The 72,089-nt window shown below is 46.6% G+C and overlaps 1 protein-coding gene across 1 annotated transcript; it reads left to right on the top strand.

The window, feature by feature from the left end:
* The first annotated feature begins 14,390 nt into the window (after nucleotides 1-14,390).
* LOC135035821 (zinc finger protein 615-like) lies at nucleotides 14,391-61,704 on the top strand. The gene is made up of 5 exons (XM_063954374.1): nucleotides 14,391-14,455; nucleotides 21,303-21,381; nucleotides 21,500-21,601; nucleotides 27,651-29,180; nucleotides 58,216-61,704. The coding sequence occupies exons 2-5, from the start codon at nucleotides 21,348-21,350 to the stop codon at nucleotides 59,958-59,960; spliced, it is 3,411 nt and encodes a 1,136-aa protein (XP_063810444.1). The 5' UTR covers nucleotides 14,391-14,455; nucleotides 21,303-21,347; the 3' UTR covers nucleotides 59,961-61,704.
* The last annotated feature ends 10,385 nt before the right edge of the window (nucleotides 61,705-72,089 follow it).

The following is a 72,089-nucleotide window of genomic DNA, read 5'->3' as shown; positions in this document are numbered from 1 at the left end:
GCCATATTTGCACCTCATACACGTCCGCGCTGCGCATGCGTACACTCTCCCGTGCGTGCGCATACTCACAGTCGCGGGCACCCGCAGGCGCACGGTATGCGTATTTACGGTAGAGTTTATGTGATCGTAGCGTGCGACTCAATCGTTACATATTTTCACTATATAATGTATTTTGTAGATCATGGTCCCTTTGATAGATTCTGAAAGTTTAGTTAATGTAGCATGTTCCTGGACAAAGAGATCCCTCTTTGTATTGTACGAAGGGTCCAACAGGAGTCATACAGTGATGTTTAGTATCCATCGGAAGAGTATTTAATTAGCAATATTCCGGTGTTGGTTTGGAGCGGATTAATCGCTCGTGCGAATAGTTATGGACATAAGAAGTTTATGTCCATTTACTATTATTTGCACTTACTTAGCCATGCGGCGGGAAACCTAGTTTCCCACCCACCTGAGCAGTTGGAAATAGCCACAGCCCACCTCTATGAATCAACCTATGACCTTTTGTTATAATGCGAAGCCGAATTCCTGTGTCCAATGAACAATAAGAATATAGGGACCATTGTACTGTATTGTGTACAGTGTATATAAGGGTCACCGTCCCCAGTCCAGCCAGTACTCTCTCTTCAACAGTTATCGCTGATAATTGGAGGACTGGATTCCGGTTGCGCCTGCGTGTGTTCCCCGTATGGTATGTTTCTCTGTTGCCACTTTGTTACCCGTATGTTGTTAGCCATTCACACTTAGTCTCTGTATTTGTAATACGATCGTTCTCTATTGTGCATGTTACTGTCTAGATACTCTGCTAGAATTATATGTTAGTTTGTAGCGTATGACTTGTGAACTGTTTCCCCTTTTGAAGTAACTTTAGATATGTGTTAGTAAAAGGTTTTGGACCCTTAAAATGGTAGTGTGTATTCGTTATATTGCAAGGGGTAATAGGAGCATCTCGATCGCTCGAACAGCTTTAGTATCTATAAGGTTAAACAGCGTTGCATCACTACAGTGGTTCTAGTACAAGGTATACAGCATAAGAATATCTTTCCAGCGTGTTACATACAAGTTTTATTGATTGTTATCCAGTTAGCGTCTGCGCCGCTCGTGATCTCCTCGTGGTCCCGAGCGTCTGCTACGCTAATAGCGTAGCATTACGTTAGTCGCTCACCTATAGTGTGCCCGATACCAACAGCATATTCTCGCGAGCGTTTGTGTCGCTCGAGCGGCTCGCTCCCGATTTAGCGTCCGCTACGCTAAGAGCGTACCCTTACGGTACCTCGTACGCCAATTGCGTACTGTGTCTCTTAACCTCTTAGAGTGTTTAATAAGGTAATCTAAATCAGCATTCTCAATTGAGGGCTCGTCCGTCATCCACACATCCATCCGCACTAGCTAAAACAGACTTTATCTGTCAGCAAAGGGCGGGAACGCAGTATCCTTTCGTATCCGTATTGGTGGTGAGGGATACAGTAGTGCTGGCTAGATAAGCGTCTGTTTCGCTACGCTGTAGGAGTGCTGGGGTGGAATCCGGAAACCGGAGGTAAGAACAATACGCTATTTACCTTTTAAAACTGTTTATTTCTGTTTTTGCATACGCATACACGCACGCACACATCTACATTGTTACAGCTCACTTTCTTGTTGCCATTAGAAATTGATAATTAGATACGTGCTGAGGAATTTGTGCTATTTAGTTAAAAATACAAAAGAAAATTGTTAAGGGTTTAAGTGTAAAGAACACACACACAGCATAACAAATACTGTGTGGTGTACTGTAAACGATTTCTGTTGAGTATTGTTTACATTGATAGAAGCGTGTTGATTGTGTCGCTGTGGGCGTATCTGCACTTTGTGCATAAGTGTCTCGGACAACGTGCGAAAGCACGTACGTGACACAAAGGCATACGCACGTGGCGTGTTTTACGCAACGGAACATACGCATACGCCCATTGAGACTCAAATCACACAATAACCTTGTTTAGGGTGGGCGGTATAGTATAGCCACCTGATAAATAGCACACAGTTGTTCAGTTCAGTTTTTCCAAAAAGTATTAGTTAAAAGAAAACCTTTTTCTACTGCAAACCCAGGGATTGGACTCCTACCTGTATGAAAGGAATTTCTGTACAGAAAGATTAAAAGTGTATCTGTTTGAATAGGAGTGAGTGTGGAACTTAAGGTATTATTTTTGTGAACCCACAAATCGGGATCCCGTCGGAGACCACATCAGGTGAGTGGACACTTGGTGGCGTGGGATTGGCTTGCCCGCGTTAACATTATATAAGGTAAAGGAGCAAGTAGTTTCCGCAGACAAAAGGACTGCAAGGTATTTAAGCGCAGCCCCGGGGGTTTTGCGTAGCACCCATATAGTCAAGGTAAAGCTCCGGCTGAAGGTTTCGCAGCCTAAACAACCGATTCCATTGGTCGTAAAGCGTATAAATATTTAGTTACTTATACGCAGTGCGACTGGACCGCACGTGATTGTGTGCATTTAGTTTGTTACCTTGATACTCATTAACAATTTATTGTGGGATCATAAACGCTATTTGTACATTCTAACGTGATTTGTGTAGGTTTTTGTTATTTTAAGGGAGTTTCGCTGTTCACTAAGCAAATCTCTAACAACCAATACTTACTGGGGAGGGATCGCATACTCCCACGCGCCCCAGTAAATAGAGGTTATCAGAAAGCAGAAGTGAGTGAAGGCACTGGTTAAACATTCACCGTCGCCTTACCGCGGACAAATTTGGTCTGTTTGTAAGAATTAGCTAAGACAGCAATAACTACAAACGATGGGGGCCAGTTGTTCAAAGAAGGGACGTCCAACAAGGGTTCACGTTGGTGGTTGCTGGCCCAAAGGGTCCGCACGGTATATAATGTGTGAAAAATACGGAACTCACACACAGGTATTATGCAACGAGTGGGAACGTATGACAGAGGATGATGGGGAACAGTTTCCCCGGGTAGGCAGTTTGAACCCTGAGGTATTGCAGAATCTAAGAAAAAGGATAGGTCTAATAAAATCTGCAAAGCAGAGGATCAGACATTATGACTGTTTGCTGATATGGCTACAGGAAAGTGAAATACAACAGGAATTAGCTCAAAAAGCAAATTCCCATCCTGGTAGAAATCTAATTGCAACGGCACCACCACCATATATATCGGGGGACAAAGTGGCTGCAGAGAATGACATGCGGGTGTGCGATAAGGGTGCACTTAATAAATGTATTAGTAATGACAAAATTAAGATGAAAGTAAATGCAAATGTTGATACTAATGCTAACCCATGCAAGTTGTATCCTATGTTAAACTTCCCCCAGGAATACGACCAAGAAGATGAGCCCACTACGATTTCAGCTCTCTCTCTAGCGGCCACCATAAGCGATACTCCAGTAGGCATCGCCCAACCACCAAGAGAGGTATCAAAAGCCCATAGCTTAGGGACAGGTGAGGTAGTGTCTACAGGTAAGTATGGCACTGTACAATATGCTGAAACTAGTGCACCTCACACTGAAGAATCAAACCAGAGCGAAGTAGTTCGGATTAACCCTGTTAGAGTAATAGCGGTCCCCAATGGTAAGACTGACACAAATGGAGCCATACCCATTAGAAATATTGCAATGCACTGTCCCTGGTCACGAGCAGAATTAAGAACAATTTTGTCTGAATTTCCTGATCTCAGGAAAGATTTAGCCGCATGCCAAAGGTTCATTAAGGACCTAGGAAATTCCACTGAACCAAACAACAAAGATTGGAGAACACTACTGCGGGCATGTCTGCCCTCTAGTGTTGACCCTATTAAGTTTATAGCTGACTGTAAACTAGATCAGGAGGTTCCCCTTACGGATGCATATAATCAAGAAAAATGTAATCAGAATCAATCTGCAACTGGGAATATATTTCCCAGCCGTAGTAAAATGGAATAAAATATTCTCCATTAAACAAATGGAAAGGGAAACTGCCCCCGAATATTTCCACAGAGCATTAGAGAAAATGGCTAAATACACTGGGATCATGGACATTGAGGCAAATATACACCATAGAGAAGTAGCGGTGTCCGTACTGATGGACGGTTTAAAGGAGGTATTAAGGAGTAGGGTACAAACTACTCAACCCAACTGGAGAGGTATGTCGGTGGCCGCCTTAAGAGAGACTGCTGCTGGGCACGACAGGAATATTACAAGACACAGGGAATCACAGAGTGATAAACTGATGGCAATAAGTATCCATGCCCTCACAACAAGGCCGCCTCAGTCCAGATCACAGGTCCCTGGTGGTAAGCCGCATGTGGTAAAATGTTACAATTGTAGCAGGGAAGGACATTTTGCACGTAACTGTACAAATAACTCACATAATGCACATAGAAACCCTAGACAACGACAGGACATACGAAATTGGGATCAGGGACCGCAGAGGCGGAGTTATGAGCCACATGCAGGGGAAACAAGAAGGTATCCCCCAAAAAGAGACTGGCAAGTCTCTGATAATACCCACTCACCCTCTCCACAGGTGATAGCCGCAACTGCAATGCAGGGGGATCACCAGATCAAATAGGGGTTTGGCCATACCTGTAATCTGCAGCCAGTAAAATTGATTGCAAGCCTTGGAAGTGAACCCGAAATTGCAATTAAGGTAGCTGGTAAATCATTAAACTTTCTTGTAGATACGGGGGCGGCCAAATCAGTGATAAATTCGACAGTGGGCATGAGAACCACTGGTAGGACAATTCCAGCCATGGGAGTAACAGGAGTAGTCCAGCATTACCCTGTTAGCAAACCAGCAGAGATTACAATAGGGCCTTTACATACCAAGCATTCCTTTTTGCTGGCTGCATCGGCACCAACTAATCTCCTGGGAAGAGACTTACTGTGTAAAATGGGGTGCGTCATTTATTGTACTCCTGAAGGTGTATTCTTGGACATACCTGAGAATCACGCTCAGGAAGTGCAAGACATGTTAGACTCCCCATCAAAATTAATGTCACATACCATTATGACAAATAGGACTCCATCCCAAGTAGAAGAAATGACATCCCAGATACCAGAGTCACTTTGGACTAAAGATGGACAGGACACTGGATTAATGGCAAACGTAGCTCCGGTAGTTGTACAAGTAAAAGATGGTAGGATAGCTCCAAAAATCCCACAGTACCCTCTGAAGCCAGAGGTGGAGTTAGGAGTTTATCCCGTAATAGAGCGCTTGCTACAACAGGGCATTCTGGTAAGAACGTCCAGCACTGCCAATAGTCCCATCTTCCCTGTTAAAAAGAGTGGGGGGAGGGGTTACAGGCTAGTGCAGGATCTAAGGGGGATTAACAAAATAGTTGAGAGTCAGTTCCCCGTAGTGCCAAATCCAGCTGTCATCCTTATGCAAATACCTCCCACTGCGAAATTTTTCACTGTTATTGACCTCTGCTCCGCTTTCTTTTCGGTACCCCTGCACCCTGACAGCCAATATTTGTTCGCATTTACATACAGAGGAGTCCAATACACATGGACTCGATTACCACAAGGATTCATAGATAGTCCAAGTATATTTTCCCAGGCTTTGCATGATTGTTTACAGTCTTTCCAACCAGAGAATGGATCAGTACTGATACAGTATGTGGATGATTTACTGCTGTGTTCAGATTCATTGGAAGCATCCCTGAAGGATACGAAACAGCTCCTGTTTCATCTTTCAGACACAGGACACAAGGTTTCCAAAGACAAGTTGCAATTATGCCAAACTAAGGTAAAATATTTGGGGCACTGTCTAACACAAGGACTGAGACACCTGACCGCTGATAGAATTCAAGCAATTAGAAACATGACTCTGCCACAAACTCAGCAGCAGATCAGAACATTCTTAGGAATGTGTGGGTATTGCCGTAACTGGATCCCAGGATTTTCCATTCTGGCGTTACCTTTGCAGGAGATGGTCTCCTCAAACAAAACGGATCGGATTTCGCATACAGACGAGTCCGAAATGGCATTTGAGAGACTTAAACAGTGCCTAACGCAGGCACCAGCATTAGGTATGCCAGACTATGGGAAACCCTTTGAGCTGTACGGAACAGAAAGTGCTGGTTGCGCGGCAGGCGTACTAACCCAAAAACACGGTGATGCCAGCAGGCCGGTAGCATACTACAGCGCTCAGCTAGATACGGTAGCGCGATCCCTCCCCACATGCTTGCGAAGCGTTGCGGCAATAGCATTGCTAGTAACGAAAAGCGAAGATGTAGTGCTAGGTCACAACCTCACAATTCATACACCACATGCAGTGTCAGCCTTATTAAATTCTGCCCAAACCAGGCACGTCTCATCAGCACGGTTTACAAGATGGGAATTGGCACTAATGGCCCCCGTAAACATCACCATAAAGAGATGCAGTGCATTAAATCCTGCAACGTATCTCCCAGGTGTGCCTGGACAGGCACAAAGGGTGGAGGATGAGAGTGGTGGGGAAGGAGGATTTAATACAAAGGAAGACACACATGCTTGTATGGAATATTTGACCCAAAATTTCACCGCAAGGCCTGACATCAGTGACAACCCACTGGAAGATGTAGAGCTCACGTTCTACACGGATGGTAGTTGTCATAGACAGTCAGACTCGGGAGACTTGTGTACTGGATACGCAGTCGTAGATGACCTAGGCACCATAGAAGCGGAACCGCTAGGCCCACCTCACTCAGCCCAGGTTGCTGAACTGGTCGCCCTAACCAGAGCATGTGAATTGGCTAAGGGTAAGTCAGCCAATATCTACACCGACTCTAGATACGCATTCGGGGTAGTCCATGATTTCGGAGCCCTATGGCGTCTCAGAAATTTCATGACGGCAGCTGGTACACCGGTAGCACATGCAGCCCACATAAAAAGGCTTCTCACAGCGATACAGGAACCCGACAGAGTGGCTGTTATCAAGTGTAAAGCACACACATATAGCCAAGACCCAGTATCACTTGGTAACAGCCGAGCAGACGAAGCTGCTAAGTTAGCAGCCGGTACCCCCAGACAGACAGACACCACACAACTGATGGTATTTAATACCATCAACACACAGAAGCTGTGTGAAATGCAAAATTTGTGTTCCACACAGGAAAAGGCAGTTTGGAAGGCAAAGGGATATGGCCAGGAGTCCTCAGGACTCTGGACGGATGGACATGGTAAACCAGTGGCCCCCAGAGCATATCTTCCATGTTTAGCTGAAGCAGCTCACGGGCTGACTCATCTAGGCAAGGAAGGAATGTGCAAGTTGGTAAGAGCATATTGGTGCGCCCCAGGATTTTCATCTCATGCGAGTAAAAGAGCAATGTCATGCCTTACCTGTTTGAGAAAGAACATCGGAAAGGCAATACCAACAGAACCATCTCATATCCCACCTACAGGCGGCCCTTTCCAGGTAATACAGATTGACTTCATTCAATTACCCCCTTGTCGAAATTTGATATATGTACTTGTTTGTATAGATGTATTCTCAAATTGGGTCGAAGCATTTCCTGCGGCCACAAATACCGCTATGTTTACTGCTAAGAAAATTGTGCAGGAATTTGTATGTAGATATGGTATCCCTAGAATAATCGAAAGTGATAGGGGTACCCATTTTACAGGTGATGTCTTTCAAGGAATGTGTAAGTTGATGGGAATTGATAGCAAGCTGCACACTCCATACCGTCCACAGGCGAGTGCGAAGGTGGAAAGAGTGAACAGCACTATTAAAAATAAACTGAGTAAAGTTATGGCAGAGACAGGAATGACATGGCCAGAAGCTTTACCCATTGTACTGTACAGCATCAGAACCACTCCCAGGTCCCCTCTTAATCTGTCCCCTTTTGAAATCTTGTTTGGTCGACAACCGCATGTTATGATTAACCCTCAGGATGATTTGAAGTGTAACAATGAAGTGACTGTAAAATACTTGATTAACATGAGTAAACAGTTAAGGAATCAAAATGATAATCTGAAGTTGGTGATTCCTGATTTACCAGATAGTAATTGTCATGACATTGAACCTGGGGATTATGTAATGATACAGAATTTTCTACGCTCAGGTTGCGTTATTGACAGATGGGAAGGACCATACCAGGTCTTATTGACTAGCACGACAGCATTGAAGGTTGCTGAGAGACAGACTTGGGTTCATTCGTCCCACTGTAAGAAGGTCGCTGATCCAGAGAGGTCCCGTGATAAGGAACAGACGGTAGAGGTTGTATCACTGGAGTGTCTGTTCCAGGAGGACTAAGGCGGCACCTGAGCATTGAAGATCACAAGATCAAAAGCAGTTGTCGATCCCCTGTTTCCCTTTTATTGTTTTTCTCCAACTTCCCATCCCATCTCCCTCAATTATTTCCTTCCCCCTTCTCATTCTTCTCCGTTTCCTCCTATAAGATGGACTTGCCCCAAGAGACTGTGATCCGGATTTTCCTGTTGACCATGATGTTGACCAGAGCAGTCTGTTCCGGCGAGAGTACCATGGAGGTCGAGAGAGGTTCTGGAATGGGTTCTGATGATAAAGATGGAGGCGTAGTTTTCCAAGAACAACTTAACCAACAAGTAAAGGCGAGTATCAGAAAACGATCCGATAGAATTGACAATAGAAGGAATTGTGAAGGATTGTTAGCTGAAGAAAACTGTATCTGTAGGCTTTGTGACAACGTAGTGGAGGATGGGTGCATTAAGAAATGCCAATCCAGTTTTAATATCCATATGGATCGGCATCCATTGAGTGACTATCACTCCTTAGTGGGTAGTGTGTTAAATAAAACAGATTGTTGGGTATGCTCTCAAGTACCTCAAGGTCATAGCAAATCAGGGCTAGTACCATTTCCTTTATCGGTAGGGGAGGTACTTGAGCTAAAGGGTGGGAGACCGGTGGACAGGAGGTTTAATACCTCCAGTCCTCCTAGTTTGAAGCTCCACCAATATCATGTGGATAAGTCCCTAATATGTTTTAACATTACCAATCCCCGAAGGCCGGGAAATTGGGAAGTGTCATGGAGTAACCAAACCATGACCTTTTCATATAGAGCAGAAAGAATGCCTACAGATACAGAGCTTATACGCCACATAGCCAGTAGAGGAAAATATTTCCGATATAGGTATACCCTAGGAAGTAGGATTACGAGAGTTGGAGAGGTATCACCAGGATACTGTGCACATATCGTACAAACTGATACGTGTACTAAACAGATGGGAGCATTAGGGTTAGGAGATTTCACATGGAAGATGTGTAATATGGTTATGTCATACTCTGTCCCATATGTTCTCCCCGATGATGCATATTTCATATGCGGGAGGAAGGCGTATAAGTGGCTTGCCCCAAACTCTGAAGGATTGTGTTATATTGGAAAAGTACTGCCTGAAGTAATGACTGTATCACATGCCAAAATGAAAGATATACACCGTGGTGCCCAAGCTCCTTATACTCATACCCATTACGAGCACGTAGTTAAAAGGCAACTGACAGAAAGGACAGAGCATTTGGCCTCTAACATGATCCATGAATCCACTGGGATTCAGGTTCTACTTGCGTTAGATTTCACTCGCACCGCTAGAGGAGTGATGAACTATAGATACATCTCTGCGCTTGCAAATTTATTAGATAATATCACTGAAATGTATGATGACACGTTTAGGTATACTGGAAGAGAACTTCAAGCTTATAAAACAGAACTGGTACAGCATAGAATGGTTCTTAATTACCTCACAGCAGTGACAGGCGGATATTGTGTCACACTGGCAACACAGTACGGCGTGAAGTGTTGCACATATATCACAAATAGCACCGAGGATCCGGTCAAGGTCATAGACCAAAAGATGGATGATATTCTCCAACTGAAGTGGGAATTTCGCAGGAGACACAATCTCACTCTTGCTGCTATAGGTAATGAGCTGACTGGTTGGGTGTCATGGTTGAACCCGCAAAATTGGTTCTCTGGTTTAGGAGAATGGGCTCAAGGAGTCATAATGGATGTTGGGAAGTTTCTCCTATGTATCTTAGGTGTTGTTATATCGATTGGTTTGATATTTAGATGCGGTCAGGCTTTAATGAAGTGCAATCGTTGTACTAGGGTAATGAGTTTGAGGAGTGGGGAAACTGTAATTCCAATGGATTTGATTTATGACCCAACGGTAGAAACAATGATGTGATGAAAATGCGATTATACGGTCCGTTTCTTTCACCTGTTTTTCCGTTTTCCTCCAAGGTAAAAAGACCCACTTGGAAAAGGAATTTGATGAGCCGATATACAGACAACAGATGGATTAAAGAAGAAGTTTTGACAACCTTATACACAGATATTTGATGAACTATGCCATAGATCCCCAGTTTCCCTAGAAATTTTAAAATTACGCTAGCCCAACACTTTTGTAAATCTATGGACATTGACAAAGCTTTTTGCGCGCACCTTATGGGCAAAAGCACAAAGAAGACTGCAACCAACAGACACCGAACAAGACTTCAACCGACAAATGTACATTGACCTGACATAGAATACCACTGCATTTACCATAAGTGTTCTTTATCTTCATTTCTACAACCTTCAGGTAATGACACACATAGTCGATAGGGAATACAGGCACAGATATCAGCAAACACATACCTCCCCCATTCATGTATCATCAACTAAAATGTGCTCCCCCATTTTGTTACAACCACAGCCGAAAAGAGCTCGGTAGAGTTTGACAGCCCATCCACAGACCCTTAATCCGGGATAAGAAGGAATTCAAATGTATACTTCGCAATACCTCGAAGCTTGATGTACAACACTTACGGCACGATGATACATGACCCCCAAACATGGATTCATACACACATGCTTCTGCTATCTCACTAGGTCATACCCTCTTCACACCTTCTCCTCTCTCCTCCCTTTCCCAACCATGGAAATGTATTAACCCCATACATATATTTTTCTCTTTTTGAAATGTTTTAGAAGGTGGCAGTTATTGTTGACTGCCAAAGGGTGGACTGTCAAAGTCAGAAAAATACCACTATGCACACTGCCATATTTGCACCTCATACACGTCCGCGCTGCGCATGTGTACACTCTCCCGTGCGTGCGCATACTCGCTGTCGCGTGCACCCGCAGGCGCACGATGTGCGCATTTACGGTAGAGTTTATGTGATCGTAGCGTGCGACTCAATTGTTACATATTTTCACTATATAATGTATTTTGTAGATCATGGTCCCTTTGATAGATTCTGAAAGTTTAGTTAATGTAGCTTGTTCCTGGACAGAGAGATCCCTCTTTGTATTGTACGAAGGGTCCAACAGGAGTCATACAGTGATGTTTAGTATCCATCGGAAGAGTATTTAATTAGCAATATTCCGGTGTTGGTTTGGAGCGGATTAATCGCTCGTGCGAATAGTTATGGACATAAGAAGTTTATGTCCATTTACTATTATTTGCACTTACTTAGCCATGCGGCGGGAAACCCAGTATCCCACCCACCTGAGCAGTTGGAAATAGCCACAGCCCACCTGTATGAATCAACCTATGACCTTTTGTTATAATGCGAAGCCGAATTCCTGTGTCCAATGAACAATAAGAATATAGGGACCATTGTACTGTATTGTGTACAGTGTATATAAGGGTCACCGTCCCCAGTCCAGCCAGTACTCTCTCTTCAACAGTTATCGCTGATAATTGGAGGACTGGATTCCGGTTGCGCCTGCGTGTGTTCCCCGTATGGTATGTTTCTCTGTTGCCACTTTGTTACCCGTATGTTGTTAGCCATTCACACTTAGTCTCTGTATTTGTAATACAATCGTTCTCTATTGTGCATGTTACTGTCTAGATACTCTGCTAGAATTATATGTTAGTTTGTAGCGTATGACTTGTGAACTGTTTCCCCTTTTGAAGTAACTTTAGATATGTGTTAGTAAAAGGTTTTGGACCCTTAAAACGGTAGTGTGTATTCGTTATATTGCAAGGGGTAATAGGAGCGTCTCGATCGCTCGAACAGCTTTAGTATCTATAAGGTTAAACAGCGTTGCATCACTACAGTGGTTCTAGTACAAGGTATACAGCATAAGAATATCTTTCCAGCGTGTTACATACAAGTTTTATTGATTGTTATCCAGTTAGCGTCTGCGCCGCTCGTGATCTCCTCGTGGTCCCGAGCGTCTGCTACGCTAATAGCGTAGCATTACGTTAGTCGCTCACCTATAGTGTGCCCGATACCAACAGCATATTCTCGCGAGCGTTTGTGTCGCTCGAGCAGCTCGCTCCCGATTTAGCGTCCGCTACGCTAAGAGCGTACCCTTACGGTACCTCGTACGCCAATTGCGTATTGTGTCTCTTAACCTCTTAGAGTGTTTAATAAGGTAATCTAAATCAGCATTCTCAGAAGATTGACCCCCTGATGTCCCCCGTAATTCAGCCTTATCAAGCCTTTTATGTAAAGATGTCACACTTGCATTCAACATATGCCACATGTCCATCCATTCCTGAGTCGGCACAACCGACGGGAACACATCACTCATTTGCTCCACCTCCTCCTTGGAGAAGCTTTCCGCTTCAGACATGTCGACACCACGTACCGACACCCACACACACAGGGTTAAACCTACAAGGGTACAAAACCCCAACCAGGCCCTTAGGAGAGACAGAGAGAGAGTACGCTTAATAACACTGTGGAAAAATATGACCAGATAGCACTTTTTTATATATAATATTCCAATTCCCACTGCGTCGCCAATGTGCCCCCCTCCTCTTTTTTCCAGCCTGTGAAGTTCAGCAGGGGAGAGACCAGGGAGCCAGCGTTCAGCATGCAGCTTCTGTGGAGAAAATGGCGCTGGTTAGTGCGGAGGATCAAGCCCCGCCCACCTAACGGCGGGCTTCGGTCCCAGTGCTTTTTTTATTAAAATGGCGGGGGATTCTTGGATTTTCTGCCTCCACAGCCTAATCCATTTTAACATGCCCAGAAGTGAGGAATATTGCTGCCCAGGGCGCCCCCCCCCCAGCGCCCTGCACCCTTCAGTGCTGCTCTGTGTGTGTATAGTGGGAGCAATGGCGCGCACCTTACCTCATGAAGATCTGATGTCTTCTGCCTTCTCATACTCACCCGGCTTCCATCTTCGGCATCTGTGAGGAGGACGGCGGCGCGGCTCCGGGATGAACCCCAGGTGAGACCTGTGTTCCGACTCCCTCTGGAGCTAATGGTGTCCAGTAGCCTAGAAACAGAGCCCAACCGTAAAGCCAGCCCTGCTTCTCTCTCCTCAGTTCCACGATGCAGGGAGCCTGTTGCCAACAGGACTCCCTGAAAATAAAAAACCTAACAAAATTCTTTTAAAACAGAAAACTCAGGAGAGCTCTCTGCAGTGCACCCTTCTCCTCTGGGCACAGAATCTAACTGAGGTCTGGAGGAGGGGCATAGAGGGAGGAGCCAGTGCACACCCATAGTCAAAGTTCTTTTTAGGTGCCCTATCTCCTGCGGAGCCCGTCTATACCCCATGGTCCTTACGGAGTCCCCAGCATCCTCTAGGACGTAAGAGAAATAATAATAACAACAGGACACCACAGGTTGCTCACCCTGTATAATAATAACAGGACACCACAGGCTACTCCTCCTGTATAATAATAACATGAAACCACAGACTGCTCCCCCTGTATAATAATAATAACAACAACAGGACACTACAGGCTGCTCCACCTGTATAATAATAATAATAACAACAACAACAACAGGACACCACAGACTGCTCCCCCTGTATAATATTATTATTATTAATAACAGGACACCACAGGCTGCTCCCACTGTATATTACTAATAACAAGACACCACAAGCTGCTCCCCCGTATAATAATAATAACAGGACACCACAGGCTGCTCCCCCTGTATAGTAATAAGAACAGGACACTACAGGCTGCTCCCCCTGTATAATAATAATAACAGGACACCACAGGCTGCTCCCTCTGTATATTAATAATAATGACAGGACACCACAGGCTGCTCCCCCTGTATAGTAATAATAACAGGACACCACAGGCTGCTCCCCCTGTATAGTAATAATAACAGGACACCACAGGCTGCTCCCCCTGTATAATAATAATATCAGGACACCACAGGCTGCTCCCCCTGTATAGTTAGACGCCATTACCTGATCTCCACGGACACCGCGAGGCTGCAGCAGTCGATGAAAACTAACTTCCTGTATGTGGAACGCACAGTCCGGAAGTAAGGTGGAACGCACAGTCCGGAAGTAAATAGTGATTGGCACAGCTGATTCCTATGGACTGGTTCCTCCCCTCCCACACCCCGCCTTCTGTAATGGATATTACCATTTATGTCCTCAGTGCAAGAGGCCGGCGGCCATTTTCTTGTAGACCAGTCCGTCAGCAGCAATAGGTTCCCTGGCCGTGTAGTGACGTCAGGAGCGGCGGCCATTTTCTCCTGGTCTGAGCTCCGCCTTCCTTCTATCATTTCCACAAGGCAGCAGGAGCAGAGAGCAGCCATTGCTGTGTCTGGCAGCAGGTAATGATATTATTATTATTATTCTATAGGCTGAGCAGCTCTGGTGTCAGGTTCTGTACTACAGGGGGAGCAGCCTCTGGTGCCTTGTTATAGTGCAGCTGGAGCAGCCTCTGGTGGCTGACACTCTAGTGTCCTATTACTGTAATACAGGTGGCGCAGACCCCGCCGTTACCGTAACACAGGTGGCGCAGACTCCGCCGTTACCGTAATAAAGGTGGCGCAGACTCCGCCGTTACCGTAATACAGGTGGCGCAGACCCCGCCGTTACCGTAATACAGGTGGCGAAGACTCCGCCGTTACCGTAATACAGGTGGCGAAAACTCAGCCGTTACCGTAATACAGGTGGCGCAGACTCCGCCGTCACCGTAATACAGGTGGCGCAGACTCCGCCGTTACCGTAACACGGGTGGCGCAGACTCCGCCGTTACTGTAATACAGGAGGCGCAGACCCCGCCGTTACCGTAATACAGGTGGCGCAGTCCCCACCGTTACCGTAATACAGGTGGCGCAGACTCCGCCGTTACCGTAATACAGGTGGCGCAGACCCCGCCGTTATTGTAACACAGGTGGCGCAGACTCCGCCGTTACCGTAATAGAGGTAGCGCAGACCCCACCATTACCGTAATACAGGTGGCGCAAGACCCCGCCGTTACTGTAATACAGGTGGCTCAGACCCCGCCATTACCGTAATACAGGGAATGCAGACCCCGCCGTTACTGTAATACAGGTGGCGCAGACTCCGCCGTTACCGTAACACAGGTGGTGCAGACTCCGCCGTTACCGTAACACAGGTGACACAGACCCCGCCGTTACTGTAATACAGGTGGCGCAGACTCCGCCGTTACCGTAACACGGGTGGCGCAGACTCCGCCGTTACTGTAATACAGGAGGCACAGACCCCGCCGTTACCGTAATACAGGTGGCGCAGTCCCCACCGTTACCGTAATACAGGTGGCGCAGACTCCGCCGTTACCGTAATACAGGAGGCGCAGACCCCGCCGTTATTGTAACACAAGTGGCGCAGACCCCGCCGTTACCGTAATACAGGTGGCGCAGACTCCGCCGTTACCGCAATACAGGTGGCGCAGACTCCGTCGTTACCGTAATAGAGGTAGCGCAGACCCCACCATTACCGTAATACAGGTGGCGCAAGACCCCGCCGTTACTGTAATACAGGTGGCTCAGACCCCGCCATTACCGTAATACAGGGAATGCAGACCCCGCCGTTACTGTAATACAGGTGGCGCAGACTCCGCCGTTACCGTAACACAGGTGGCGCAGACTCCGCCGTTACCGTAACACAGGTGGCGCAGACTCCGCCGTTACCGTAACACAGGTGACACAGACCCCGCCGTTACCGTAATACAGGTGGCGCAGACCCCGTCGTTACCGTAATACAGGTGGCGCAAGACCCAGCCGTTACCGTAATACAGGTGGCGCAGACCCCGCCATTACCGTTATACAGGTGGCGCAGTCCCCGCCTTTACCGTAATACAGAGGGCGCACACCCCACCGTTACCGTGATACAGGTGGCGCAGACCCCGCCGTTGCTGTAATTCTATAAACGGGACATTACAGGTGTTGTGTCCTGTGGCATTGTACTATACAGGTGGAGCGGCATATGTTGTATTAATATTCAGAGGAGCTGTATTAAAATACAGGGGAGTGGCATGTGTTGTCCTACTGTACAGGGGGAGCGAACTGGGGCAACCTCCTATACAGGGGTAGTGGATTATGACATCCTACTATGCAGCCTGTGTTGCCCTTTTATACAGGGGAAGTGGCCTGTGGTGTCTTCTTACTTTTATTATATAGGGTGAGCGACATGTATTGTCTTTCTATACAGAAGGAGTGGCCTGTGTTGTCATATTACAGGGTTAGCATCCTGTACTGTCATAGTATACAGGGGGAGCGGCCTGTGTGTCATAATATACAAGTGGAGGGACCTGTGGTGTCTTGTTACTATTATTATATAGGGTGAGCGGAATGTATTTTCTTTCTATACAGAAGGCGTGGCCTGTGTTGTCATAATATACAGGGGCAGCGGCCTGTGTTGTCATAATATACAGGGTAGCTTCCTGTGCTGTCATAGTATACAGGGGGAGCGGCATGTGTTGTCATAATATACAGGGGTAGCTTTCTGTGATGTCATAGTATACAGGGGGAGCGGCCTGTGTTGTATTTATTATTTATTAGCAGTTTCTTATATAGCGCAGCATATTCTGTTGCGCTTTACAATTAGAACAGCAGTAATAGAACGAAACTGGGTAAAAACAGACAACCATAGAGGTAGAAAGGCCCTGCTCGCAAACTTACAATCTATGGGGAAATAGGCATTGATACACAAGGATAGATGCTACCTGTTGCATAATGGTCCACCAGCTTGCCAGTTTCTTAATGGGTTGTATGATATGATCACCCAGCGATGAGATGAGGTACAGACTGAGAACAGCAGAGGACCCAAGACTGAGCCTTGCGGTACTCCAACTGATAGAGGTAGAGAAGAAGAGGTAGAATCAGAGAAGTGAACACTGAAAGAGCGATTAGATAGGTAGGATGAGAACCAGGAGAGGGCCGTGTCCTGAAGACCTAGAGATTGTAGTATTTGTATGAGAAGAGAGTGGTCAACAGTGTCATAAGCAGCAGAGAGATCTAGAAGAATGAGTAGTGTGTAATGGGCTTTAGATCTAGCAGTGACTAGATCATTCACTACTTTGGTCAGTGCAGTGTCTGTGGAGTGTTGGGCATGAAAGCCTGACTGAAGTGGGTCCAATAAGTTGTGGGAGTTAAGAATGTGTGTAAGGCGAGTGTAGGCAAGTCTCTCAAGTAGCTTGGAGGGATATGGTAGCTGAGAAATGGGACGGTAGTTAGAGAGTGTGTTTGGGTCAGAGGTGTGTTTGTTTAGAATGGGAGTAATCACTGCATGCTTAAACAGAGAAGGAAAGATACCAGTAGAGAGAGAGATTACAGATTTTAGTTAAGGTTGGGATAAGCACAGAAGACAGAGTTTTACTGACTTGTGAGGGTATAGGATCAAGTGGAGAGGTAGTGGAGTAGGAGGATGGAAAGACTGATGATACTTCATCTTCACTTGTGGCATCAAATGAAGAGAAAGTGCCAGAGGGTTCAGGTAGGGAATTGAGCAGGTCACTGGCTGAGGAAGAGCATACCATTTCATCTCGGATTTTATCAATCTTATCCTTGAAGTAGGAGGCAAGTTCTTGTGCACTGATAGTAGCTAGTGGGGGAGGTGATGGAGGGTAAAGAAGTGATTTATATGTATTAATAAGTCGCTTGGGGTTGGTGGCATGAGTAGAGATTGGAAGTATGTTTCTTTGGCAGTGTCCAGAACCTGATGATAGGAGTGGTAGGTGGTCTTATATGTGAGGAAGTCACTTGGATTCTGAGATTTCCGCCACTGACGTTCTACTTTACGTGACAGTTTTTATAGGTGTATTGTTGATTTAGAGTGCCACGGTTGGCATCTAAGCCTACGTGGAGTGTGATGGCTAGCTGGAGCCACTTCATCAAGGGCACTCTCTAGGGTCTTGTGCAGGTGGGATACAGCAGTGTCAGGTGTGGTTAATGTAGAGATTCGTGAGAGCAGTTGTTGCAGAGAAGTGGAAAGTTGTAGAAAATGTATATTGTTAGTATTTCTGCGGGTTAGAGGAGGCTTGCTAGGTTTTAGTGTCATAGAATTTAGAGTAATAGAAGAGATTGTGAAGGTGATCAGGTTGTGATTAGAGAGAGGGAAAGGAGTGTTAATGAATTCAGAAACTGAGCAGAGCCTGGTGAACACAAGATCAAGGCAGTGGCCCTTCTGGTGTGTAGCTATGTCAGACCATTGGGTGAGGCCAAGAGAGGAGGTTAGAGAGAGGAGTTTGGAGGCATGAACAGATTGCGGACTGTCAAGAGCTATATTGAAATTGCCCATAATGATGGTTGATATGTCAGAGGATAAGATGCGCGGGAGCCAGGCAGAAAAATCTTCTAGAAATTGTTGTTCGGGTTGCCCAGGAGGGCAATAGCTGCAACATGCAGAGAGAAAGAGGTGAAAATCCTGATAGAGTGAACTTCAAATTATGTGAATGCGAGTGATGGAACCTGAGGTAGAACAGTGTATGTGAAAAATTGGGACAGTAAGATTCCAACCGCACCACCTTTACTATTACCAGGCCTGGGGGGGGGGTTGTGAAGTGGAAACCACCGTGTGATAGTGCTGCAGGGTAGGCCGTGTCTGATTGTGTGAGCCAGGTTATAGTCAGCAGATAAAAGTTGTGAGATATGAAGAGGTCATGGATGGATGTTAATTTGTTACAAACAGAGCGTGCATTCCATAAGCCACATTTTAGTGACTTGGAAGGGGATGGGAGACGCGTGATATTTATGAGGTTAGATGGATTTCTATGTTGTTTTGAGATAGCTGAGTGTGAGAGGGACAGGTGGTTGGGACCTGGATTTGGTGACATGGCACCAGCTAATAAAAGCAGAAGAGTGAGATAAATATTGGTGGATGTTTGCGAGTGTTTATTCTGGTGGCCAATTGTGGTTGTCAAAGTACTTGCAGAGAAGTAAGTATAAAGCTCATGAGTGGTTAGAAGAGGGGAGTGGAGAATAGAAGCTGTAATGTGCACAGAGGGGTGAGTTTTAGGGTGAGTGTAGAATGTGTTACATTTGGTGAGAATTCCATGAATTGAAATAAGAAACAGTAGTTTGATGAACATGCTGTGGTGATTTGTGAGATAATTTTGGGTTAAGTTGTGTAGGAATAAGTTGTTTAAGTAAATTACCTTTCCTTGATGGTGCTCAATGTTTGTTCAACTGTTTTTTTAACTGTTCGGATAACACACTTCTTATTTCCACACTTATTAAATTCCACGCAAGCTACCCCCAGCAAGCTGACCCCTTGACATTATACAGTAACACCAGGGGACGTGTCTGGGTGATGACTGGAGTGGTGACTGCTGGGAATGGGACATTATACAGTAACACCAGGGGACGTGTCTGGGTGATGACTGGAGAGGTGACTGCCGGGAATGAGACATTATACAGTAACACCAGGGGATGTGTCTGGGTGATGACTGGAGAGGTGACTGCTGGGAATGGGACATTATACAGTAACACCAGGAGATGTGTGTGGGTGATGACTAGAGAGGTGATTGCTGTGAATGGGGCATTATACAGTAACACCAGGGGATGTGTCTGGGTGATGACTGGAGAGGTGACTGCTGGGAATGGGGCATTATACAGTAACACCAGGGGACGTGTCTGGGTGATGACTGGAGAGGTGACTGCTGGGAATGGAGCATTATACAGTAACACCAGGGGATGTGTCTGGGTGATGACTGCTGGGAATGGGACATTATACAGTAACACCAGGGGATGTGTCTGGGTGATGACTGGAGAGGTGACTGCCGGGAATGGGGCATTATACAGTAACACCGGGGGACGTGTCTGGGTGATGACTGGAGAGGTGACTGCTTGGAATGGGACATTATACAGTAACACCGGGGGATGTGTCTGGGTGATGACTGGAGAGGTGACTGCTGGGAATGGGATATTATACAGTAACACCAGGGAATGTGTCTAGTTGATGACTGGAGAGGTGACTGCTGGGAATGGGACATTATACAGTAACACCAGGGAAAGTGTCTGGGTGATGACTGGAGAGGTGACTGCTGGGAATGGGGCATTATACAGTAACACCAGGGGATGTGTCTGGGTGATGACTGGAGAGGTGACTGCTGGGAATGGGGCATTATACAGTAACACCAGGGGATGTGTCTGGGTGATGACTGGAGAGGTGACTGCTGGGAATGGGACATTATACAGTAACACCAGGGGACGTGTCTGGGTGATGACTGGAGAGGTGACTGCTGGGAATGGGACATTATACAGTAACACCAGGGAAAGTGTCTGGGTGATGACTGGAGAGGTGACTGCTGGGAATGGGGCATTATACAGTAACACCAGGGGATGTGTCTGGGTGATGACTGGAGAGGTGACTGCTGGGAATGGGGCATTATACAGTAACACCAGGGGATGTGTCTGGGTGATGACTGGAGAGGTGACTGCTGGGAATGGGACATTATACAGTAACACCAGGGGACGTGTCTGGGTGATGACTGGAGAGGTGACTGCTGGGAATGGGACATTATACAGTAACACCAGGGGACGTGTCTGGGTGATGACTGGAGAGGTGACTGCTGGGAATGGGATATTATACAGTAACACCAGGGGATGTGTCTGGGTGATGACTGGAGAGGTGACTGCTGGGAATGGGACATTATACAGTAACACCAGGGGACGTGTCTGGGTGATGACTGGAGAGGTGACTGCTGGGAATGGGATATTATACAGTAACACCAGGGGACGTGTCTGGGTGATGACTGGAGAGGTGACTGCTGGGAATGGGATATTATACAGTAACACCAGGGAATGTGTCTAGTTGATGACTGGAGAGGTGACTGCTGGGAATGGGGCATTATACAGTAACACCAGGGGATGTGTCTGGGTGATGACTGGAGAGGTGACTGCTGGGAATGGGACATTATACAGTAACACCAGAGGACGTGTCTGGGTGATGACTGGAGAGGTGACTGCTGGGAATGGGACATTATACAGTAACACCAGGGGATGTGTCTGGGTGATGACTGGAGAGGTGACTGCTGGGAATGGGGCATTATACAGTAACACCAGGGGACGTGTCTGGGTGATGACTGGAGAGGTGACTGCTGGGAATGGGGCATTATACAGTAACACCAGGGGATGTGTCTGGGTGATGACTGTATCACTGTGTGTGTCAGGTTCCTATAAGGTGTCAGGATGTCACTATGTCTCCATGCAGGAGGTGGAGTGTATAGAGGAACACAGGGGTCTGTACCAGGACGTGATGAAGGAGAATCACCGGCCCCTCACATCACTGGGTAAGAGAAGACTGTCATGTATTGTACAGGGGAGAGCAGGTATGGGGGCCCCTATATACACACATCATCTGATAATCACATATATACACTGTACTCAGTCACTGTGTGTCTCCTACAGATGGGCCCAGTAACAGAGATACCCCAGAGAGATGTCCCCGTCCTCTGTATTCCCAGGATTGTACAGAGGAGAATCCCAGGATCCCACAGGAGGATCAGGTAGGTGGGATTTAGGGTCTCCCCAATATACCAAAGTGACTGTCACTATATGATCTGTAGAGGAGCTGTGTGTATTATACACTGATATTATACTGTTTCACCCTTAGTTTAAGCTAACACTATGCAAATGCCATTGTATTATTTTCTCATACGTCCAAGAGGATGCTGGGGTCACATCAAGAACCTTGGGGTATAGACGGGATCCACAGGAAACATGGGCACTTTAAGACTTTCAAAGGTGTGTGAACTGGCTCCTCCCTCTATGCCCCTCCTCCAGACTCCAGTTAGATTCTGTGCCCAGGCAGACTGGATGCACACTGAGGAGCTCTACTGAGTTTCTCTGAAAAGACTTATGTTAGGTTTATTATTTTCAGGGAGCACTGCTGGCAACAGTCTCCCTGCATCGTGGGACTTACGGGAGAGAAGTCAGATCTACTTTTGTGAGTTTCAAGGCTCTGCTTCTTTGGCTACAGGACACCATTAGCTCCTGAGGGTCTGATCGCTAGGTACGCCTAGATGCTCGTTCCCAGAGCCTGCCGTCACCCCCCTTGCAGAGCCAGAAGTCAGAAGACAGCGAGTAGAAGAAGATCAGAAGACTTCAGTGACGGCTTTGAGGTACCGCACGGGGGGGGGGGGGGGGGGGGGGTTGTGCAGCATTTTAACCTCAAAATAACTGACTGGCAAGAGTGGACATAGTGCCAGGGCCCCCGCCAGTATAATAAAGTTTAAAAAAGAGCGGGTCTGAAAGGTCTGAAGCGTGCCATTACGGGGGCGGGGCTTAGCCCTCACAGCACACAGCCCGGCATCATTTTTTCTACACGGGCTGCAGAGGGTCCTTCCTCACACTGCTGTACAAGTAACAGGGTGCAATTGGGGGAGGGGGGGCACAGTGATTTTGGTGCATTGTATGTAATTTATAAAAGCGCTGCAGGTCTGGGACATTTTCTGTAGTGTTTTAGGACCAGGTTTGGATGCTGGGGTGTGAGCTGGCAATATCCCCCTCTGTGGCTCTCGGACAGGCTTAACTGTGGGTCTGTCCCCTATATGCCCGGTGTGTCTGTGGGTGGTGGGTGCACGTGTGTCGGTATGTCTGTGGCGGAGTGCTCTTCCCAGGAGGAGACTATGTTAGGGACACAAACGGCTGTGGGAGTGACCCTATCGGCGCCGCCGACACCTGATTGGGTGACTGTTTTGAGTGCTTGAATGATAAATAAAAGATTGGATAAATCTGAGTCCCAGAACCAGGCTTGGAAGAAATCCGTAGAGGATGTGTTGTTTCAAGTCCAGACACCCTCGGGGTCACAAAAACGTTAATTTGCCCAGTTGACAGACAGGGATACCGACACGGACACTGATTCAAGTGTCGACTATAGTGATGCCAGATTAGATCCAAAACTGGCAAAGAGCATTCAGTACATGATTGTGGCAATAAAAGACGTGTTACATATCACTGAGGACCCTACTGTTCCTGATGCTAGGGTCTGTATGTATAAAGGGAAGAAACCTGAGGTAACATTTCCTCTCATGAACTGAACACGCTTTGTGAATAGGTTTGGAAAAGTCCTGACAAAAAGTTTCAGATTCCCAAAAGGATTGTAATGGCGTATCCGTTTCCCTCTGGGGATAGGGAAAAATGGGAGTCACCCCCCATTGTGGACAAAGCTCTGTCACGGTTGTCCAAAAAGGTGGCTCTCCCGTCCCCTGACACGGCAGCCCTAAAGGATCCTGCGGATCGTAGGCAGGAAAATACATTGAAATCCATTTATGTCACCACGGGTACGCTACTCAGACCAGCCATTGCATCTGCGTGGGTGAGCAGTGCTATCGAAAAATGGGCAGATAACCTGTCGTCTGAATTGGATACCCTGGATAGGAATAGCATTCTTCTGACACTGGGTCATATCAGGGACGCTGCAGTCTACCTAAAAGAAGCTGCGAGAGATATTGGCCTCTTGGGATCACAAGCCAATGCCATGGCAGTCTCAGCTAGGAGAGCATTGTGGATTCATCAATGGAATGCTGATGCTGACTCTAAGAAAGCTATGGAGTCTCTACCGTATAAAGGTGGTGTATTGTTTGGTGACGGCCTCGCTGACTTTGTATCTACGGCTACCACGGGTAAATCATCATTTTTACCTTATGTGCCTGCACCACAAAAGAAAGCACACCACTATCAGATGCAGTCCTTTCAGCCCAATAAATACAGAAAGGGCCGAGGGTCTTCCTTCCTTGCTATGAGAGGAAAGGGAAAAGGGAAACGATCACCGTCCGAGGCCGGTTCCCAGGAGCAGAAGTCCTCCCCAGCTTTTGCCAAGTCCCCGCATGATGCTGGGGCTCCTCTGCAGGAGTCCGCACCGGTGGGGGCACGTCTCAGGCTCTTCAGTCAGTTCTGGGCTCGTTCAGCCCTGGCCCATGGGTTTTAAAAATAGTGTCCCAAGGGTACAAACTGGAGTTTCAAGACGTCCCCCCTCACCGATTTTTCAAATCAGCCTAACCAGCTTCTCTTCCAGACAGGGAGGTGGTATGCGCCGCAATACAGAAATTGTGTCACACTCAAGTCATTGTCAGGGTTCCCCCGTCACAACAGGGAGAAGGCTTTTATTCGAGCCTGTTCATGGTCCCGAAGCCAGACGGCTCAGTCAGACCAATTCTGAACTCGGTTGCTGGGAAAGATGGTGGCGGCCTACGAGGCCATTCAGTTTGGCAGATTCCATGCCAGAGTGTTTCAGTGGGACCTGTTGGACAAGTGGTCCGGGTCCCATCTGCACATGCACTGAAGGATAACCCTGTCTTCCAAGACCAGAATCTGACTCCTGTGGTGGCTGCACAGCTCTCACCCCCTAGAGGTACGCAGGTTCGGGATCCAGGACTGGATCTTAGTGACCACGGATGCGAGTCTTTGAGGCTGGGGAGCAGTCATGCAGGGGAAAAGCTTCCAGGGAAGATGGTCAAGCCAGGAAATGTGTCTACACATAAACGTTCTGGAGTTAAGGGCCATTCACAGCGGGCTTCTGCAAGCGGAACATCTTCGTAGTCGGCCCGTCTTGATTAAGTCGGACAACATAACAGCAGTAGCGTACATAAACTGCCAGGGTGGAATAAAGAGCAGAGCGGCAATAGCAGAGGCCACAAAGGTGCTCCATTGGGCGGAAAGGCATACAAGCGCTGTGTCAGCAATCTTCATTCCAGGAGTGGATAACTGGGAAGAAGACTTCATCAGCAGACACGATCTCCATCCAGGAGAGTGGGGTCTTCATCAAGAGGTCTTTGCGGAAGTGACAAGTCTTTGGGAAATTCCTCAAATAGACATGATGGCGTCTCGCCTCAACAAGAAACTTCAGAGATATTGTTCCAGGTCAAGAGACCCTCAAGCAATAGCAGTGGACGCCCTAGTGACACTGTGGGTATTTCAGTCGGTGTACGTGTTTCATCCGCTTCCACTCATTCCAAAAGTGATAAAGATCATAAGAAGAACAAAGGTGTAACGACACAGCCGGCGCGTCGTGTCGCACAGTTGTAAAATACCTGCGGTTACTTTCCTAGCCCTGGTCCTCCCCATGGACTCCACTAATTGCCGATATGTTATTAGTTATATGCTAGGCAATATTGTATTGTAGTTATTCTATTGTACAGTTATATTTATCTGTTATAATTGGAACATGTATTTTATTTGGTTATACTGTGTGCAATGTGTGTAATTATTAACAGGAATTAGTCTATGCCAGAGTGTTATTTAACATGGTAAACACTTCATTGTAATGTAAGTCCCCTAGCTGTACAATCAGATGTGATTAGGAGGAGTAGGTTCAGTAGTAAACAGGTTATGTATGGAGCTGCAGGCAATCTGATCACATACACCCCATTGTGTACAGGAGCCCAGACACCTCGTCTCCTCTGTGACCTCCTGACGGACCAACTTGTGTGATGAATAGACAGGGGAGGGTATAACAAGAGTGAGCTCTTCTGGTGAGGGAGAGAGATCTGGACAGAAGGGTCAGAGAGTGGATGAACCTCTGAAGTACAGTCACTGACTAGGCATTGCGGTGCCGTCAGTGGTGAGAATCCGTGGCGCAGGACACCGTGTGAGCTGGTATTTTAGACCAGGGGACACAGAACCATGGCCAGTGTGTAACAGCAGGAGATCGCAGGGATCTGTAATTCTAAACTACTGTGGGGACTTAGTAAGTAAGATACCATCCTGGCTTACAATTGTTAATGTCATTGTGTACTGTGTGTGTGTATATTTACAATAAAGGGCATTTGCCACTTTACTAAACTGTTTACCTGAGTGATCAGAGAATCTGTATCCTCACAAAAGGTTCAAGCGATCCTCATTGTTTCAGACAGGCCAAGAAGGGCTTTGTATCCAGATCTTCAGGAATTACTCATAGGAGATCCCTGGCCTCTTTCTCTGAGGGAGGATCTGTTACAGCAGGGGCCGTGCGTGTTCCAAGACTTACCGCAACTTCGTTTGACGGCCTAGAGGTTGAACGCCGGATCCTAGCCCGAAAGGGTATTCCCAAGGAAGTGATCCTCACTCTTATTCAGGCCAGGAAGGGAGTAATGTCTAAACATTACCACCGTATTTGGAGAAAATACGTGTCTTGGTGTGAATCCAAGAAGGCTCCTATGGAAGATTTTCAGTTAGGACGATTTCTCCATTTTCTACAAGCCGATATGGTTTCGGGCCTAAAGTTGGGCTCAATTAAAGTTCAAATTTCAGCTTTTTCAGTTTTCTGCCAAAAACAATTGGCCTCCCTTCCAGAAGTTCAGACCTTCGTGAAAGGCGCGTTGCACATCCAACCTCCATTTGTGCCCCCTGTAGCACCATGGGATCTTAACGTGGTGTTGCAATTCCTTCAATCTCATTTGTTTGAACCTTTACAGAAGGTAGAGTTGAAATTCCTTACTTGGAAAGTGGTCATGCTGATGGCCTTGGCATCCGCCAGGCGGGTGTCTGAATTAGCGGCCTTGCCTCACAAGAGCCCTTATTTGATCTTCCATGAAGATAGAGCAGAGTTGAGGACTCGTCAGCAGTTTCTGCCAAAAGTGGTTTCGTCGTTACACTTGAACCAACCTATTGTGGTGCCAGTGGCTACTGACGCCTTGCTGGAATCGAAGTTTCTCGATGTAGTAAGAGCTTTGAAAATTTATGTCGCCAGAGCGGTTCAGTTTAGGAAACAGAGGCTCTGTTTGTCCTGTATGCTCACAATAAAATTGGGGCTCCTGCTTCCAAGCAGACTATTGTGCTCTGGATCTGTCATACGATTCAGCAGGCTCATGCTACGGCTGGATTGCCGTTACCGAAATCGGTGAAGGCCCAGTCTACCAGAAAGGCGGGTTCGTCCTGGGCGGCTGCCCGGGGGGTCTCGGCATTACAACTCTGCCAAGCAGCTACTTGGTCGGGTTCAAACACCTTTACGAAGTTCTACAAGTTAGATACCCTGGCTAATGAGGACCTCATATTTGGTCAAACAGTGCTGCAGAGTCATCCACACTCTCCCGCCCATTCTAGAACTTTGGTTCTTGATGTGACCCCAGCATCCTCTAGGACGTATGAGAAAATAGGATTTTAATATCTATCGGTAAATCCTTTTCTCTTAGTCCATAGAGGATGCTGGGCGCCCGTCCCAGTGCATACTGTATCTGCAGTTATTAGTTATGGTTACATACATACTGTGTTACGTTTATAGTCAGCCTGTTGGTGATGTTGTTCATGCCGTTGACTTGCGTTGTATTAAAAGCCATGTTGTACGGCGTGCTTGAGGTTTGAGCTGGTATGTATCTCACCTTAGTTTAACTATAAATCCTTTTCCTCGAAATGTCCGTCTCCCTGGGCACAGTTCCTATAACTGAAGTCTGGAGGAGGGGCATAGAGGGAGGAGCCAGTTCACACCCCTTTGAAAGTCTTAAAGGGCCCATGTCTCCTGTGGATCCCATCTATTCCCCATGGTTCTTGATGTGACCCCAGCATCCTCTACAGACTAAGAGAAAAAGATTTACCGGTAGGTATTAAAATCCTTTTTATAGTGTTGTTGTTTTTTTTTAGGTAGAACGTCTGTCTGATATTAAAACAGAAGATATAGAGGGAGAAGGAGAGACGTATGTGACTGATATAAAGGCAGAAGATATAGAGGGAGAAGGAGAGACGTATGTGACTGATATGAAGGCAGCAGATACAGAAGGAGAAGAAGAGACGTATGTGACTGATATAAAGGCAGAAGATCTAGAGGGAGAAGAAGAGACGTATGTGACTGATATGAAGGCAGAAGATATAGAGAAAGAAGAAGAGACGTGTGTGACTGATATAAAGGCAGAAGATATAGGGGGAGAAGAAGAGACGTATGTGACTGATATAGAGGGAAAAGAAGAGACGTACGTGACTGATATAAATGCAGAAGATAGAGAGGGAGAAGAAGAGACGTATGTGACTGATATAAATGCAGAAGATATAAAGGGAGAAGAAGAGAAGTATGTGACTGATATAAAGACAGAAGATACAGAGGGAGAAGAAGAGACGTATGTGACTGATATAAAGGCAGAAGATATAGAGGGAGAAGAAGAGACGTATGTGACTGATATAAAGGCAGAAGATATAGAGGGAGAAGAAGAGACGTATGTGACTGATATAAATGCAGAAGATAGAGAGGGAGAAGAAGAGACGTATGTAACTGATATGAAGGCAGAATATATAGAGGGAGAAGAAGAGACATATGTGACTGATATAACGGCAGAAGATACAGAGAGAGAAGAAGAGACGTATGTGACTGATATAACGGCAGAAGATACAGAGGGAGAAGAAGAGACGTATGTGACTGATATAAAGACAGAAGATACAGAGGGAGAAGAAGAGACGTATGTGGGTGATATAAAGGCAGAAGATATAAAGGGAGAAGAAGAGACGTATGAGACTGATATAAAGGCAGAAGATCTAGAGGGAGAAGAAGAGACGTATGTGACTGATATAAAGGCAGAAGATATAGAGGAAGAAGAAGAGACGTATGTGTCTGATATAAAGGCAGAAGATACAGAGGGAGAAGAAGAGACGTATGTGACTGATATAAAGGCAGAAGATATAGAGGGAGAAGAAGAGACTTATGTGACTGATATAAAGGCAGAAGATACAGAGGGAGAAGAAGAGACGTATGTGACTGATATAAAGGCAGAAGATATAGATGGAGAAGAAGAGACGTATGTGACTGATATAAAGGCAGAAGATATAGAGGAAGAAGAAGAGACGTATGTGACTGATATAAAGGCAGAAGATATAGAGGGAGAAGTAGAGACGTATGTGACTGATATAAAGGCAGAAGATATAAAGGGAGAAGAAGAGACGTATGTGACTGATATAAAGGCAGAAGATATAGAGGGAGAAGAAGAGACGTATGTGACTGATATAAAGGCAGAAGATATAAAGGGAGAAGAAGAGACGTATGTGACTGATATAAAGGCAGAAGATATAGAGGGAGAAGAAGAGACGTATGTGACTGATATAAAGGCAGACGATACAGAGGGAGAAGAGACGTATGTGAGGGGTGATCAGCAGTGTAAGGAGGAGGAGATCCCTACAGATATCAGCACAGGTGAGTAATAAACACTTATTACAGAAGTCACATATTCTCATTGCTCAGTCACTACAGCAATCTCTTATCCTACACCCTCCTCCGCCATCAGCCCTGTTCTCAGTTGGGTGTTTATAACAGAAGTTTATCCATGACAAATATCACATGGAGAGTTATTACAAACAACACTATAATGTTATTAAAAATAACAAGCAGAAGTTTATTATTATTATTAAGGATTATATATAGCAGTGGATGCAGAGGTGCACAGGTAACTGTGTAACACACGTGTAGAGAAATATATATAAGAAGACAATCTCTTATAATAATGGCTATATGACACTCATTTCGTATGTGAATCGCAGCTTCTTAGTCAGTGATCACATGAAACAATATAGGTAGTGGAGAGGAACAGAGCGCTGTGACCAGACGTTTCCTAAGGCCGCGCGTCCCACGGTCACGGAATGGGTTTCGGTCACATGGGACCTGGCCAATTAGAGGATTCATGGTTACAATCGCCTGTTACTGACTCCACACACTGGACAGTGGGCGGGAACAATGCTGCCACCACCAGACTCCTGGTTCCCGTGGCTCGGTTCTGCTCCGTATGCGTTGACACGCTGTCTTACCACACCTGTGTGGCGTTGACTGATCCCCACTGGTCACTTGACCAGGGCTCTGCACGGTAGTTGGCTGAAGGTGGAGCTTGGAGATGCCAGGGTTACACTGGACAGCAGAACGGGGCTACGTTTGGCATACCCCTGCTGGTCACAAGATGAAGCGGTTGTCTTGAGGAAAAAAATGTTTATTCGCTCAAATCAAGTCCTGAAAAGGCCCCTCCCTTCTCCCAGGGGATATAATACAGCCAGATGTTTACACAGAAAGAAGATGGTATAAAACCTACACAGGGGTCACAGCACTCTATACAGTAATATACTATCTCCGGGGGTAAGCCCTCCATGTCTTTTCTATCCCGTCTGGATAATAAATAAATTACATTGTAAAAGGAGATAACTGCATGAATCAGTTTGTTTTGTGCAGCTTGTTACATTCCACCTACCTCAGTTTCTGGGTACCAGCCAGCTCCTTCAGTCTCTGGGCAGGAACCCCCATGGGCTTCCTTTTTCTCAGTTACTGGGTCATATAACTGACCACCTGGCTACTGCTGCAGTTATTCCCCCTGTGGGAGTTCCTCAGCAGGTATATACTGCTATATCAGTCCCCAATGTCTCCGGCTATGCCAGTCACAGCCATTAATCCCCTTCGGTGGACGTGCTATCTACCTCAGTACAGAGCCTGATGCAAACCTATGTGGCCTTCCAGCAGATGTTACTGAATGACAGGCCTTAACCCTCTAGGGCCACTAGGCGTACTGTCTCATCCTCTCATCTGCACAAATTACATATTCAGAGGCATCATCTGGTGAAGAAGAAGAGGCAGATTTCTCTCTCAAATGGTCCCCCTCAGGAGGGTAGGAGGTTCACTCGCCCTGGATGTGGCTGCACTGAGTACTGGTCAAATCCATCCTGAAAGTGGAGGATGATGAGCCTTCTCCTGAACTGAAAAACTTGCACCGTTTTAAGCTCCAAGGAGGAGTTTCCTCAGCCTGAACATCTTATGGAACTGCCTAAGCAATTAACTTCTTTCTACACTGTTCCAGCTACTGACTGTACAAAGTGAGAGATTCCCCCACTGGTGGATTCTCATTGCGCACGTTTGGTGAAATCACCCACCTTGCCTATTCCTTCAACGTCTTCCTTAAAGAAAACTGTGGATAGCAGAATGGCCTCCAAAGCGTCGGCTACCTCTGTCCTTGCTAGACGCATCTCCTCACTCTGCTTATGGAAAGAGGATATGGATTCTAAGAAGGCATTGGGATTCTTACCCTTCATGGGGGATATCTTATATGGAGTGGAATTGGATAAAATAATGGCTACACTAGCGGCTGCCAAGACGTCTTTCCTGCCCTTGGCTTCTACGCCAAGGGCTCGGACATCCAATTTTCGTACCTTTTGCCCACAAGGGAAAGCCAGACCTTCCTTAGACAAAAAAGTCTACTGAGACTACAAACCTAGGTCCAAGCAGGCCACCAGCCAAATGTGATGACAGGCTTGTAGCATGACAGGGTTGGCCTCCTCCTGGGGGACCACAGGGTGGTAGGCCAACTTCTTTAGTTTGTGCACGCCTGGTGCCTAACTACAACAGACGCCTGAGTGCAAGAAGTTATCTCTCATGGGTACGCTGGCTACTTCAAGAGACGACCCCCTCAACAGTTCTTTTGTACAGGCCTCCCTTCAGACCCCAGCAAGGTTTTGGCCCTACAAAAGGTTATTCAATCCCTCCTGCAATCAGGAGTGAAGATACCTGTCCCTTGCTCTCAATATGGGACCGGGTTCTATTCAACACTATTCCTGATGCAGAAACCGAATGGATCTCATCGACCTATGGTAAACCTTAGTCTCTCAAATTTGTCAGAGTACCCAATCTCCATATGGAAACACTATGCTCCATTGTTCTAGCAATGGAGCCGGGGGATTTCATGGTGACTAGACATTTAGGATGTTTACTTGCAAGTTCCTATAGTACCTTCCCACCAAAAATTCCTATGGTTTGATATTATTCACCAAAATTACCAATTTCAGGCATTGCCTTTTTGGACTCTCCACTGCGCCCAGGGTCTTCACGAAAATTATGGCGGTTATGGCAGCACATATACGTTGTCAGGGAGTCAGAATTCTTCCTTATCTGGATGACCTGGAGGTACTAAACAACTGTCTCCAGCTGACTCTTTCCTTCCTACAACAAATATGGCTCATCAACTGGAATAAGTCATCCCTCACGCCTTCACAGTGTATGATACATCAGAGAGCACTTTTGTAATCTCGAGTCCAGAGGCTCTTCCTGACCACTTTTTCCGAGGGGTCTTTGGAAGTTCAAACAAGAAGGAGGTACCATCAAAGTGGTAGTCCCGACAAGGCCCATATGTCATTGGTTCTTCGATCTACAGAACCTATCCATAGACGCTCCCTTTCCACTTCCCCAGCTACCAGACTTGTTGTCTGAGGGTCCCTGTCTACCTCCAGACCTAGCTCATCTAAATTTGATGGCGTGGCTCTTGAGTCATCCATCCTAAGAGCAAAAGGATTCTCAGTCGGTTGTCCAGACCATGCTTAAAGCGAGAAAGCTGGAATCTGCCCGTATCTATTATCGAGTGTGGCATATATACCTTCAGTGGTGCGCTACAATGTGCTAAAACCAACAGTTTTTTAGAGTATCTAGGATTCTCACCTTCCTCCAAGCTGGACTTCGCTTAACAACATTGAAAGTGCACATCTCGGCGCTTTCCATCTGGTTCCAACAGTAAATTACTTCACTGCCGGATGTTCGTACCTTTCTCCAAGGTGTACTCCATGTTCAACCTCCATATGTAACTCAGGTAGTGCCATGGGATTTATCAGTGGTCCTCAAAGCTTTTCAGAAGCCTCCGTTTGAACCTCTGGAATCAGTGGATCTACAGTGGTTAACGAAAACAAAAGCCGTATTCCTGCTAGCTTTTGCTTCCGCAGGGTATCAGATTTGGGAGTGCTGTCCTCTCGCTCCCCCTTTCTTATTTTTCATAGGGACAGGGTTGTTCTATGTACTAGGCCCAATTTCCTTCCTAAGGTAATGTCCCAGTCACATATTAATGAGGTAATTGTGGTAGTGGCCTTCCTCTCCAAACTTTTGACTGGGGAGCCCTCCCTTGATGTGGTCATTGCTCTAAGGAGTTATGTGGATCGTTCCAGTTCCCTTTGGAAATCAGACTCCCTCTTTGTCCTTTGTGGCCTCAACAAGAGGGGGTGACCAGCAGACAAACAGACTCTGGCCAGATGGATTTGTATGACTATATCAGAAGTGTACAGTCATGCTGACCTTCCTGTACCCGATACAGTTTCAGCTTATTCTATTCACTCTGTTGGTCCCTTGTGGGCAGCACACCGTGGCATGTCTGCAGGACAATTGTGCAAGGTGGGTACATGGTCTTCTATCCTTTCTTAGGTTGTATGCCTTTGATACATTCACTTCCCAAGATGCTTCATTTGGATGCTGGATTCTTTTATCCACTCAAGAGCATCCCTTCCCTTAAATAACTGCTTTGGGATATCCCCATGGTAATCCCTGTGGAGCCATATGGAACCCAAAGAAGAAAATGAGAGTTATGGTAAAACTTTCTATGACCGGACGGTCCCGTATGACAGCCCTCACCGCTTCGTGTCCCGTCCCCAGTCACAGAATGGAGTTTTAGGTCACACGGGACCTGGCCACATAGGGGATTCCCGCTTATCGTCAGTAGCCGCCTGTTACTGACTCCACCCACTGTGCAGTGGGCGGATACTACGCTGCCACCACCAGACTCATCATAGCCATGGTGTCTGGAACCACGGTTCTGCTCTGTATGCGTCAACACACTGTCTTACCACACCTGTGTGGTGTTGACGAATCCTCACTAGTCACTTGACTAGGCCTCTAACCGGTAGCTGGCTGGAAGCAGAGATGAAGACACTGGGTGCTCCCAGGACAGCCGCAAAATGGAGCTAGGTTTGGCCTAGCTCTGCAGGTCACAAGATGAAGCGGTCGTCTTGAGGCAGATGATTATTTGCTCAAATAGCCTTCAAAAAGATTCTTCCCTATTGCTAGGGGCAACAGCAATACAGCAAGATGTTACAGCAGAAAGTAGTTGGTATAATACAACTCTGAAGCTCAATGGCCTCCTCTTTTTATACAGTAAAACCACACTGTATCTCAGGGGGTAGTTCCCCTTCCCCCCCCCCGAGTCCTTTCCATCCAATAAGGATATCTTACAAAATATAAATAAATTACATTTTAAAAGGATATAAGTACATGAGGCAATTTCCTCCTTCCTGTCACACACAAAGTTTGGTGTCCTTTAAAGTCCAGTCCTTACCACCAGGGAGTTTACAATTCGCCTATGATACATTTATCACATAGCTTCAAGATACGGTTTGTATTTGATTTCCCAAACAAATGTTCCTCATCCTTCCTACATATACCATTCAGGATTCGTATATCAATCAAACCAGCTACATAAATAAATACAGGTTCCAAACCCATACCAATCCATACCACTTTACATATTCACACAGTCTCAGCATTTACCTGCCGGGCACTGTCCAACATCAATAAGGTTTTTCTGCTGCGGGGTACACTGGGCTCCACAAGGATAGACATTGGGGTGTAGAGTAGGATCTTGATCCGAGAAGCACCAACAGGCTCAAAAGCTTTGACCTTCTTCCCAAGATGCATAGCGCCGCCTCCTATATCACCCCGCCTCCATGCACAGGAGCTCAGTTTGTAGTTGGTGCTTGCAGTGCAAGCATGTAACAGGAGGGGCTGCTCAGCAGCTCTAGAAAAAGCTTTTTCTGAGGAAAAAAGAAGACTACAAGGGCTGCAGCAGAGGCACAGATTGTGCTGGATGTCAGTAGACATTGCCTGCTGCAGCTCCATCTCTCCCCCAGCGGCGCTGTACACTCCCATGCCCTGGTGGCTGGGTACCTACAGCCGAGGCTCCGGTTTTCTTCACGTTAGACACACACGGCTGGGGCTCTCCAGGATCGCGTGGCCGCGCTTCGGGAGGTGGTAAGTGGGTCCCGGTCTTTATCGCGATCTGGCGCGGTCAGTGGGAGGCGGGCTGTGCACGCTGGCGGTGGACACTTTGGCAGTACAGGTGATCCCACTAGATCAACAGGACATGAGCGCAGGTCAGGTTTTCTCTCTAAACCAATTCTTATATCGCCCACAGTACCCGGTGGTTTTGCCAGCAGAGGGGATAAGGCTTAGACCTGAAGCCCCTCCCCCAGCCCCAGGATGCCATTTCTAGCAAGTGTTCCCGCCCTGAAACTGCATCTCTGTCTTTTCCTCACTCCCTGTCAGTGTCTGCGGCCCCATTATCCCTCAGCTCACTGTTCCTGGGACTGCTTGGGTAAATCCTCCTATGTAAAGCCGCCTGGTTGTCAGCGCTGTGACTTTACATGACACTTAAGTATTCTACATGTCTTTTAGACAGAGATAGTTAAGAAAAAGTGCATTTAGTCAGGGTTTTCTAGTACAATTACCCTGTGATATACATCCAGTTCTTACTGTGTAGTGTTATATCTATTGTTATATAGCTGTGTAAGCTAGTCCAGTGCAGTATTATTGCCAGTAATAACCTCTGCATTGTACAGACTGTGACTTTCTGTGTGTGCATTGATAGCTGAGTGGTGTCCATTTCATGTCTTTCACTCAACCTGCTATCCCTATATTCTATAACCTGAGGGGGCTTGGTGCGTCAGGTGTTATCTAATATAGGATTTTCACAAAGATATACTGTATTACGTATTTTCTCTGTGATTTAGTCACCATATCTTTCCTTTATCTCTGCTGGTGCTGACTACACTGCGTAGGGATTTGGGTTAGAGGTATAGTGCTGCTGATAATTGTACTGTGTTACCTGATACTGCAAGTTATATCATGTCTGCTTCTGAGGGTAACGGTTCTGGGGCTGAACACACTGCTGGTGTTGCTGAAGCCACAGGCACATATGGGGAGAATATAGCAGCTGTGGGCTCTGGTTCTGGGGGCTCCTTGCCCCCAGTGGGACTGTGGCAGCGGAGGCACATACTGACCCACCGTGGGCCGCTTTTTCCACGCTTCTGCATACACTAGTTCATAAACTAACACCCCCTAGGGGACCCCCAATGCCGGTACAACTGTAAGTGGTCCCTGCAGCTAACCCGCCGTGGGCGGACGATTTATCTGCTCAATTAAAGAAGTTGAACCAGTCCTTGACTACTAAACAGTCTGACCAACGCTCGCCTAAGTCCAAGGGGTCCTCTAAGCGAACGCTTATCTCCTCACAATCCACTGCTGTCACTGACACCTCGTCTGATGAAGACAGCACATATACTGACCCCACAGGTTCTGACTCAGATACGGCTGATGGGGAGGGTAGTTCACATGTGGATGTTCCTGATCTTTTGGAGGCTATTAAGTTAATTCTGCAGATTACGGATGATCCCGAGCCATCCGTCCCTCCTAAGAAACCAGATTGGTTCAAGCGTCAGAAGGTGGTTAAACAAGTTTCTCTTACGTCCTAGAGGATGCTAGGGACTCCAAAAGGACCATGGGGTATAGACGGGATCCGCAGGAACTTAGGCACACTAAAAGACTTAAGACTGGGTGTGAACTGGCTCCTCCCTCTATGCCCCTCCTCCAGACCTCAGTTAGACTTTGTGCCCAGGAGTGATGGGTCACACACTAGGGGAGCTCTACTGAGTTTCTCTGAAAGACTTTTTGTTAGGTTTTTTATTTTCAGGGAGACCTGCTGGCTACAGGCTCCTGCATTGTGGGACTGAGGGGAGAGAAGCAGACCTACTTCTTCTTAGTTTAAGGGCTCTGCTTCTCAGGCTACTGGACACCATTAGCTCCAGAGGGTTCGATCACTTGGTGCGCCTAGCTGCTTGTTCCCAGAGCCGCGCCGTCATTCCCCTCACAGAAGCCAGAAGAAAGAAGCCGGGTGAGTATGAGAAGATCAGAAGACATCAGGACGGCAGAAGACTTCAGAGACGGCAGGTACAGCACAGCGGTCACGCTGTGCTCCATGCTCCCACACACTTCACCAACGGTATTTACTGGGTGCAGGGCGCTGCGGGGGGGGGGGGGGGGTGCCCTGGGCAGCATGTCACTAAGTCCATTGGGGCGGCAGATTGATTGTGAGTGCCTCGGCACTCACCGCAGACCCCGCCGGCATTTTAAAGCATTTTAAAGCATTTTTGCACTTTTAAATTTGGCGGGGCGGAGCTTCGGTCCGCAGCTCACCGGCGCCATTTTCTCTGCTCCACGAGGCGGTCAGAGAGGAGACACTGCGGAGGACCTCCACGCTCCTGCCTGTGCAAGTACAACGGGGGGTTTTTTACTGAAGGGGGCCGCAGTACTGGTGCTTATTAGTGTAAACAGCGTTGCATATATCGTGGGTTGCGATATATGGGCGCTGGGGTGTGGGCTGGCATACTCCCTCTGTGTCCTTTATCTGGCTTCTCTTGTAGGCCTGTCACCTAACAGAGATTGTATAGGTTTTGTGTTGTGTCGGTACTCTGTGTCGACATGTCTGAGGCTGAAGCTTATTCCCCGGAGGAGGTTATTGTGGGAGTGGATGCAGGGCTCGACTTGGGGATGTCGACGCAGCCGGCTCCAGATTTAATGACATTACTGAGTACGCTGAACTCGAGTGTAACTTCATTGTCCAAAAGGCTAGATAAATCTGAGGAGCAGACCCAGGTATGGAGAAGGTCCATGGAAGAGGCTTTGTCTCAGGTTCAAACCCCATCTGGGTCCCACAAACGTCCATTTAAGCAGGTGGGGGATACGGATACTGACACGGACTCCGATTCCGACGTCGATTTCACTGAGGCAGCGTTACATCCCCGTTTACTTAAGAGTATTCAGTACATGGGCCCTCATTCCGAGTTGATCGGTCGCAAGGCGAATTTAGCAGAGTTACACACGCTAAGCCTACGCCTACTGGGAGTGTATCTTAGCATCTTAAAATTGCGACCGATGTATTCGCAATATTGCGATTACAAACCTCGTAGCAGTTTTAGAGTAGCTTCAGACTTACTCTGCCTGTGCGATCAGTTCAGTGCTTTTCGTTCCTGGTTGACGTCACAAACACACCCAGCGTTCGCCCAGGCACTCCCACCGTTTCTCCGGCCACTCCTGCGTTTTTTCCGGAAACGGTAGCGTTTTCAGCCACACGCCCCTAAAACGCCGTGTTTCCGCCCAGTAACACCCATTTCCTGTCAATCACATTACGATCGCCGGAGCGATGAAAAAGCCGTGAGTAAAATTACTTTCTTCATAGCAAAGTTACTTGGCGCAGTCGCAGTGCGAACATTGCGCATGCGTACTAAGCGGATTTTCATTGCGATGCGATGAAAGATACCGAGCGAACAACTCGGAATGAGGGCCATGATTGTGGCTACAAAAGACGTGTTGCACATTTCTGATGAACCTGCGGTACAGGAAAGAAGGATTTGCTTGTTCAAGGGTAAAAAACCTGAGGTAAAATTTCCTCCATCTCATGAAATTAATACTCTTTGTGAAAAGGCTTGGGAGTCGCCGGATAAGAAATGGCAGATTCCCAGAGGATTTACATGGTGTATCCCTTTCCCTCAGATGACAGGGAAAAATGGGAAACATCTCCAACTGTTGACAAAGCTTTATCTTGTTTGTCTAAGATAGTGGCGCTTCCGTCTCCTGACACGGCAGCTCTCAAAGATCCGGCGGATCGCAAGCTGGAGACGTCTCTGAAGTCCATTTTCGCTAATTCGGGTGCATTGCTCAGACCTGCTGTGGCGTCGGTATGGGTGAGTAGTGCCATTGCTAAATGGGCTGAAAATTTAGCAAATGATATAGAGACTCTGGATAGAGATAATGTACTGCTAACTCTTGGTTATATTAAGGACGCAGCAGATTACATGAAGGATGCGGCAAGGGACATCTGTCTCTTGGATTCAAGAACCAATGCCATGTCGATATCAGCCAGGAGGACCCTGTGGATCCATCAATGGAACGCGGATGCCGACTCCAAGAAAAATATGGAAGCACTACCATTCAAAGGTACTGTCTTATTCGGGGACGGCTTGGCTGACCTGGTCTCGACCGCGACCGCGGGTAAGTCCTCTTTTCTCCCTTATGTTCCCACACAACAAAAAAAGGCACCACATCCACAGATGCAGTCCTTTCGTCACAACAAATACAGGCGTGGAAAAGGCTCGTCCTTTCTCGCTTCAAAGGGTAGAGGGAGGGGAAGGAAATCTCCTGCAGGGTCAAACGCCCAGGACCAAAAGTCCTCCCTTGCTGCTACCAAGCCCACCGCATGACGCTGGGGCTTCCCTGGGGGAGTCCGAACCGGTGGGGGGCCGTCTGCAAAATTTCAGTCAGGTCTGGTTTCAATCAGGCCTGGATCCCTGGATACTAGAGATCGTGCCTCGGGGTTACAAACTGGAGTTTCAGGAGATGCCCCCTCACCGGTTCTTCATTTCGGCATTACCAGTTGGTCTTCCGGACAAGGAGGTAGTGCTAGCAGCAATTCAAAAACTGTGTCTGCAGAGGGTCATTGTTCCCGTTCCCTCTTCTCAGAGGGGGGAGGGGTTCTACTCGAGCCTCTTTGTAGTGCCGAAACCGGACGGTTCGGTCAGACCAATTCTAAATTTAAAATCCCTCAATCCATATTTGAAAGTGTTCAAGTTCAAGATGGAAACCCTTCGAGCTGTCATCTCCAGCCTGGAAGGGGGGGAGTTTATGGCGTCAGTCGACATAAAGGATGCCTACTTACATGTCCCAATATATCCTCCGCATCAGGCTTTCCTCAGGTTTGCGATACAGGATTCTCATTACCAATTTCAGACGTTGCCGTTTGGCCTTTCCACGGCTCTGAGGATTTTCACCAAGGTCATGGCGGAAATGATGGTGCTGATTCGCAAACAAGGGGTTTCAATTATCCCGTACTTGGACGATCTCCTGATAAAGGCGCGGTCCAAGGAACGGTTGCTGAGGAGTGTGGAGTTGTCTCTATCGGTCCTGCGACAACATGGTTGGGTCCTCAATTTACCGAAATCACAGTTGATTCCGACCACTCGCCTTACGTTTCTGGGCATGATTCTGGATACAGGGGTGCAGAAGGTATTCCTTCCAGAAGAAAAGGCTCGGGAATTGCAGACGATGGTCACGGAACTTCTGAAGCCGTCACGGGTTCTGGGGAAGATGGTCGCTGCGTACGAAACCATTCCATACGGCAGATTTCACACCCGTGTCTTTCAGTGGGACTTGCTGAGCAAATGGTCAGGGTCTCATCTACACATTCACCAGAAGATCAGTCTGTCCCCCAGAACCAGAATCTCTCTCCTATGGTGGCTAAAGGTGAATCACCTCCTGGAGGGACGCCGATTCGGTATCCAGGAGTGGGTACTTCTGACGACAGATGCAAGTCTCCGGGGCTGGGACGCAGTCGCCCAAGGAAGAAATTTCCAGGGAAAATGGTCGCCCCAAGAAGCCTGTCTCCACATAAATGTTCTAGAGTTAAGAGCAATTTACAACGGCCTGCTCCAAGCAAGAAGTCTTCTTCAGGGTCATCCGGTTCTGGTACAGTCAGACAACATCACAGCGGGGGCCCATGTAAACCGGCAAGGCGGAACAAAGAGCAGAGCGGCAATGGTGGAGTCGACAAAGATACTTCGCTGGGCGGAACAACACCTCAGCGCACTGTCAGCGGTTTTTCTACCAGGGGTGGACAACTGGGAAACGGATTTCTCAGCAGACACGATATTCATCCGGGAGAGTGGGCTCTGCACCAAGAGGTTTTTGCAGAAGTGACAGATCGCTGGGGAATTCCGATGATAGACATGATTGCGTCTCGCCTCAACAAGAAACTTCCGAGATATTGTTCCAGGGCAAGGGACCCACAGGCCACAGCGGTGGACGCCCTGGTGTCTCCATGGATCTTCCGGTCGGTGTATGTGTTCCCTCCTCTTCCTCTCATTCCAAAGGTGCTGGCGATCATTCGTCGAACAAAGGTTCAGGCAATTCTCGTCGCACCAGACTGGCCAAGAAGGTCCTGGTACCGGATCTTCAGAACTTGTTGGTGGACGATCCTTGGCCGCTTCCTCTAAGAGAGGATCTGTTGTTGCAGGGTCCATGCGTGTTCCCGGACTTACCGCGGCTGCGTTTGATGGCATGGGGGTTGAGCGCCAGATCTTAGCTTGCAAGGGCATTCCCAGGGAGGTCATTCCAACTCTCATTAAGGCTCGGAAAGAGGTTACGGCAAAACATTATCACCGTATCTGGAGGAAATACGTTTCCTGGTGTGAGGTTAAAAAGGCCCCGGCGGAGGATTTTCACTTGGGTCGTTTTCTCCACTTTTTACAGGCGGGGGTAGATGCAGGCCTGAAGTTGGGCTCCATTAAGGTGCAGATTTCAGCGTTGTCGATTTTCTTTCAACGAGAATTAGCTACCATTCCAGAGGTGCAGACTTTTGTGAAAGGGGTGATGCATATCAATCCACCGTTTGTACCGCCTGTAGCCTCATGGGACCTTGAGGTTGTCCTGCGATTCCTTATGCCCTCCTGGTTCGAACCTTTGCGGAAGGTTGAATTAAGATTTCTCACTTGGAAGGTGGTTATGCTGTTAGCGCTGGCATCCGCCAGACGAGTTTCGGAGTTGGCGGCCTTATCGCATAAGAGTCCGTATTTAATATTTCATGCGGGTAGAGCGGAATTGAGGACTCGTCCACAATTTCTACCAAAGGTGGTTTCGTCATTTCACATTAACCAGCCTATTGTCGTTCCGGTAGCTTCGGATGTTGTGGCTATTCCAAAATCGCTGGATGTTGTAAGAGCGTTAAAGGTTTACGTTTCCAGGACAGCCGTTACTAGGAAAACTGAAGCATTGTTCGTTTTGTATGCGGCAAACAAGCTTGGTCATCCAGCGTCGAAACAAACTATTGCTCGTTGGATTTGTAATACGATCCAACAGGCTTATTCTTCGGTGGGGTTACCGGTGCCGAAGGTGGTTAAAGCCCATTCTACCAGAAAGGTGGGTTCATCTTGGGCGGCTGCCCGAGGTGTCTCGACACTTCAGCTTTGCCGAGCAGCTACTTGGTCGGGTTCGAACACTTTTGCTAAATTCTATAAGTTCGATACACTGGCTGAGGGGGACCTGGCGTTTGCGCAGTCGGTGCTGCAGAGTCGTCCGCACTCTCCCGCCCGTTCTGGAGCTTTGGTATAATCCCCATGGTCCTTTTGGAGTCCCCAGCATCCTCTAGGACGTAAGATGAAATAGGATTTTGGTACTCGCCGTTAAATCCTTTTCTCCTAGTCCGTAGAGGATGCTGGGCGCCCGTCCCAGTGCGGACTATTACTTGCATTATGAGAATTTACTTACTGTTGAGTTTGTTGTACACAACGTTTGGTTTGTTACAGCTGGTTGCTGGAGTTTTTACATTTACTGTTATCTGGTTTTGGTATTATTCCGGTTGTGCGGAATGTCTTTGGTGTGGGCTGGTACTTTGGATAGCCCTTAGTTTAAACAAAAATCTTTCCATGTACTGTCCATCTCTCCTGGGCACAGTTCCTATAACTGAGGTCTGGAGGAGGGGCATAGAGGGAGGAGCCAGTTCACACCCAGTCTTAAGTCTTTTAGTGTGCCTAAGTTCCTGTGGATCCCGTCTATACCCCATGGTCCTTTTGGAGTCCCCAGCATCCTCTACGGACTAGGAGAAAAGGATTTAACGGTGAGTACCAAAATCCTATTTTTACCTCACTCTGATCACCTAGTGGATATACGTCAGGAACCCTGGGAAAACCCGGGTACGAAGTTTGTGCCTCAAAAGAAGATACTGGCTCGCTATCCCCTCGCGCCAGAGCTGTCTAAGAATTGGGAAACACCTCCTCCATTGGACTCACATGTGGCTAGGATGGGGGTTTCCTCAGCTCTACCTGTCACTACCGTCACGTCTCTAAAAGAGCCTACGGATAAACGTGTGGAGGGTTGTCTGAAAGCGATTTACACCCTCACGGGTGCTGCACAAAGGCCCACTATTGCAGTTACATGGGCTGCAGCGGCTATTGAAGCATGGGCCTTGGAGTTAGAAGCTGAAATCTCTTCTGACCATGCTAGACAATGTTATATATTGTCACAGCTTCTTGATATATTAAAGAGGCGGCTTCTGATGCCGGTGTTCTGGCAGCCAAGGCTTCTACTACGTCAGTCCTGGCTCGCCGAATATTGTGGCTGAGATCCTGGTCTGTGGATCTGGATTCTAGAAAAACCCTGGAGGTACTCCCTTTCAAGGGAGATATTCTGTTTGGGGAGAACTTAAATAAGATAGTGGCTGACTTGGCTACTGCCAAAACTGCCTGTCTGCCTAATACCGCTCCTTCTGTTTCGAAGGCTAAAGGTACGTCCTTTCGCCCCTTTCGTCCTTCAGGTAAAGCAAAAGGTCAGGCGTACCATAAGCAGGCCCGCACTTCCAAACCTGGTAAGCTGAAGCCCAAAAGAGCCTGGGCTGCCCGTCAGCCAGCCTCCAAGACCGATAAGCCTGCCGCATGACGGGGCGGGCCTCCCCCTGGGGGTCCCAGGGTGGGGGGCCGGCTTCTAGGGTATACCCAGGAATGGTTGAAGACCACTTCAGATGCCTGGGTACGGGAAGTCGTCACTCGGGGTTACGCCATAGCCTTCAAATACCGACCCCCTCATCGATTTTTCCAGACAGACGTCCCTTTGGACCAGGCAAAGGCAAAAACTCTACACTCAGTGGTACAGACCCTCCTGGATACAGGAGTCATAGTATAGGTGCCTCTTGCTCAGAGGGGCCGGGGGTACTATTCTCAGCTGTTTCTAGTCCCGAAACAGAATGGGTCCTCCCGGCCCATTCTCAACCTCAAGGCATTGAACAGTTTTGTGAAGGTTTCCAAGTTCCGTATGGAAACCCTTCACTCTATAGCCCTGGCCTTGGAACCTGGGGACTACATGGTCTCCCTGGACATACAGGATGCTTACCTGCATATTCCTATAGCAGTGTCACATCAAATATACCTGAGGTTCGCTATTGGCAACCTCCATTACCAGTTTTGGGCGTTACCTTACTTACTCCGCGAGTCTTCACCAAAGTCATGGCGGTGATGACGGTGGTACTCCGCCGTCAAGGGGTCAGGATACTGCCGTATCTGGACGACTTGTTAATCCTGGCAAATTCCCCAGATCTTCTCCTATGTCATCTGGATATGCTGGTCCGGTTTCTACAAGCCCACGGGTGGCTCATCAACTGGAAGAAATCCTCCCTGGTAACCTGCTCAGAGCATGGTGCTCCTAGGAGCGTTGTTGGACAGTCACAACCAGAGGTTGTTCTTGTCTCAGGAGAAAGTCCTGAAGCTTCAGGACAGGATTCGTTGCTTCCTTTCTCGTCCGCGAGTGTCGATACATTCGGCAAGGCGGGTGCTGAACCTAATGGTATCCGCATTCGACATGGTGGAGTATGCTCAATTCCATTCTCGCCCCAACCAGAGGCTGATTCTAGCCAAGTGGGACGGCCTGCCTCACCAGATCAGATCTCAAATGATCTTACTGACTCTGGAGGTCCGTCTGTCGCTACACTGGTGGCTCCGGGACCTACAATTGTGCAGGGGTCGTCCCTTCTGGATATCCAACTGGGTCCTGTTGACAACAGATGCCAGTCTAAGAGGTTGGAGCATGGTGCTGGAGCAACACTCCCTTCAGGGTCGGTGGACCAAGGAGTAATCTCTCCTCTCGATCAACATTCTGGAATTGCAGGCGGTCTTCAATGCGTTGAACCTGGCCCAGCCTTTAATTCAGAACCATCCTGTTCAAGTACAGTCGGACCACGCCACCACGGTGGCTTACATAAATCATCAAGGCGGCACTCGAAGCCGTTTGGCAATGAAGGAAGTCTCACTGATTTTACGTTGGGCGAAACCCCATTTACCAGCCATATCGGCAATCTTCATTCCGGGAGTCCTGAATTGGGAAGTGGACTTTCTCAGTCGTCAGGACGTGCATGCCGGCGAGTGGGGCCTCCATCCAGAAGTGTTTCAACTCCTCGTGGAAAAGTGGGGTCTTCCAGACGTGGATCTGATGGCGTCTCAACACAATCACAAGGTTCCGGTCTTCGGAACAAGGACAAGGGATCTTCAAGCAGCATTCGTGGATGCGCTGGCGGTGCCGTGGAGGTTTCGGCTGCCGTATGTGTTCCCTCCGGTGTCACTCCTGCCCAGGGTAATTCGGAAGTTCAAGCAAGAAAAAGGAAATCTGCTTCTCATAGCTCAGGTGTGGCCCAGACAGCACTGGTTCTCAGACCTTCAGGGTCTATCGTCAGAGCGTCCTATTCTACTTCGACAACGCCCAGACCTCCTTGTTCAGGGCCCCTGTGTCTACCAGGACCTAGCCCGGCTGTCTTTGACGGCGTGGCTCTTGAAGCTTCCGTCTTGAGGGCTAAGGGTTTTTCTGAAGAGGTCATTAAAACTATGTTGCGGGCCTGGAAACCAGCTTCTGCTCGGATTTACCATAGGGTCTGGCATTCCTACTTTGGTGCGCATCTAACAATTATGACGCTCCCAAGTTTAGTACAGCCAAGCTTTTGGCTTTTCTGCAGCACGGCCTAGAGTTTTGGCCTGCGTCTGGCCTCCCTAAGGTTCATATTTCTGCCTTGTCGGTGTGGTTTCAGGGAAAAATTGTGGCTTTGCCTGATGTTCATACTTTCACTCAGGGTGTGTTGTGTATCCAACCTTCCTATGTCCCGCCTGTGGCTCCTTGGGACTTGTCAGTGGTTTTGGAGGCGTTGCAGGAGCCTCCATTTGAACCTCTTGGTTCAGCTGACCTTAAGTGGCTTTCCCTTAAGGTGGTGTTCTTGCTGGCTATTGCCTCTGCTAGAAGAGTGTCGGATTTGGGTGCCTTGTCTTGTAGTTCCCCATATCTGATTTTTCACCGTGACAGGGCGGTTCTTAGGATTCGTCCCGGATATTTACCTAAGGTGGTTTCTTCGTTCCACCTTAATCAGGAGATTGAAGTTCCGGCCTTTGTGTCTCCTGATTTGTCTCCCAAAGAGTGGTCTTCGGATGTGGTACTGGCTCTCCGTATCTATGTGAAGAGAACTGCTTCTATTAGGAAAACTGATTCTCTCTTTATTCTGTTTGTATTTCACAAATGGGGCTGGCCTGCTCACAAGCAGTCTTTGGCGAGATGGATTAGAATGGTGATTGCACATGCTTATGTGAGGGCTGGTCTGTCAGCTCCTGCTCACATTACGGCCCATTCTACTCGGTCTGTTGGACCTTCTAGGGCAGCCCGCCGTGGTGCGACCCTTGCACAATTGTGCATGGCGGCTACGTGGTCCTCAGTGAACACTTCATTAGGTTCTATGCCTTAGATACCGCCGCTTTCAAGGGTGCTTCATTTGGACGCCGGGTTCTTGTGCCCGCTACTGTGAGTCCCCTCCAATTTAGGACATCCCCAATGTTTATCCTTGTGGAGCCAAATGTACCACGCATCAGAAAACGAGTTTTATAGTAAGAACTTACCTTTGTTAAAACTCTTTCTGCGAGGTACACTGGGCTCCACAAGGCGCCCACCCTGACGCACTTAGCTTCTTTGGGTTGGTATGGCATTAGCCGCTGACACTTCTCCTGTCGGGAGAGTGTGTTTGTTGCAATTGGCAGTTGTCGTCTCTTTTACTTGCTACTGCATTGGGCTGGTAACAAAACTGAGCTCCTGTGCACGGAGGCGGGGTGATATAGGAGGCGGCGCTATGCATTTTGGGAAGAAGGTCAAAGCTTTTGAGCCTGTTGGTGCTTCAGATCAAGATCCTACTCTACACCCCAATGTCTATCCTTGTGGAGCCCAGTGGAGCCCAGTGTACTTTGCAGAAAGAGTTTTAACAAAGGTAAGTTCTTACCATAAAACTCGTTTTTCATTCACAAGATCTGCTAGGAGAGGGCAATTATCAGCCCATTTCCTGATCACAGAAGGTAGGGGATCATTATTCAGTCCTACATAGTAAGTGCATTTTTCCCTTTAAAATACATGTGACCACATCTTACATATAAATACATGTAAACATGCAATCCTACAACTGTGCACAGAGCACTACATATGACATGGTAAAACACATCATTAAACATATTTTTAAGCAGTCCGCGCCCAGCGCCCTAAGTACATTTCAAATATGGTGCCTAGCACCAGTTGTCCTTAAAATGGCGCTGGGCACTTAAGGGTTAACCCCTTATGTGCCATGGCCGCCATTAACCATGTGGCCCCCAGGGTCTCCGGCCACACTTACCTTTTGTTAATTCTTCGAGGTCGATAGGGTCCACAGGTTGCCCACCCTGACACACCTGGATTCTGTGGGTGACTCTTCGTAGTCACCGGTTCCCTACTCTTATCAGAAAGTGTGTGTTCTTCTGTGTGCCACAATCTCCCTTCTCTCCTGTCCTGCTCCTGCCTTGGGCTTGTTGGCAAAACTGAGCATGCCTGAGTATGGAGGTGTGGTATAGGGGGGAAGGACCAATGCTTCTTGAGATACCAGAAACGTAACTGCTTGTTGCCCAGGTCCTTCACCACCTGCATCCCCCATGGTAATCCCTGTGGACCCTATGGACCTCGAAGAGAGTGAACAAAGGTAAGTTTTACCATAACTCTCCTTTTTCTGTAGCTTACTTGTTGGTTCTCTGCCACATGAAGGCAAACCGAGAACTGAGCTCACTACCGGAGATCACCAGTCCGATCTTTGTATCAGTCCTGGATGTCGCCAATGGTATTCTGCGCATGCATGCACAATGCACCATGGGAGGTCGCTGGCTTCAGGGGACTATACCGTAGATAGGACCCAGAACTGCTTCATAGTTCCCAATTTCTAAAGCAGAGTAATGGGACCTGTATGTAACATCTGTATACATTAAAGGATGAAGAAATACAAAATTGGTCCGTAAGGTACTGGCATTGCTAGTATAGAGACCTCATAGGTAGAGATTTGCTTCATAATTCATGAGGAAACCAATGATTATGGGCATTCTGTACGGATGTCCTGGAGAAGGTATCCAGACCATCCCTGTGTACAGAGTGCGGATCATGTAAAGAGGGAGAGAATTCCTGTTGGTGGTTTATTTGAGCACCTTGTATTTTCGGGTCTACAGCATCCAGCTAGAGTGGCTACTGGAAGGACCTAGCTATAGGCCCCTGGGCTAGGGGAATGGCCTGGCTATAGGCCTCTGGGCTAGGGGAAGGGCCTTGCTATAGGCGCCTGGGCTAGGGGAAGGGCCTGGCTATAGGCCCCTGGGCTAGGGGAATGGCCTGGCTATAGGCCCTTGGGCTAGGGGAAGGTCCTGGCTATAGGCCCCTGGGCTAGGGGAAGGGCCTGGCTATAGGCCCTTGTGCTAGGGGAAGGGCCTGGCTATAGGCCTCTGGGTTAGGGGAAGGGCCTGGCTATAGGCCTCTGGGTTAGGGGAAGGGCCTGGCTATAAGCCCCTGGGCTAAGGGAAGGGACTGGCTATAGGTGTCTGGGCTAGGGGAAGGGCCTGGCTATAGGCCCCTGGGCTAGGGAAATTAACTGGATATAGGCCCCTGGGCTAGGGGAAGGGCCTGGCTATAGGCCCCTGGGCTAGGGGAATGGCCTGGCTATAGGCCCTTGGGCTAGGGGAAGGTCCTGGCTATAGGCCCCTGGGCTAGGGGAAGGGCCTGGCTATAGGCCCTTGTGCTAGGGGAAGGGCCTGGCTATAGGCCTCTGGGTTAGGGGAAGGGCCTGGCTATAGGCCTCTGGGTTAGGGGAAGGGCCTGGCTATAAGCCCCTGGGCTAAGGGAAGGGACTGGCTATAGGTGTCTGGGCTAGGGGAAGGGCCTGGCTATAGGCCCCTGGGCTAGGGAAATTAACTGGATATAGGCCCCTGGGCTAGGGGAAGGGCCTGGCTATAAGCCCCTGGGCTAGGGAAAGGGCCTGACTATAGGCCCCTGGGCTAGGGAAACAACCTGGATATAGGCACCTGGGCAGCAGATGCTTGGTCAAATAAAATACCTGGCGAATACCCATTTATAGGGGCCCTGTCTTCTGGAGACAAATTAGGTGATACTAAACTTCTCTGGCAAAAGTGACGGTGTAATTATTCTCATTCTCCATCACGTCAGCATTCTAAAGACTTAAGAAACTATAGGTCAGTAAGACAATATAGTACGAACTATAGGTCAGTAAGACAATACAGAAGGAAACTATAGGTCAGTAAGACAATATAGAAGGAAGCTATAGGTCAGTAAGACAATACAGAAGGAAGCTATAGGTCAGTAAGACAATACAGTAAGAAACAATAGGTCAGTAAGAAAATACAGTAAGCAACTATATGTCAGTAAGACAATACAGTAAGAAACTATAGGTCAGTAAGACAATACAGTAGGAAATTATAGGTCAGTAAGACAATACAGTAAGCAACTATAGGTCAGTAAGACAATACAGTAGGAAATTATAGGTCAGTAAGACAATACAGAAGGAAACTATAGGTCAGTAAGACAATACAGAAGAAAGCTATAGGTCCGTAAGACAATACAGAAGGAAACTATAGGTCAGTAAGACAATACAGTAAGCAACTATATGTCAGTAAGACAATACAGTATGCAACTATAGGTCAGTAAGACTACAGTAGGAAACTATAGGTCAGTAAGACGATACAGTAAGCAACTATAGGTCAGTAAGACAATACAGTAGGAAACTATAGGTCAGTAAGACAATACAGTAGGAAACAATCTAATAAACCCAATATTTGGAAATAAATGAGAGCGCAATTGCAATTAAAAATATAGTAAATACTTTAATACATGCACAACATATATTAGACAAAATTAAAAACAAAGTTATTCTAAAAGGTTATTCTAAAAAGTCAAATTGATTATTGGTGCTTGACACCCCCCCAGAGGGTTCCACAACCTGTAACTGATCCGGTAATTGCCTGTAAATCAATCACTGTCTCAAATGTTGGTAGCTTTTTCTACTATGTTTGAATAGAGTTCCACAGAATGATGGTTTTTTAGAAGTAAATCTGATGCTCACCGCTGCTGGAGTTCAATAGCAATAAACTTCCCAATATCTGGTGCAGCGGAGGGAGAAGGAGCATCCACCTCTCTGGATCCAAATGCGGTATGAAGAGAGGAAAGAGTGGCTGTCAGCAGCGCCGCTCACAGATTGTTGTAGATAATTGTGGAGTACGGAGCACGGGCTGACAGGGACACTGTGACAGCCACTCTTTCCTCTCTTCATACGGCATTTGGATCCAGAGAGGTGTATGCTCCTTCTCCCTCCGCTGCACCAGATATTGGGAAGTTTATTGCTATTGAACTCCAGCAGCGGTGAGCATCAGATTTACTTCTAAAAAACCATCATTCTGTGGAACTCTATTCAAACATAGTAGAAAAAGCTACCAACACAGTGATTGATTTACAGGCAATTACCGGATCAGTTACAGGTTGTGGAATCCTCTGGGGGGGTGTCAAGCACCAATAATCAATTTGACTTTTTAGAATAACTTTGTTTTTCATTTTGTCTAATATATGTTGTGCATGTATTAAAGTATTTACTATATTTTTAATTGCAATTGCGCTCTCATTTATTTCCAAATATTGTCTTTAATTAGGTGATAATCCAAATCACCTGTTGGGAGCAGCAACTACAATTATTTATTTACAAGTGTTCAATTAGACTTAAGGGAAACTTGCGCCTGATAAACAAGTGTTATTGTTTATTATTGTTTTTTATAATCTAATAAACCCTTTCACATGAGTTGGTAACACTGCACAACTGCACAGTACGGCGACAATTGCATGAGAAAATTAAACATTTGCACTAAAACCTTTGGCGAATTATCACTTTTTGCGGATAATTGGATAGTGTTAGGATCTCCTGCTCTGTGCTGCCACGTCGTCATGGCAACCGGGAGGCAAGTGTTAGCGAAGTAACCTGAGCGCACCTGATACTCCGGTCCGGGTTTTTACTGTGTAGTGGTTACAGGCTCCGTGCACGGCAGGGAATCCGGTGCTGGTTTTGTGCTCACAGTCTGTGAGGTCTGAGTGGGGTGTGGACAGCACCTGCTATATAAACCATCCTCTCAGGCTAGGCAAATGCTGCTGAATCTTTGTTTGTTAGTCAGTTCCAGAGAGTTAGCTAGTACTGTGTTACTTTGTATTTACTTGTTGCTTACTGCGAATAGGCCTTCAGATTCGGTACTTCATTCTGCCAATCTGGACCTAGCAGTAAGACTGGAGTCAGTTGTTTTACCTGCTGGGGTTCTTTTGCTATTCTGTGAACCTAGCAGGTTTGCGGCTGTACTCTCAGACCTGCTTGCTTAATCCTCCCTCACTGTGCAGGGCGTCCAGGTGTCAGTTTAGTGGAAGTAAGTTGAACCTGTGCCCTGCAAGTGGGGGTTAGGATTGTGGATACTCTCATTGTGTCTATATTTCTATCTCTGACCAAGGAGTTTATTCCCACACCCGTTGGTAATTTTCTGTTGCTCTTAGCAACATCATTTCGGGTGCTCCACATGTTAAATCACTACATCTCGCTTCATTGTCCGCTCTATTCCATCTGAGCATTCCTGACACTAGGGAGACGCCCAGTTCCTGAGCCTTTGGGCTTCTCCGTTCACTTTGTGTTTATTAGTTATTCCATCACCTCCTGTGTATGTTATGTTATACTGTCTGTGAGTTCGTTTGCTTTGCATCCCTCTCTGTTTATACACCGGTATACTCCTGTTAGCACTGGTGTGCGTAACATATTCAGCAGCCCTACTCCTGTTGAAATTTTGTGAGCATACCCCTCAAAATACTTTGCAACAGGTGGTCGATCAGGTGCAGGTCCTGACTCGACAATTTAATGAGATGTCCATTAAAATGAACACCCCGCAGGCGGAGCTCCCGCAGCAACAGCGGCAAGTTCAGGGGTTAAGGAGCCGAAAGTAAATTTCCCGGATTGTTTTTCTGGAGATCGCTCGCAGTTCTTCTGTTTCAAGGAGAGCTGTAAGCTATATTTCAGGCTTAGGCCCCAGTCTTCTGGGTCGGAGATTCAGCGGGTGGGCATGGTGATTTCCTTGCTACAAGGAGACCCACAGGTCTGGGCATATGGGTTGCAGCCTGACTGTCCGTCGCTTAAAAGTGTTGATGCTTTTTTTACGGCACTGGGCATTTTGTATGATGACCCTGACAAGATGGCTTCAGCCGAGGCTCAGATTACGGTCCTTAAGCAAGGGCAACGGCCAGCTGAGGTTTATAGTACGGAGTTTCGGAGGTTGGCTCATGATACCCAGTGGAATGACCCAGCCCTGAGAAACCAGTACCGAAGGGGCCTCTCTGACCAGATAAAGGACCAACTGGTACAATATCCCTCGCCTGATAGCTTGGATCAGCTCATGCAGTTATCCATCCGGGTGGATAGACGGCTGAGAGAGCATAGGCTTGAAAGGGAGACAGCAGTTTCCTTTTTCCCAAGGGAACCTCAGACTCTGAGGAATATTCCGAGGAGCCTATGCAGATTGGGGCGTGAGAAGACGCGGAGGAGACAGCAGGGTTTGTGTTTGTACTGTGGGAATAAAGGTCATGTTGTAGTATCATGCCCAGAAAAGCTGGAAAACTTCAGGGCCTGAGGGTGATGGGAAATATCCTGTCAGGCCAGAAGTCAGAATTTCCCAAAAATACTTTTCTCATTCCGGTGACTTTTGAGATCCTCGGTCAAACTGTCAAGACTGAGGCCTTTGTTGACAGTGGGGCCGATGGGGTTTTCATGGACCGTCAATTCGCCCTGGAACACTCTGTTCCCTCAGTACCTTTGGCATCAGAGATTGAGATCTGTGGGTTAAACGGGGAACCATTATCCCAGGGTAAAATTACCTCCTGCACCAGCCAAATTCCTTTGTTTATTGGAGCCACACACTCTGAAAAATTGTCTTTCTATGTGACTGTCTGTTCTTTTGCCCCATTGGTTTTGGGGTTACCCTGGTTAAGGGCCCATAACCCTAAATTTGACTGGGTCTCTGGGGAGATTCTTAGTTGGGGTAGTGATTGTTTCAGGAGTTGCTCAAGCCTTCCAGTCAGGCTCTCGCAGCTAAGTTTGCCAGGATTGCCAGGATGTTATGCAGATTTTGCGGATGTGTTCTCCAAAAAAGTTGCGGAGGTACTACCTCCCCATCGCCCCTATGACTGTGCCATTGATTTGTTGCCGGATGCTAAGCTTCCCAAGAGCAGGTTGTACTCCCTGTCACGTCCTGAGACTCAGGCTATGGCAGAGTAATTTCAGGAGAACTTGGCTAAGGGATTTATCAGACCCCCACAGTCCCCAGTTGGGTCGGGGTTCTTCTTCGTGGGTAAAAAGGACGGTTCGTTGCGACCCTGCATCGACTTCAGGGAATTGAACCGTATTACGATTAAAAACTCGTACCCACTGCCTCTCATTTCGGTTTTGTTTGACCAGCTTTGTACTGCCACCATTTTTTCTAAGATTGACCTATGCGGTGCTTACAATCTAATCCGAATAAGAGAGGGGGATGAATGGAAGACTGCCTTTAATACCCACTCAGGGCATTATGAATATTTGGCGATGCCTTTTGGGCTCTCTAATGCCCCGGCAGTCTTCCAGGAATTGTGCTCAGGGAATATTTGGATAGATTCTTAGTTGCTTATCTAGATGACATCCTAATCTTCTCCCATTCCCTGGAGGAACATTGGAAGCATGTACGCTTAGTCCTCCAGAAACTCAGAGACCACCAGCTTGGGGCGAAGCTGGAGAAGTGCGAATTTGAAGTCCAGCAAATCGCATTTCTAGGGTATATTATCTCCTCAGAAGGTTTCCAAATGGAGGGTTCTGAGGTATAGGCAGTCCTGGATTGGGTGCAGCCCACTAGTTTGAAGGCGCTTCAGCGTTTTCTGGGCTTTGCGAATTTTTATAAACGGTTTATCGCTGGATTTTCATCTATAGTGGCCCCCTTGGTGGCACTCACTAAGAAAGGGGCGTATGTTGCTCACTGGTCTTGTGAGACCAAAGCGGCCTTTGCCCGTCTCAAAAGGGCATTTCTCTCGGCCAAGGTGCTGCGACACCCAGATCCAGAGCGTCCTTTTGTGGTGGAAGTGGATGCCTCTGAGATAGGTATTGGGGCAGTGCTCTCTCAGATGGGGGTGTCTGATAATCACCTTCATCCCTGTGCTTACTTTTCCCGTAAATTTTCGTCTGCCGAGATGAATTATGATGTGGGTAACCGGGAATTGTTGGCTATAAAGGATGCACTCGGGGAGTGGAGACACTGACTTGAGGGGGCTAAGTTTGTGGTCTCAATGCTCACCGACCATAAGAATCTGGCATATTTAGAGTCAGCGAAGCGGCTCAATGCCAGGCAGGCACGATGGGCTTTGTTTTTTGTTTGCTTTAATTTTTTGATAACATATCGCCCTGGGTCAAAAAACATCAAGGCTGATGCGCTCTCGCAGAGTTTTGCTCCAGTCCAAGAGACCACCGAGGAGCCATTGCCCATTGTGTCTCCATCATGTATTTAAAGTGGGTATTACCCAGGACCTCTTGTCATTAGTCCTTAGAGCACAGGAGCAGGCTCCTCCAGACCTTCCGGTAGGTCTCTTGTTTGTGCCTCCTAGGTTAAGACAGCGAGTGTTCCTGGAATTCCATGCCAAGAGGTCGGCAGGGCATCCGGGTATTGCCAGAACTCGGAAGTTGCTGTCTAGGGCGGTGTGGTGGCCCTCGGTGGCTAGGGATGTGGATCAGTGGGTTCGGGCATGTGACGTTTGTGCCCGAAATAAAACTCCTAGAGGGGTTCCTGTTGGCCCATTACATCCACTCTCTATTCCATCTAAGCCATGGACCCACATTTCCATGGATTTTGTGGTGGACTTGCCCAAATCCTCGGGGATGACAGCCATTTGGGTTGTCGTTGACAGGTTTTCGAAGATGGCGCATTTCGTTCTACTGGTTGGGTTGCCATCGGCCAGATGCCTGTCTGAGTTATTTATGCAGCATGTTGTGCGCCTCCACGGGTTGCCACTTGATGTGGTCTCTGACCGTGGATCCCAGTTTGTGGCCAAATTCTGGAGGGCATTTTGTTCTGATCTCCAGATTTCTGTGAGCTTGTCGTCAGGCTACCATCCACCGTCTAATGGGCAGACTGAGAGGGTGAACCAGTCCTTGGAGCAGTTCCTCAGATGTTATGTTTCCAAGTGTCATACTGACTGGGTTGCTCATCTGTCCATGGCGGAGTTTGCCTATAACAATGCGGCTCACTCTGCTACAGGGATCTCTCCCTTCCTTTGTGTGTATGGGCATCATCCTAAGGCCAATTCTTTTGACCCCCTGGATTCCACGCCTGGTGGTTCCTCTGTGGTTTCGGCTCTTAGGGTTATTTGGAGGAAAGTGAAGAAAGCCCTTGTGTCTGTGTCATTAGTGACCAAAAGGGTTTTTGATAAGCGGAGAAGACCCTGGAGCTTCAAATTAGGAGACTTCGTCTGGTTGTCCACCAAGAATTTGAAGGTAAGACAGCCATCTCATAAGTTAGGCCCCCGGTTCATCGGCCCTTATAAGATCACCAGGGTTATCAATCTGGTGGCATTTCAGTTAGATCTGCCCCGTTCATTGGGTATCAATAAAACATTTCATTGTTCCCTTTTAAAACTGGCGGTTAGTAATCCTTCTTCCAGTGGAAGACCTTCTCCTCTTCTGATACGGGGTCAGAGGGAGTTTGTGGTTGAAAGGGTTCTTGACTCCAAGATGGTTCGGGGTTGGCTGTCATTTTTGGTGCACTGGAAGGGGTATGGCCCGGAGGAGCGGTCGTGGGTGCGCAGTTGTGATCTTCATGCCCCCAGACTGATACGCTCTTTCTTCTCGCAGTTCCCCGATAAACCTGGTGGTAGGGGTTCTTTGACCCCTCGTCAGAGGGGGGGTACTGTTAGGATCTCCTGCTCTGTGCTGCCACGTCGCCATGGCAACCGGGAGGCAAGTGTTAGCGAAGTAACCTGAGCGCAAGAAACATAGAAACATAGAATTTGTCGGCAGATAAGAACCACTTGGCCCATCTAGTCTGCCCCTTTTTTTTTATATTATTTTTTTTTTATCACTAACCTTATTTGATCCTTATTTCTTTGTAAGGATATCCTTATGTCTATCCCATGCATGTTTAAATTGCTCTACTGTTTTAGCCTCTACCACCTCTGATGGGAGGCTATTCCACTTGTCCACTACCCTTTCTGTGAAATAATTTTTCCGCAAATTTCCCCTGAACCTCCCCCCCTCCAGTCTCAGTGCATGTCCTCGTGTCCTATTGCTTCTCTTCATTTGGAGAATGTTTCCCTCCTGGACTTTGTTAAAACCCTTCATATATTTGAAAGTTTCTATCATGTCCCCCCTTTCCCTTCTCTGCTCCAAACTATACATATTGAGATTTCTTAGTCTTTCTGGGTATGTTTTGTGATGTAGGCCATGCACCATTTTAGTTGCCCTCCTATGTACTGTTTCTAATGTATTAATATCCTTTTGAAGATATGGCCTCCAGAACTGAATACAGTATTCTAGATGAGGCCGTACCAATGACCTATACAGTGGCATTATTACTTCTTTCTTTCTGCTGCTGATTCCTCTCCCAGTGCAGCCAAGCATCTGACTAGCCTTCCTCATTGCCTTGCTACATTGCTTACCTGCGCACCTGATACTCCGGTCCGGGTTTTTACTGTGTAGTGGTTACAGGCTCTGTGCACGGCAGGGAATCCGGCGCTGGTTTTGTGCTCACAGTCTGTGAGGTCTGAGTGGGGCGTGGACAGCACCTGCTATATAAACCATCCTCTCAGGCTAGGCAAATGCTGCTGAATCTTTGTTTGTTAGTCAGTTCCAGAGAGTTAGCTAGTACTGTGTGACTTTGTATTTACTTGTTGCTTACTGCGAATAGGCCTTGGGATTCGGGACTTCATTCTGCCAATCCGGACCTAGCAGTAAGACTGGAGTCAGTTGTTTAACCTGCTGGGGTTCTTTTGCTATTCTGTGAACCTAGCAGGTTTGCGGCTGTACTCTCAGACCTGCTTGCTTAATCCTCCCTCACTGTGCAGGGCGTCCAGGTGTCAGCTTAGTGGCAGTAAGCTGAACCTGTGCCCTGCAAGTGGGGGTTAGGATTGTGGATACTCTCATTGTGTCTATATTTCTATCTCTGACCAAGGAGTTTATTCCCACACCCGTTGGTAACCCTTTGGGGTTTTTTCTGTTGCTCTTAGCAACATCATTTCGGGTGCTCCACATGTTAAATCACTACATCTCGCTTCATTGTCCGCTCTATTCCATCTGAGCATTCCTGACACTAGGGAGACACCCAGTTCCTGAGCCTTTGGGCTTCTCCATTCACTTTGTGTTTATTAGTTATTCCATCACCTCCTGTGTATGTTATGTTATACTGTCTGTGAGTTCGTTTGCTTCGCATCCCTCTCTGTTCATACACCGGTATACTCCTGTTAGCACTGGTGTGCGTAACAGATAGGGAGATTTTATGATCAACTGAATTCCCCCCATGAAGTGTTTATACATATGACGTTACATTGCGATTACCGCTGGAGGAAACTCTGCCACAATAGAATATAACGTGTAATTTAGCCAGACCTGGTATGAATAAGATTTATTGAGTGTAATTTATTACTGAACAGAATTACCAACACTGAATCAATTAACACCCAATATAATATACATGCTGATTTCTAACAACAAACACACTTGGATTTGTTTTTATTACTTTATTCACCTCTTTATATACTTATCTTTCTGTTTAATGTATCACTGATTTATCTTACATACTTTACTGTACTAAATAAAGGTTATATATTATTTATTAGTGCGCAAACAGGAGAACACTTTCTCTTTGGTATTTTATTATAGCAATGTCCATGTCACCTCTAGTAATCCCACATGAGCGTCCATGTCACCACTAGTAATCCCAAAAGAGCGCTCATGTCACCTCTAGTAATCCCACATGAGCGCCCATGTCACCTCTAGTAATCCCACATGAGCGTCCATGTCACCTCTAGTAATCCCACATGAGCATCCATGTCACCTCTAGTAATTCCACATGAACGTCCGTGTCACCTCTAGTAATCCCACATGAGTGTCCGTGTCACCTCTGGTAATCCCACATGAGTGTCCATGTCACCTCTGGTAATCCCACATGAGTGTCCATGTCACCTCTAGTAATCCCACATCAGCGTCCATGTCACCTCTAGTAATCCCACATCAGCGTCCATGTCACCTCTAGTAATCCCACATGAGCTTTCAGCGTTGATCAAGCTCCAGTCCAAGCATTTTAGTCTTTTTTTTTTTTAAACATTAAAGCAAACCCAGCACTATAGTACGAGTTACAGTGTTATCAATTGTACCCTATGACATCCTGGGTCTTGTCTACTCATTTTATAATTATTTGCCAATTTGAATTTCCATAATTTATTTTATTTCCAGCAGATGGACACACAAGCAGGAATATCTCAGAAGGACATCTAATGTTATCCCCGGATTGTGACATAAAAGATAATGACAGAATACAGGATTCTCCAGGAGATAACCCCATTACCCCAATTATACATCCAGCTCTATCAGCTGATCCCTCTGATCCTGGGAAATGTTCTCCTGATCACTCTGATGTTGGTGCATCTGTTACAGCTCTGACAGTAGATTCAGTGTTTACCTATTCTATAGATTCCAAATGTTTTACGCAGCCCACAAAGCTTATTACCCATCAGCCTGCTAAGACAGGTGAGAGGCCATTTCCATGTTCTGAGTGTGAGAAATGTTTTACATGCAAATCAGCTCTTGTTTCACATCAGAGAAGTCACACAGGTGAGAAGCCATTTCCATGTTCTGAGTGTGGCAAATTTTTTACACGGAAATCAAATCTTGTTACACATCAGAGAAGTCACACAGGTGAGAAGCCATTTCCATGTTCTGAGTGTGAGGAATGTTTTACACTGAAATCAAATCTTGTTAAACATCAGAGAAGTCACACAGGTGAGAAGCCATTTCCATGTTCTGAGTGTGGCAAATTTTTTACACGGAAATCAAATCTTGTTACACATCAGAGAAGTCACACAGGTGAGAAGCCATTTCCATGTTCTGAGTGTGAGGAATGTTTTACACTGAAATCAAATCTTGTTAAACATCAGAGAAGTCACACAGGTGAGAGGCCATTTGCATGCTCAGAGTGTGGGAAATGTTTTTTAAATAAATCAAATCTTGTTGCGCATCAGATAACTCACACAGGTGAGAGGCCATTTGCATGCTCAGAGTGTGGGAAATGTTTTTCAAGTAAATCACATCTTGTTAGACATCAGAGAACTCACACAGTTGAGATGCCATTTGCATGCTCAGAGTGTGGGAAATGTTTTACACAGAGCTCAAATATGATTAAACATCAGAGAACTCATACAGGTGAGAAGCCATTTTCCTGTTCTGAGTGTGGAAAATGTTTTTTACGTAAAGTCTGTCTTGTTAAACATCAGAGAAGTCACACAGGTGAAAAGCTGTTTTCATGCTCTGAGTGTGGGAAATGTTTTTTAAATAAATCGAATCTTATTACACATCAGAGAAGTCACACAGGTGAGAAGCCATTTTCCTGTTCTGAGTGTGGGAAATATTTTTTTAGTAAAGCACATCTAGTTTCACATCAGAGAAGTCACACAGGTGAGAAGCCATTTTTCTGTTCTGAGTGTGGGAAATATTTTTTTCGTAAAGCACATCTAGTTTCACATCAGAGAACTCACACAGGTGAGAAGCCATTTTCCTGTTCTGAGTGTGGGAAATGTTTTTTATTTAAATCGAATCTTATTACACATCAGAGAAGTCACACAGGTGAGAAGCCATTTTCCTGTTCTGAGTGTGGGAAATATTTTTTTAGTAAAGCACATCTAGTTTCACATCAGAGAAGTCACACAGGTGAGAAGCCATTTTCATGTTCTGAGTGTGAGAAATGTTTTACACTGAAATCAAATCTTGTTAAACATCAGAGAAGACACACAGGTGAGAGGCCATATCCATGTCCTGAGTGTGGGAAATGTTTTTTAAATAAATTAAATCTTGTTACACATCAGAGAACTCACACAGGTGAGAGGCCATTTGCATGCTCAGAGTGTGGGAAATGTTTTTCAAGTAAATCACATCTTGTTAGACATCAGAGAACTCACACAGTTGAGATGCCATTTGCATGCTCATGAGTGTGGGAAATGTTTTACACAGAGCTCAAATATGATTAAACATCAGAGAACTCATACAGGTGAGAAGACATTTCCATGTTCTGAGTGTGGGAAATGTTTTTTAAGTAAAGCCCATCTTGTTAAACATCAGAGAACTCACAGGTGAGAAGCCGTTTCCATTCCCTGAGTGTGGGAAATAAATCAGATCTTGTTGAACACATTAGACATTACCCAAGTGAGGAACCATTTTAATCTTCTTGAGTATAATCATCATTGCCATGCATTGTTCCTCAAGGATCAATCCTATCTCCTATACTTTTTGCAATATACATGACCTGGCCTACCACTTCTGTGCAGATGACTTGTCTTTTGCTCCATGTACTGAGAACCCAACACCAATACTAAATGGGATGGTAATGCTATCCCGGTGGACAGAATGCTGGCTGTCAATATAGCAGCAGTGGGGTGAGTGCAAAGAGTTCCCTTGCGGGCTCACTGTTCTCGCTATGCTGCAGGCGCGGTGGCTCATTGTGTTCACCACAGGTGTTATTCCCACTCTATGGGTGTCGTGGACACCCACGAGTGAGAATAGCTGTGGTGAGTGCTGTCGGCATTCCCGGCTGTCGGGATTCTGAATGTCGGGATATTAACTACATCCCATCCTAAATGGTTGTCTAGCTGAGCTCCAGGGGTGGATGATGCCAGTTGGCTGTGACTCAGTCTTAGTGATACGTAATAGAAGTTCACAAACAAAGGACAAGACTACAGCTTTACCAACCATCATGACTTATGCTTTTGAGTGACAAAATGCTGACTGCGGAAACTTTGTGTGGTCCTGGATTGTGGCTGACACAGACATCGGGTATCCGCCACATTCAAATCTTCGTTCTTCCATCTGAGGACCATAGCCAGAATCGAGCTCTTGATACCCTCAGAAGACCTGCCTACAGCCATACATGCATTTGTATCCTCTCACACAGACTACTGCAATGTCCTCTACCTGGGTCTCCCAGCAAAAGAATTACACCGCTTGTAGCTTGTACAGAATGCAGCAGCCAGGCTGTTACCTAACCAGCCCGTTCCTGCCACATAACACCCATTCTCTATTCCCTCCACCGGCTGCCTGTAAGATGGAAAATCTATTTAATAATTGGCTAACTGACCTTCCCAGCCCAACATTACATCGTCCAAGGTACCAGAAGCTGCTTCTGCCTCCCTACTGCCTCACTTGTTTATTGCTGCAGAGAAAGGACTGTTACCAGCAGTACCAGGAAACTCCCATAATGCATTTGGGGGTCAAAATGTTATCTTTGTAGCCCTGGCCATGGAACTTGCTGCCTCGCACAGTCCAAGAGGCCTCCACCCTAGAGCCCTTCACAAGCAGGCTGATGACAGACCTGTTACTCATTTCATTAATGCTCCTCTAGTTCTTACATATATCCCACATGCTTAGTTCTTTGTTCTGTTGTTTATTTTGTATCTTGTGCTTCGTGTGATTGTGTAATGCCAGGTTGTACTATCTATATTGCTGCACGACAATATGGCGGCCATAGGAACGCGTTTCCACTTCTAGTTTCCCATTCTTATCTCATCTGATCATCTTAATCAGGAGTGTTGTGGGATACAAGATCCTATATATATATACATTACCATGTGCATTAGAGTCACCCGGGTTCCATCTGCGGTGGTTTGTTGTATGTTACATCTATATGGTGCGGATACTCCTCTGTATGATTCCATAATAAAAGCTTTTGTTTGCATCTAATTATTGCATTATAGCTTTTTTTCTGTTTTATATTCCCGTCTGAGTAATTCCGCCCTTATATGTCTAATCCCGGAGTGGACCCCAGAAGATTATGTGACCTATATGAGTTTCCATCATTCTGTTTCGTATAAGCATACGTGTAAGAGCTTGTATGGCAGTCACTGTCCGTCACATTCAGGTGGTAGAATGGAAGTGGGACTATCTGGACTGTGAGAGGGACGTGGACACTATCCTGCTATTACTGTTTGGACACGTGGGGTGTGAGTCCTCCCTACAATATTACACTATTGTGTTCTTTATCTGTGTATGAAATACAAATTGCTCCCACGTCTGCATCTTGCAGGCTATTATATAAGCCCCTATAGCTGTTATAGATACATATAATTATGTGTAAGACTGAATGCTGTATCTGCACTGTGTGTGACGCCCAAGCTATACGCTATATGTAATTATGGAAAGATAATAAGCATTAGAGGCTATTACAGATGTGTCCTCATACAGCCAGCCTCAATATGCCACACAGTGGGAGAAGCCTGGCGTGAGTGAGCTGACAGGTCTCGTACAACTCTGCTGGTATCAGGTGGCTTATGCAGAGTAGAGACGCACCAGGAGACTCTGCTGAGTAATGTGACACTTGTATATGTGTGCGACTGAGTCTCTAGGGGAATCATATTCGCTGCAGGATGGATTTGCTCTGTGACTCCGCTGCACTTTATGTAGGCGGGGATCTCGCTGAAAAAAAAGTGCTCGCTGGCCGACAGGTATTGGGCACTTTTAGGTGAATTCGGCAGGCCGGGTGAAGGGGGTGAATCAGGCTAATTGGATTCCCCTATATACGTAGCACAGCACAAGTCGCACACAGATATACAAGTCAGCACAGTCCCCTGTGGGGTCCTGGCTGTGTCACGTTCGTGTTGGTGCAGCAATCGGATATAAGAGGTGCGCAATCCTCTCCCAGGTGTAAAGAACTCAGAGACCGGCTTCACTCTCACTTCCAAATAAAGCTACAAAGTCTAAATCCCCAAACTAATAATTATACACAGTATATAGAAAGGACAGTTCTATAATCTAGTATGTGTATCAGCCACAGTCACTATAATATGGTGATAGTCAGTACACGGGGTCTTATTGGGATAATTGGGATAATCATGTCACCCACTTACATGTCACATGACCTACTGCTTACATGTCACATGACCTACTGCTTACATGGCTGTTGCTGATGTGTACTAGAGATGGAGCCTCAGTTATCTTAGCTCTTTGTGTGACTAAGCGCACCTAGTCACTGTGAGCATCTCTGTCTGGATGGGATATGCGCCTGGACGGAGATAAGCCACATTCACTTGAATGGAGAGGGTCTCCATCCGCGCTCCTGGACAGAGTCGGTCTGAATGGGAGCGTCTCTGTGCACTCCTGGCATGACTAGGTGGATGGATCGCGTAGTCACGCCTGGGCCAGCTAAGATAACGCTGGCTCCATCTGTATGTTATTATTCTAACCCAGGATATCTAATTACTAATTTGGTTTTAGATTTGTTTTCCTCCCCAGGAAGGGAGATCCAAAAATATTGCAATATTTAAATATTACTGTTACCCCTTCGGCGGCACTCCGGCACTTCAGGAGAATAGACCACACCATGTCTTTAAGCCAACGTTTCAGAGTTCATTGAACTTTTTCATCAGGACGATACAACACAATACATTTCACTCACCTAAATACCTCTGTCCTCCCCTCCACGGCGCACACCGCCCGCCGCCTCCCGCTCCGTAAAAACTGACGTCATCGCTAGGAGTCTGGCGTCGGCATCATCGTCACTGGAGGGTGGGACCAGAGCACCCAATGTTATAACAGAGATGAGCGGATTCGGTTTTACTCGGTACCCAAATCCAGAAAAAAAGAACTTGCGCTAATTCTGGTGTTAAGAACCGAGTAAAACCGAACCCGCTCATCTCTACATTATACAAAATGTTATTACATATAACAAATAGCTGATTGATTAAAAACAGTAGACAAAGTAAAGCACAAAATAGACCAACCCACACCCAGTATATGGGACAGGCGCATTTTGTACTATCCATCCGATGACTACATTTATCTTATTCATGACACCTCACTATTGTGTCATATTCTATTTATAATCAATCCAAAAAAGTGACTAAAGACAATATAAGCTGATTATATAATATCACATTCCTAGCATCTAAATAGATCAGCAAAAGCAATATCAAGGGAATTCTATAGACACTATGTCCACTTTATTACAGAAAACATGATAATCCAGATTGCTCGTTACGTCCCCTCGGAGAGAGGGTATCTAGTGTGAAAATCCGCTTACCTTCTGCGTTACGTAATAGTAAACCCCTGTCTCCACCCCTCTCCAGAGGTGGGATGTAATTAATAATCCGGTGTCTCAACACCGCTATGGAGAGTTAGCATTAAGAAAGTGCCAGGTCACTGGCTGGTCACTGTGGCCCGTGTTCAATGAAGATCTAATCGCATGTCTATTCCCCGCCATGCGTTCCTTCATCATACATTCTGTCTTACCGACGTAATGAAGTCCGCACGAGCAACACAATAAATACACCACATATTTTGTGGTGCAAGACACTCTGTATCTAATTTTATATTTTTTCCCTTCAATGAGGGGACAGAACATATCTCCCACCAACATATGGCTGCATGTAATACTTCCTAGGCCCTGAAAGCTTCCAGGCTTTTGAGTAGATAGGAAAGTACAGCAACAAAAGATGTTTCTAGCAATTGTAGTTGGAGCATGTATGTTAGTCTTAACTACATAATCTCTTATATTATTCCCCCGTTTATATGTTGGTATTAGCTGTACTTTACACAATCCACTCAAAGCTTTATCTGTCTGTATAATGGGCCAGAATGTTTTACTTATCCCATTCATTTTATTACTTTGTGTATTAAACCTGATAACCCATATTAATCTATCTTGTTTTTTAACAGCAGATTTGTTTGATTTTAACGTGCTAATACGTGGAATATTCATCACCTTTTGTTTGAGACCCTTCAAATCGTTTAACCTGTATCCTCTCACCAGGAATTTACTAACAGCAACATCCAGTGGCGCTGCTAATTTAAACTCATCACTTACTATGCGCCTTACGCGCAACGTCTGGGAATACCACAATCCTCTACATAGGGAAATGGGACGATGGCTCCAAGCCACCAACAGATTATTACAATCTGTGTCTTTCACAAACATATCCGTACACATTTTCCCGTTCATAATTTCTATATGGACATCCAAATAATTTACACTGATAGGATCCATCAAGTATGTAAATGTTACAGGTGAAGATGACTGGTTATGTGATATAAGTAACAATTCTAGATCTTTCCTTGTGCCTGTCCGCAGTAGGAGTAGGTCATCTATATATCATTGGTACATAAGTACAGGGGCGGATCCAGAACAAAATGACAGGGGGGCACCATTACAGGGAAATAGGGGGCTGGGGTATTCTTTTATGTGCACCAAAGGCACGCGCGCTCCTGGAAAAATGGGTGTGGATCCGTAACAAGGGTCATGGCCTTAAAAGCAATGCCCTATCCACAAGCCATGCCCTCATTTTCATCACACCTTCTAACCCTTCCTCATCCATTCCAAAGCTCATGCCTACCTTTCCCTCCTCAGTCCTCACCCAGTCCCCTCACCAGTCACAGCAAGGGTCCCTTTCCCAGCCTCTAGACTCCAAGTAACCACCCTCTCTTCCACCTCCTGACCCCTTTTCCCGCACCCAGCACTGCTCAGCTCCATACCTCAATCTCAGACTGCTTTTCTGTATACACGGAGAGGCAGTGAGCAACTTAGAGTATGGTGGATAGAGGTAGTGGGTGACAGGAAGAGGGTGGTAGAAGAGAAAGGTGACAGGGAGAAATAGTGGGAGATGGATAGGCAGCGGATGATAGGAAAGGGTGACGGCAAAAGCCAGTGGGTGACGGGGAGAGGCAGTAAGTGAGAGGGTGACAGGGAAAGGCAGTGGGTACCAAGATAAAGCAGGGTGTGACGGGGAGAGGGTGATGCCTTGCAGAGTCAGAGGATGACAGGAGAGGCTGACAGGGATATAGTGACTCAGGGGAGAAGCAGTGGGTGAGGGTACGTGGAGAGACAGAGGCAGTGGGTGACAGGGAGAGGCAATGGATAGAAAAGAAACCCTTGGCCCATCTATTCTGTCCTTGTACGTGCACTATTATACACTAGAGTTCATTTTTGTCACAAGCCAATTTATTAACCAGTATATTTTTGGATTGTGGGAGAAAACCGGAGGATACCCACGCAAGTATGGGGAGAATATACAAGCTCCACACAGAGAATGGAACCCAAGTGCCCAGTGGCAGTAATGCTAACCACTACACCACCTGTATTGCCCGATGCAGCGAGCACATTACTATCCCCAGTATGTTGCCCCCCCCCCCCCTTCAACTCATGCGCAGATAACGGAGTAGTAACAAATATGGAGGATGAGGGGGGATTATATTTGGGGGCTAATACGAGAAAGTCCTTCCAATCACAGGAGAAATACGACAAATATTCATTTCTAGACCTTTTTTTTTATATTTTCTGTTTTTTATTTGTTTTTGTAAATAAAAGTAATTAAAATTCAAAACAAAAAGTTTGTTTTATTTTTACATGCAATAAAAGTTATGAAAATATGGAAATTTTCTTAAAATCCGTAATTTCATTCTGATAGCTACAAAAGGAAACTTTTTCTGGTAAAACTATTTTTTTCTTTAATTAGTAATGTGGAAGAAATAAAAATGAGATATGCAGAACCCGGACTCACAATTTGTGTTGACCGGTGTTATGAAACGACTGCGCATGTGTACGGAGCGTAATGTGCAGGTGCAACGCCAAATTCCCCAAATATCCTGTGCCCAAGCGTTTTCAGGGCGGGTGTGTGCAAGGAAACACAGAGAGCCGTAGCTTCAGACTTACAGCTATGTATTGTGTATACTGAGAGGAGCCATATGTTTGTAATTCAGACTGAAGATTGGGGAGAGAGAAAGCGAGAGGAATGTCATCTGCAGAGAGTGAAATGTTGTAACGGTTCTTCCCCACTTCAATCCCTTTAATATTAGGGTTAGCTGTAATTCAGTGGCTCTCAAACTCGGTCCTCAGGACCCCACACAGTGCATGTTTTGCAGGTAACCCAGCAGGTGCACAGGTGTATTAATTACTCACTGACACATTTTAAAAGGTACACAGGTGGAGCTAATTATGTCTCTTGTGATTCTGTTAGGAGACCTGCAAAACATGCACTGTTTGGGGTCCTGAGGACCGAGTTTGAGAACCTGTGCACTAGACCACAGGTTCTCAAACTCGGTCCTCAGGACCCCACACAGTGCACGTTTTGCAGGTCTCCTCACAGAATCACAAATGAAATAATTAACTTCACCTGTGGACCTTTTAAAATCTTTTTTGCTGCCTTGCGATCAGATAGTCTCTGCCTATGGGGGAGTGTATTTTCGCTTTGCAAGTGTGGGAACGCGTGTGCTGCCGAGTGGCCCAAAAAAGTTTTGTGCAGTTTCTAAGTAGCTCTAGACTTACTCAGCCCTTGCGATCATTTCAGCATGTCTGGTCCGGATTTGATGTCAGACACCCGCCCTGCAAACTCTTGGACACGCCTGCGTTTTTTCAACCACTCCCTGAAAACGGTCACTTGACACCCATAAACGCCCTCTTCCTGTCAATCACCTTGTGATCGCCCGTGCGAATGGATTCTTTGTAAAATTCATCGCACAGCAACGATCCGCTTTGTACTCTTACGACGCGCCTGTGCATTGTAGTGCATACGCATGCGCAGTGTCAAAGTAAAAAATATTACAGAGAACATACAGACTCCACACATTATGAGTTGCTAAGCTTGCTAATATGCGCAGCGAGCACAGCAATATATGGTAACATATGCATTTACACAGACATGCCACAGAGATAGATTCGACACATATTTCATACAGCACATAATTATAACATATCAAGCGCCAGACGTCATAATGTTTTAAAATTATATAATGGAGTAAAGTCATGTATGTGTATCATTGGAACGAAGCAAGAAAGACATGTCGTGTTTGGTATTAAAGCAACCAGATTAATGTGTATATCAATTTGATGCCTGTTATTAAGTTGTAGCTCATTGCAACAAGTAGATATGATTAAATGTATGAAAGCTAAAGTCACTCTTATTAGAACAGTGGATTTCCTGGAAGACAGCATGCCTGACCAGTGGCTATCTCCTGTGATTACACCATCAAGGCTGGACCTTGCTTGCATATGAACTGACCAATGACTCATCATGAATGAGAAAGTTCCCTACCCTAGACTAGTCACAAGAGATCTGTATACGCCCCCAAGAGACTCAGTGTATTGCTGAAGAGACACACAGAAGCGTGCTTTTTCCCCTGGGTCCCGAGCTTGATGGAGTGTTGGTAATATTTTGCTTCTGTTAGCTGGAGTTGAGACACAGCTGAAGATGAAGGAACTGGAGCGATTATAAAGTGCATTGAGGGAGATGGTGATGTATTACTGGCCGTGTCTGTAATGAATTAGTTTGTATTAACTGCTTACTGTGTAAATTGTAGCCATGTAACTATATATATATATATATATATATATATACTGTACATTGTGATATATTGAATACATATCCTTTTTTTAACATCAATAATTTTTTATTGGATTTTATATCGAATGCAAAAAGAAAAAGGGGGGTACAGAAAAAAAACAGGGTGGGGAGGGATGTACACGTCAATGAAATAAAACATACATACGAGACAGATAACATAGCAACTAAGCAGGTATACAGGTATCCTAGTCATATTAACAGATGAAGGTGTGCAGAGCTAGGTCAATAGGGTTTATCAACTCCACCCCTAGCATCAGGGGGGAGGCAGTTGATAGCATTATAAACATAACAGCTAGTATAAACCAAAAGGAAAAGCATGGGAGATGGAGCACTCAAGAAGTAGTAGATTCCTCATTCAGGCTAAATTGTAAAAGGGTGTCTTCCCTGGGTGTGATATGAGAGCAGAACCTTCACCCTCCGTGATGTATTCATGCCAATGGAACCATCGCATAATGGGAGAGGAAGCAGAGGAGGAATAAGGCACACATTCAGTTTCCATGGTATAATGGAAATTAACTTTATGGAACACTTTTAGAGCAGGAGGGACTATCGCTTGTTTCCAGGCTTGGGCCAAGGTTGCCTTTGCTGCTATACAAATGTGTCCCAATAAGTACCTTTGGGAGGCTGAGTCCTCCAGGGTATATATATGTCGGAGAGAGAGCTAAAGCTGGGGATGGGCTTAAAGATAGACATAAAACTTTATTTATCAGCATAAATACATCTGCCCAGAAAGTTTGGAGAAGGGGACATGACCAGAAAATGTGGTACAAATGTCCTATTTCTCCGCAATTTCTCCAACAGAGTGGTGAGCAGGAAGGCCAAAATGTGTGCAGTCTGTCCGGGGTCAGGTATAATCTATTGAGTAATTTAACATGCAGTTCTGAATGGTTTAAACAGCGTGACATGCGGAATGTTAAACGATATAATTTCTCCCATTGTCCCTCTGCTATGGGAATACCCAAGTCCCTCTCCCATCGCTTCTGGGCATTAGACTTTTGGTATGGGACCAATGAGATGAGTGCATTGTACCAATAAGTGATATCTTTAGTTGATGTAGGCAATACCACACGGGATAGAATAGACTGAACTAGAGAGCTGGGGGGAGTTTGTACGATGGGTAGACTCTTAAACCAGTGTCTGATTTGGAAGTAGTGAAATAGTTCAGTACTCGGGAGGGAGAATTTATCGTGCAACTGGGCGAATGAAAGAAAGGCAGTTCCATCTAATAAGTCTCCTAGGGTATAAATATTACAAGCCTTCCATACAGAGATATGTAAGTTGGGAATTAATTTACTCACTGCTTTAAGTGAAAGGGCCTTGTCGGGGGTAGTAAAGCCAGGGAGCTTACTTATCAAACTATCCCATATTCGTAAAGAAGAAGCCGTAGAGGGAAGGATGGTCAAGTCGATGGGACGTAGGGCTTTAGGAGTCCACAACAGATCTGCTAAGGGGTTTCCTATGCAACCAACATCTTCAATGTGGGCCCACAAGGATACGGGGTTGGAGGGATTCCAAAATTTAAGTTGGGCAAGCACACATGCTTCCTGATACAGACTCAGGTCGGGTAGTGCGAGACCTCCTCTGTGTCGAGGGTGTATCATTCTAGCATGTGCCATTTTTGGGGGGTGCGATTTTCACAGGTATTTTGTCAAGACAACTCTGCATTTATCGAGATATGGTTTGGGGAAAGAATTGTTTAAAATGTGTCCAGCTCGCTTTGTTGTTGGTCATGAGCTGTAATGAGATCATTATGTGACGTCACCAGTTCTTCCAATTTGCGCTCTAGAGTGTCGGTTCTATCCCCAATGGCTTTTAGCTCAACCTTGATTTCACGTATAGCACCTGTGAGGTCGTGGGTTAAGTCCGATTTGAAGGCCGTCAAGACCTGGCAAAGGGTCTTCACAGTAAAAGGAGCATCAGAATTCGGATCCACGCCCGACACTGAAAGCGAGCTGGTCAGGTCAGACAGATAGGGGCTTTTCGTAGAAGGGGCCGACACTCCTCGAGGTGGAGGGGGTGCCTGATGTTGTTTCCGGATCGGGAGAGATACCTGAGGAGGTAGTGTGCCTTTTGCTTTTTTAGGCGCCATAAAGAAAAAATGGAGAAAAAATAAATGATCTGAGAGTAGTGCAGCAGACGGATCCTTCTAGGCTGGTGCGTAATAGAGTAGACAGGATACTGGGTTTCAAATGTAGTCCCATGTTAAACGGTAAGACTCTGGGTGGAATAGGCACATATTAGAGGTCACATTGCAACGGGCTGTAGGTGTAGAGACGAGGGTCACCTCAAACCCAATAGTGATGGTAGGAAAACACCAGACAGAGCTTGAGAGCAGTCTCAGATTAGTATGAGAGGGCACGATTGGATGGCAAAATGTGCCGCATTAGCTGCCGCCAGCAGTGTATTATATGTCTTCAATAGGCTGAGGTCACTTGCAGATGCACAGCAGGCAGGGTGTTATGAGCCACGGCTGTGGCTCATTCCTGTTTTGCATTTTTGTTAGGTATTTCATGTTTATTAGTTGTCTTGCATGCCAGGATTTCCTGTTGCTCTGTTTTAGTATGCTCTTGTCTGCTGCCGCTGGTTAGTCTGTGTAATTGCAGCTTGTTCCATGTGTTCAGCCTCACCTGGCTGCTGATTGCATTTTGTCAGTTGGAATCATGCAGTGGGCCAGCTGCTCTGGATTGTTTAATTAGGACTCTCTGTTAAAAGCACTCCCAGGACTCCTCACAGACGCCGGTGATAGCTTCCTGTTTGCCTGATTCTGCTGCAGAGAGAGTTCCCAGTCCCGGTCTGTTCGTTTGTTCCTGTTCTCAGTGATCCTGTACTCGGAAGTTACCATCTGTTCCTGGAGTCTGATCGAGCACCTTAACATCTGGTGGCGTTCGTGAGTCGCGGTGCAGCCGTGTGTTGCGGCTTGTCCGCTACTATTTATTATTGTGTTTATTTTGAGTTCTGGAGCTTTGCGGAGGATTCCGCTTCCACAAGATCCACTCTGGTGTCCAGCGGTGCAGGATAGGAGTGTCGGATCCGTGGATCTTTGGTTGTCCTTTTCCCTGGCGGCTAGTCCGCACATACCTTTTGATTTAGTTTAGTTAGCTTGTAACCCCTGGCTTGGTTGCTTAGTCAGAGGGCCCCTTGTTATCACCCTGTCTCGGACTTCCCCTTGTCTCCCATTAAGACCTGCGGGGGCATCGGGGTTGGGCAGACATAATCCGCCCTTCGAACGCGGCTGCCATGGGCTCAAGCAACCATAGTCTCGCAGGGGATTTCTGATAACACGGGCGAGACAACGGAGTTAGGGCGCCAGGGGTTACTAGGCTCTCCAGCTCCCACAACCTGTATTTCATTCCTGTACTCAGATCTCTGCCATAAGATCTTCTCCAGTCTGGAGTACAGGAATCGTAACATTATCACCGGCCATACCACAAAAAAGAAATAAAACTTTTTTTTTTTTTTCCTTTTTTGGCCCAGTCCAGTGTCTAGTCTAGAATCCAGTCCTGTATAGAATTCAGTGTGCAGACTCCAGTCCGGTGTTTAGACTCCAGTCCGGTGTTTAGACTCCAGTCCGGTGTTTAGACTCCAGTCCGGTGTTTAGAATCCAGTCCGGTGTTTAGAATCCAGTCCGGTGTTTAGAATCCAGTCCGGTGTTTTAAAAAAAAAAAAAAAAAATACAAAAAAAAAAAGTCTTGATTTGTTTAGCAAAATTTAGTCTTGCCTTGCCTTGCCTAGCCTTGT

This window comes from Pseudophryne corroboree, unplaced genomic scaffold (assembly GCF_028390025.1).
Source record: "Pseudophryne corroboree isolate aPseCor3 unplaced genomic scaffold, aPseCor3.hap2 scaffold_613, whole genome shotgun sequence".
NCBI lineage: Eukaryota > Metazoa > Chordata > Amphibia > Anura > Myobatrachidae > Pseudophryne > Pseudophryne corroboree.
This window is presented reverse-complemented; position numbering and strand designations above follow the sequence as displayed.

Bases quoted from the DNA above. Each gene is read 5' to 3' on its own strand.
- LOC135035821 (XM_063954374.1), top strand. From the start codon at position 21,348: ATGAAGGAGAATCACCGGCCCCTCACATCACTGG. The intron at 21,382-21,499 runs GTAAGAGAAGAC...TGTCTCCTACAG, and splicing joins CCGGCCCCTCACATCACTGG to ATGGGCCCAGTAACAGAGAT. The intron at 29,181-58,215 runs GTGAGTAATAAA...TATTTCCAGCAG, and splicing joins CCCTACAGATATCAGCACAG to ATGGACACACAAGCAGGAAT.